This window comes from Hetaerina americana, unplaced genomic scaffold, assembly GCF_022747635.1.
Source record: "Hetaerina americana unplaced genomic scaffold, ioHetAmer1.1.p SCAF_11, whole genome shotgun sequence".
NCBI classification, from domain to species: Eukaryota; Metazoa; Arthropoda; class Insecta; order Odonata; family Calopterygidae; genus Hetaerina; species Hetaerina americana.
Genome location: NW_027286181.1, coordinates 31,409,543 through 31,470,490, shown reverse-complemented (window position 1 = coordinate 31,470,490; position 60,948 = coordinate 31,409,543). Strand labels below are relative to the sequence as shown.

General features: G+C 37.7%; 2 protein-coding genes across 2 annotated transcripts; both read left to right on the top strand.

The window, feature by feature from the left end:
* The first annotated feature begins 21,123 nt into the window (after nt 1-21,123).
* On the top strand, nt 21,124-43,214 carry LOC139701002 (uncharacterized). Its single transcript, XM_071599556.1, has 4 exons — nt 21,124-21,285; nt 40,147-40,356; nt 41,010-41,166; nt 42,216-43,214. Exons 1-4 carry the CDS (start codon nt 21,198-21,200, stop codon nt 42,247-42,249), a joined length of 489 nt encoding a protein of 162 aa, XP_071455657.1. The 5' UTR covers nt 21,124-21,197; the 3' UTR covers nt 42,250-43,214.
* A 3,445-nt stretch (nt 43,215-46,659) lies between these two features.
* eff (ubiquitin-conjugating enzyme E2 eff) lies at nt 46,660-56,896 on the top strand. Its single transcript, XM_071599555.1, has 7 exons — nt 46,660-46,772; nt 46,943-47,088; nt 48,028-48,091; nt 48,259-48,290; nt 48,370-48,447; nt 52,730-52,835; nt 52,941-56,896. Exons 2-7 carry the CDS (start codon nt 47,065-47,067, stop codon nt 53,078-53,080), a joined length of 444 nt encoding a protein of 147 aa, XP_071455656.1. The 5' UTR covers nt 46,660-46,772; nt 46,943-47,064; the 3' UTR covers nt 53,081-56,896.
* The last annotated feature ends 4,052 nt before the right edge of the window (nt 56,897-60,948 follow it).

Genomic DNA, 60,948 nt, shown 5'->3' with positions numbered 1-60,948 from the left:
AATTTCTCCCAAGAATCCCAAATACTAAATACTTTCCCTAGGTTGGAGACGCGAAGAGAACAGGCGGGACTTGGACTCATAACAAGGTTCAGAACGCAAGAGTTTACCTTATATTTTAAAAGATATAAATAAGCCACCGCTAGGTTGTGTTGCAGGGGGTGAATACGATACACACCAGAATAGGTTTACCCGAACATGACCCTACAGTGGTCGAACAATGCTATTAAGATCCCCTATCGTTCGTGGAAAAAATGACATCTTAAATCTATCTGTACTACACTTGATCTCTCTAATTTTATTGGCATAATCTCTCCTACCGTAGTACGATGGGGGTAATAATAACTATGTCACAAATGGAATGGTTATGGATTTTTATCTCATGATTGATTCATAATTTGGGAAGGTTAGACCACAAAGATAAGGTAAAGGAGATAGGCTGCAGTACAGATACATGTTATTTTGTTCCTCGGACAATCAGGAATCATAATAGTAACAACATGGAAATCAATACTGCTACAAGCGGCAACTAGATTCAACACTGCAAAGACATGCAGTGCATTCATAGGTGCATGTGTTCGTATATATTAGTTGCTATCGTATGTATTTGCATATGTGTAAGTTGAAATAAGTATTACATGAATACATACGTCTGTGTGGGTGTGAAATAGCATGTTTTTGTTAGTATTACATGCAGTTGTCATCTTTTTTACGGGAGGAGTCAGAGAACCCCCCGCCGCATACCCTTGCGGTGGATTGCGAGGTGTTGTATGGATGTAGTTATCGAAAGTGGATTCGAAATTTCTAAAATATTCTCGTAACCATTTGGTTCGTAGCGTAAGCTTGATTTTTTGGCTTTGAGTCTTTAATTTTTGTGGAATTCTCGGTAATCGGCGCCACACCCTTGGCTTCCCGGCTGCCAATTCCCACTTGTCACATATTCAAAGATTACTGATGATAAGTTCAAAATCAAAGCAAAGAGTTTTCGGTCTCATGATCGTTTACTTACTTATCTGCGGCACCCAAGGAGAGATCATCTCTGTATATAAGTCTATCTTTGACATGATGAAGCAAAAAATTTTCATTACATAAAAGCGCGAATAGGATCGCAAGATTTTCAGTGTTCCTTATAGAGTAATAAGATTTTGAGATTTTCTAATTGACGATTACTTCATCCTTTCAATCATAACAGTTCGTACTCTCAATTTGAGATTTGACACCAAAGTACACGAAGGACTGTTTTTTTCAACGTCTTTTTATTTCCTTACCAAACAAATGTACATGTTGAGTCACAGTGCTGTATAACACTTATTTTTAAAATAACCCAAGTGTTTGACGGTTTGGCCGTAGCTCAGGCGTTGCTTACTTGTCAGTAAACCCGGGACCGCAATCTCGACTAATCCTGAGATTCGGTGGCGAAATCACGAGGTTCGCTCGTGCTTGCAGATTATTTTCCTCGAAAATTTAATGAATAACGAAACATTGACGTTAGTATTTTGAAAATCAACTGCATGAAATATCTCTCGACGAAACTATTGAAGCAGAGGCTTTAGAACGCAACCCATATTTGTGGGGAAATTTCGCCTTACGCATTGCTGGCAATTTACGTGTGGTTACTTTAATTCCCCTTAACTACTATTCTATTCTCTATTTTCACCAATGAAGTTTTCGTTAAAATCCTAGTAACTACGCTGTATTAAAAGATATATATTAGAGCTTCAAATTAAAATGAATATACCTAATCCAACGTAGCTGGAGCGTTTCCATGAAATAGCGATTAAAACTGTTATTTTTTTAAAAGTTCACCTTTCAAACTGAGGCCAGCATAACTTTTCGCAGGTGTCAGCTACCGTCCGTTGGTTACTTGAGTGAGAAACGCCTCGCACATAGCAATTTTGTTCGTCATTTTTTTAAATAGCATCAGAAAGAATCTATGGAAAGTAAATGTTTTGTCCCTGGGGTAACTAACTCTTTTAAACGGTTTGTTCGCATCACAAATTCCAGGCTTGCTCCTTCGCTTACTCTTTTTGTCTCGTTGGTGTTTTTCTTCTTCGTGGTTAACATTTTGGGGTATTAGCTGTGATTAATAGATCATATTCTTTTTACAATCAAAATATACTTTCACCACTTCAGTTTAAATTTTACCGAACGAAATCTTCTATCCAGTGGCTGCCGGTAAATGTTCACAATTATTAACTGCGTACATTAGAAACGGACCTTAAAATCGATTTTTCGGGAGTCATTTCCCCCCGTGCGAAACGAGTTGCCAATCGATACTTTTGTCAAAGAGATATTTTTCCAAATTTAGCATCTTGACCCGCAACCGTCAGTGACATTGACCGTGAATTGGACTTAATTGGTTGAAACGATTCCGAGGACAAAAATTGAAAAAGTCAAGGGTAACTCAAAAGGAACCTGGAAAACTCGGTGTCTTCGAAAGTCCACCATTCCGATTCGTCAACTTGTGATAATATTTTTAATCCACTTCTACTAACATCATAACCGTAACATTTTAGCGGAAATATTCAGTGGAACTAAAATTGATCAATATGATAAAAAATTAAAAGAAAATTAATATTTCTTTACGCTTGCAAATTGTTGAAATATTTTCGCATCGAATGGAACTTCTACACCACACCACTCACGCTCAAGTTTCACCAATATTTGTCTGCGTTGTAAAAAGAACGTGCGATAAGTTACGTAATTACGGTCATAAGCACTTGGAATGTGCAAAGTTACTTCTCAACATATCCCCATACATGACCGTCTGTACAAACATATGGTTATTCATCTAGATGTTCAAGGAAGAAGACGTATTCCATGGTCTGTCGTTCCTAAGGGCAGATAAGAATTTATAATATCGAGAAATAACTAATTTTACCACCCGAGTACGTATATTTAGATCATAGTTGAGTCCCCTCATCTTCACGAAGAACGACTTGAAAGTAAAACCTATTGTACATATGCTCATAGGCAGATAATGCCTCTTAGATGACGAGTTTCTCCTCGGGGACCTTATTTGATTTCCGAGACAAAGTAACTCAGAATAAACTACTCAATATTAGACTCGTTCACTCGAAAATCAATTATAACAATGACTTACATCGGATATAAAATGTAAGGGAAAATTATACTGGGAGAAAAAATTCAGCTGGCCAAGTTGGTAAGCAAGTACTTGTTTACGCTAGCGTTTAGGCTTCACGCTGCATTGCGGGGAGTTATACGGCTTCGCATTCTTTTGTTTTTCCCTCCCTCAGGAAATCTATCCTGATAAAGACGTTGAGGAATATTGCTAACTTGAGCTGGGTTGCAGGTATTACGAAAGGTACAATTCAGAAGGTACTTTGATATTCGTAGTCAAAGGAAATCATTCGAAAAGGGTCCAAATTCCGGGTTGACCCCTAGTAAATAGAGATATCATTCCAATCACGTCTCAGGTGTCCCGGTTTTTGGCCTTGCACGGGTGCCCTGGATGTATTTCTTGGATGTGGTTGTCGTCGTAGTAGCAGTTGATATAATACGAGATGCGTGGTGGTACGCTGCAGTTGTTCCTCTTAATGCGTGATTATTTTGTGTGTCATGAGTTACCCCATTTATCTCAAGAAGAAAATCGTGAAAAAAATAATCTATAACAGTAATGATTGATATAATCCATACAGTCCATAATCATAAATATATTTTACCTAATAAATAGATAAAGAACGTACTACGGCCGAGTGCATGGAAAGAAAGTAAAACCCAAAGCCGTACACTTAAGGGCACTTATAGGTGGAATATAGAAGGGGGTGGGAAAGTTATTGTTTGGCGGGAAGCCAGAGGCCCGTGACCCGTCACTCAAACAAATGAAAATTAAAATAAATAGTTGTACCAATTACTCCCTTGATCAGGTATTTGCACACCAAATTGACCTTCACAAGTCGCAACCACACACACACGCAGGGTTTACGGGGCGGGAAGCCCGACGCCAGTGACCCGTCACTCAAACAAATGTAAAATAAAATAAATAGTTCAAACAATTACTCCCTTGATCAGGTATTTGCACAACAAATTGACCTTCACAAGTCGCAACCACACACCCACACAGGGTTTACGGGGCGGGAAGCCCGACGCCAGTGACCCGTCACTCAAACAAATGAAAAAATAAAATAAATAGTTCAAACAATTACTCCCTTGATCAGGTATTTGCACCACAATTCTTCTCTGATTCTTCTCTGAAGAGGCCTGCTTAGCAGGCGAAACACCTGGTGTCAGGTTTTTCGGCACTTTCCCCTCCAGCACTGTACTTTTGTGTCGTCCGAGTTTGAGTGACGGGTCACTGGCGCCGGGTTTCCAACCCCGTAAACCCTGTGTGTGTGTGTGTTTGTGACTTGCGAAGGTCAATTTGTTTGCAAATACCTGAGCGAGGGAGTAAGTGTTATATAATTTTTATTTTATTTTTTCATTTGTTTGAGTGACGGGTCACTGGCGTCGGGCTTCCCGCCCCGTAAACCCTGCGTGTGTGTGTGGTTGCGACTTGTGAAGGTCAATTTGTGGTGCAAATACCTGATCAAGGGAGTAATTGTTTGAACTATTTATTTTATTTTTTCATTTGTTTGAGTGACGGGTCACTGGCGTCGGGCTTCCCGCCCCGTAAACCCTGTGTGGGTGTGTGGTTGCGACTTGTGAAGGTCAATTTGTTGTGCAAATACCTGATCAAGGGAGTAATTGTTTGAACTATTTATTTTATTTTACATTTGTTTGAGTGACGGGTCACTGGCGTCGGGCTTCCCGCCCCGTAAACCCTGCGTGTGTGTGTGGTTGCGACTTGTGAAGGTCAATTTGGTGTGCAAATACCTGATCAAGGGAGTAATTGGTACAACTATTTATTTTAATTTTCATTTGTTTGAGTGACGGGTCACGGGCCTCTGGCTTCCCGCCAAACAATAACTTTCCCACCCCCTTCTATATTCCACCTATAAGTGCCCTTAAGTGTACGGCTTTGGGTTTTACTTTCTTTCCATATTTTACCTATTTGATGAGCATTTTGTATTTCAACGATTATATTTGAAGTTGCAGGAAGCAAATCGAGGAAAGCAGAGGTAATTTCAAATATGATGGAAGTCATTTATTTTTTGAGTGATTTTAATCACATTGTACAGGTTTATGTTCCATTCAGTCCTAGCCAGTGGATGGAAAATGCTGGTATTAATGCCTTTATTCCACTATACATCGCAGTGTAACGCTGTTCGTTAAATTACGCCACCAAATATTCAGTTTCAAAAGAAGAGTAGCCGTAAAAGTGAATCTAAAATAGTTTCGTCTTAGTTGTCATGCAAAAGTACCTGGTCACATCTAGTCATTCTTGGGAACCACCATTGTAAAACCGAGTTCCCACTGCGAGATATTGAACCAAAATCTGATGAGTTATGAGAAAAGACAGGTATTTCATCTGGACACGAGGTATCTTTGCAATCCGGACTAAATAGTCGCAGTTATTTTCGATTTTGGGAAACTGTGTCAAGTTTACTACGTGCTTTAAAATTATACAAGGCGCTTTTAATTTCGAGTGTCCTGCTTACCCGGATAAAAGGCAAAAGGTTAAAATAGTCAATTTTTGTACATTTTCATGACTTTTTAATTCTTTCTTTATCGTAGAAGTGAAGACCACAAAATTCGACGAATGAATTAAGTTCCAACTCTAGTTGCGAAATATTCTTGATTCCATGGCGCTATTATTTCCACGAGGAAGATTATTCATGCCTACAGTTTTGTTCGGGGTATTTCGGATCCCAGATTTCGATAAGAATTTTCAGCTGCGTCGTATACTTATTCGAAAATTTTTCTAACTTCGAGATTAGAATGAATTTAAAATTTGAAATAAGGCAGGCGAAACAACAGTAGAAATAATTATCAAACCACAATGCCCGGGAACATGGTGTCAAAGCCCGAGGATGCCGGGTCAAACTTGTTAGAGGTAGTTGGGAGTCGGCTAGTCACGCCTGAAGTGCTGCGAACTCCTATTATTCCGGAACTTATCAGATCTGTCTCACCGAGGGAAAATTCCCGTCATCCATTATCTCGGAAGAATTTCCTCGCCAAACGATAATCTCGGACTCGTTCCTCGCAATAAATCATCAGGGCAGGGAGACCTGCAAAGAAGCCTGAAGGCTGCGCCTCTTTTCAGTTCAGTGATTATCCCTTTTGCTGCAGAAAACTCCCGAAACAAATTCTTCCTGTTTGTAGTGGCTGAAGTAACTCCTACGACGGACACACACGTGCTCGTACAGCCATCAGCCAAAGCTATCCATCCTAATTCAGCAATGACAGGCGTCAACAGTAACAGTTACTTTCTCCGAGTAGGTATATTTTAATAAGTGAAAACCGGCGAAATACTATATATCATAACGAGAATGATTGGTTTCCATTGTAATGTAAAGAATGAAAACTGAAATGGCACTTAAGCCAACTTCGAAAGAAGAGTACTCACGAATTTATAATTTATGTCAAAAGCTAAATTTGAATGGATGATGCCGTCACTTATTTTAAAATTAATATTAGGAGTAAATAATTTTGTATCCATTTCCACACGTTTTTATTATTTAACGCGATAAGATTCAACGTTATTATAAGGTGTAAGCACTCATGTGGAACTGAATTGAATATTATTTATTCCTAATTGAAGTTATCAATAGATTTAGTTTTTTTCAATGGTTAAGCAGTAATTATTAGCTATTTAACCCGATGAAGTGACGATAATTTCCCCAAAAACTCAGTTTTCATGGACGGTTACTCCATAATTACCTTGAAACGCACTTAAGCATATGTTTGTAAACTCGTTTTTAAAAATGTAGCTTTAATTTTTGCGAATAGGGGTATCAGATTTGGTCCAAAATCAGGAAAAAATGCATTAAACTATATATTATTGGATTTTGGTGGCCACTATGTTCTCGGTTCAAGGATAACGGACAGGGCTTCACCATTGAGAGCGATACCTTATCACCAATAGTCTCAGCACTTTGAATTTGCTAAGGTTCTTGAAAAAAGACTTAAGGCAAAATGAGGGAAAGTAGGTGGTTAACGATTTTTCGTTTAAATTCCTTCTAATTGGCTAAAAATAAAGTGTCGACATAGTTGAATTTAAGGAGATTGGATCGTGACCGCACCATTCAATGCCAATGAGTTAGCCCTTGTATTAATGACGACTAACGAAAATTAATTTATATATATATATATATATATATATATATATATATATATATATATATATATATACACATATATATGTACACAATTTTTAATCATTGTAAGAGGTTCTCATTAATGTTTGAGTCGGACAATAAAACTTATTTTTGTCTAGTTCTGTGGCACCAATTATTGAAACATTGTGTTTTCAACTATTTTGTACCAAAACGTAACCAATGACTTTTGAACTCAGTCGTTTAGATGCTGTCAAGTCAACAACGTTACACCAATTATGTAGTAGCGCACATGGAATCAGTTTTTCCTGAGCACATGCATTTCTATACCATCAATAGGCATTACTTCTGCCAGTAGCCCCCCACTGCCATAAAAACACGTATCAAATCTTAGATTTTCTTTATCAAATTTAAACAATAAAACGTGAAGATCCTTTTTTACCATCTTCATTTGTTAGAGTTCACTTAGACTGCAAAGTCACTAACTTTTATCCCAATGACATATACTAAACCTCCTTAAATAATGTCCTGTGTAGGTGATATCAAAATTGGTATGGGAAAAATTGTTAAAAAGAAATAAATTACCTGATATGACCTAAAATTCGGCTTATTTTGTCTTTCCTAACGCTAAAGAGAATGGCATATAACGGTGTATGAGAGAATAGTATCATTAGCAATAAGGCGGGATACCAGTGAAAGCTGAGTATTTGTGAGCATAAGTAGTATAAACGTTGAACTTCTATCGGCTTGGGGTCCCGAAGGGAACTTAAAAATCCTTAAAATACTTAAATACTATGCCTTTATTTAGAGTCCGAACTTAACAAAACGGTGTTGTGAAATCTTAGGGATGCTAATGATTTGCATATAAATCGAGTACCCCACGTGTGATTTCTTTGAACGTGAAAGAATACTGCGAGGATAAACATCGCAATTATTGAATTTTCCACGAAGAAGAAATATTTATTGAAAACCCCAATAGATGGTGGTGAAAACAATCTTGTACACAGTAATAAAATACATTTATACAGTCTCAGCTCGTAATTGGAATACGGCCGTTGACTGTTGCAACGAACGCCAGCGTTTTTTTTAATACGAAGGAATTCCGGATTATTAATTATAGTATCAAAAGCATGATTGAATTGATTTAATAAAAGGAAAAACATTTTTTATTTTAACGACATCTGCTTACAGGTTTCGTATTCTGAAATACCTCATTATAGTACGAAACCATTGACACAGCCCACGTAAAAAGAATTGGACTTAATCAGAAGCCTTGCAATGGATTAACCATCCAGAGCAAAAAGGAAGTCACTGTGATGACGTGCTCTAGTCTTTCCCAAAACGAGGTTAAAGATTTTTCTCGAGCAAGTAAATAGTGCTCTTAGTAAATGTTGTCACAGCAATTATATTTGCAGTTTTAGAACAACGTGCGTCTGAATAACTTTTAAGATTAACTTCCCCATTTGAGGGAGAATATATTTACGTCTCTCAGTGGTGGGGGAATGACCTGGCGCCCACCGTCACCTAATAAACCAACCTTTTTAACGTGTAGTGGCCGAGCTCTCTTTTGACAGCGGGACAGATACAACTGCTGCTCGTTTAAATTGACACTCATATCAATCTCTTAATTTGTGCGACTCCTGTCACCAAGTTGTCGCTTCTTCGCGACTCTTCAGACATTTATCTAGCCAATGTCACGTCGTCGCGGCGTTCGCCGGAATACGGGCGGTGGTGGTCTGAGAAATATAGTATTCACCACGTGCTCGGAATCATTCGACTGTATACGTGTGGCCCGACCCGTTTACTCAAGACCCTAGCCGCGTTGCGTCTTCTTGGGATTTTGATCGATCTTATTCCTAGCCGCATCGTTTCGGAGAATGAACCCCCCCCCCCTTTTCCCTTCCCCTCCGAACCCTTTCCTATCCCCTCCCTTACCGCTACCCTCCCCATTAGAAAAAGTTAACCCCTGTTTTTTTCTTTCTCTCACCCTATCCTTCGAAAGGTTTAGGTTTTATGAATGACTTTTACCCTCTTAACCCGCGACCGGCGTCCCAGCAAAGAACTCTCGAATTCATCCAGCTCGCTCCTCTCTCTCTCTCTCTCTCTCTCTCTCTCTCTCTCTCTCTCTCTCTCTCTCTCTCTCTCTCTCTCTCTCTCTCTCTCTCTCTCTCTCTCTCTCTCTGTGGCGCGCGCGGCTGAGATTCGCCGTCCGCCGACTTTTCTCGACTGCACAAATCGACCGCGGCGGCTCTCTTCTCCGCCTCCCCCTTCTTCGCCCTCCCCCATAATTGCTTTATCGCGTCATCCACCCTTTGGGTTTCCCCGCGTCGGCGTGGCCTCGCGCTGCCCTCGTCGGTTGGGGGTTTGAAGAAGAAGAGCAGGGGGGAAGGAAGGGAAGGGGAAGGGGGGATTTGTCCTTGGCCCAAGGAAGGACGATCCCACGGCGAGGATTGCCCCTTTCGTCTCGCCTGCTCTGCCATCCTCCTCCTCCCCCACCTCTTCCCACAATCCCCCCCCCTTAATCATCCTCCTCTGCCAATCCCTCTCCCTCAAGTTTTCTGCGGAGTTTCTGCATTCTTTTTCTCTTTTCGTCCCACCTGGAACAGGAGCTGCTGGTGAGGGAGGATGGAGGAGCTTGCCTCACCTTGCGTGTCCACCGTAACAGTGTCGTAGGAAATAGGTACGGTTTTTTCATGGGATTAGTGTGTTGTTACAGCCCATTGTACTGGATTGAATAACGTGCGTTATATAAATGTTCCAACATATCAAATGTTTTCTGATTGATCAATAATGATATCACACGAAAGGAATAAGACGGTGGTATCAGGTGAATAACCTGACTACATAAAAATAAATGATACGAGAATGATATTTCATATACGCGTGCGCACGTTACCAGTTTTCTAAGACTGACTTTTGGTACACAAATTATGCAAAATTTTTCAGTTTCATAGCATATATTTTTATTTAATAATAATACCAACGATAGAGATTATATTTGGGTACGTTACAGGTATATGTGTGTGAAATTTAAGTCCGATCTGTTGAATGGATCCAAATAGGTGAACTTTGAAACTTAGGAATCAAATGCATTCGTTGAATTTTTTACCGTTAGCAACTTGAAATTTTGCTTGCAAGAGAGTTTCCTAAAATTCTTTATTATGTTTCCTAGACAGTTCGCTGCTAGCGCCATGAAATGCAGAGTGAGATAAAATGATCGGACTTTTCCACGCGAGCAATGCGGAAACAAGAGTCACTGCCTAAAAGGAGACAAAATATTTTATGAAGTGGAAGGCCTTTCTTTTGGGGTGGTAGACTGCGGTCGTGTGCGTTTAGTCATCCGAAAATACGACAACGGAAGACATTTTCCTTCGCCTCTTGAATGCGAGCGATAAACATGTCCAGTCTAAAAGTGGGGGAGAGGGATGGGTTTGTCCCTGTCTTCCCTGCATGCCTGCGTCACCGCTGTGCGCTACACCCTCTTCCTGGATCCTCCCGCATCATGATTTTGCGTTCGTGCATTAACTACACGCGCATGACCTCAAGGTGGGCCATTATAAGATTACAAAGCGGCACGCACGCACGCGATTACGAACCACGGTTTCCCCGCTGACCTAGGTGTGTTATTAACTGTTGATTGAGATCGGAATGGACCGGCAGTTGCTTCATCCCCACCCACGTTACGCCTTGCGAGCCAACATGAGGGGAGGCCTAGTGTGGCGGGTGGTGTTAAAGCACCAGTCTTAATAATGTCATTTCTGCGATGGGTTCGTATTATTGTCATTAGTTATCTGTTTTTTTTTGGACCCAGAGTTTATTCCGCCTAATACGGCAGTGAATGCACTGACACCCCTCATTACACTAATCTATTTTTCAGTCGGATATACTTCCTGGCTTCGTTCATAACTTCAGAAATACATACTCTTTTCCTCCCTCTTTCCAGATAACCCATTATTCTCCCCCTCTATCTCCCTTAAATATTCCATTGCCTATTATCAATTACAGATTCAGGAGTGATGTGGTGGAACCGTTCCATAATAACAGAGACGAAAACTCACACAATTTTCCACAATTGCAAGAGTTTTCATCTCTGTCATTCCATTACCTCTAAATATTTATTTACATCCACCTTTCCTGACTTCTCGTATTTTCTTCCACAATCCTCTCTCTTCTCCTACATGCCTATCGCTTCCTCGTTTGTTTTCACCTCCGTCCATTTTATATTCTCCATTCTTCTACAAGACCAGGTCATTAAATCCTCTACTCTACCAAAGAAACTGCGGGAGATGCCGCAACAGTAACTTTTGACAGTCATCCGCTAATGTGCATTTCAATGCAATAATTTCAGTGTGTAAAAATTTTATTCGCCTTGAACGGGATTCCGGTCAAGGTGAAGGATTTTTACCCTCTGAAATTTTTGCATTGCTCTGCTCTACCCTTATCCTCTCGCCTCAACGACCAAGTTTCCGAGCCATAAAAAACCGTGCTCCATTAAAAATGTTTCACTCATCTTTTCCTCGCGTCTTTGCTAAAGGATCCAGCCATTAGCTTCTTCTTCATTTAAAATGCTTATTTACTGAACGCATTATTCTTATCTAATGTCCTTATCGCCTTTCCCATTTTCTTCTAAAGGTCATCCTAAGTAAAGTGCTCTTCCTGCTCCAATATATACGAATGCTCTCTTTAAATTTAATATTCTACCGGTTTCCGTAATGGATTGCAAATTGTTTTGAAGGTAGATCACCATCTCTTGGCCTGACACTTCCAAGATCTTGGCTCAAGACGCTTCGTAACTTTACTAAAACAAAAACAGTATTATGTATTTATACAGTTTTCCGCTAGCCGCCAAGGGTTTCCTGTAGCGAATGGTTTTTGCGATAACAGGCCATGAACGGAGGGACACACATTTATGAAGACACGTAAGAATTGGATAATTTGAACCATCTTCTTCCACAAGAAGTTTAATTGGGCCATTAATTTTCTTGATATTTGATAACGATTTGAACCGCGAAGTGAAAAGTCAGATCAGGATGTTCGCGGATGGCACGGATGGTGATTTATCGAGAGATATCTGGCGATGAGGATGGTTTAATTCTAGTACAGGATCTAGTTTGTATTACTGAATGGTATTCAAAATGGGGATTGTCATTGTATGGGGATATGTCCTTAATAAATGTTCGGTGGTAAATTTATTCAAAAGATCAACGGGCTTTGTTTACAAATTAGTCGGAGTTGACCTAGAAGTAGTTGATACGATAAAATACCTAGGTGTTACAATCACTAAAGGCAACCTGGGGGACCTACATACGTCAAGTCTTCAGGCAAGCAAATAAAAAAAATGGGATTTATCAGACGCACTGTTGGCAGAATTGACTCCAAAGTCAATGAATGTTCTTACCACGCTCTTGTAAAGCATCATTTAGAATATGCATGTAGTGTATGGGATCCGAGTGAAAAAGACTTCATTCGGGACATTGAGAAGGTTCAACGCCGGGCAGCCCGTTTCATTAAAAACTTACGATAAAACGCAAAGCGTCACTGCGATGCTTATGGAGTTGGGGTGGGAATCATTAGAAGAAAGACGATTCAATGCTAGGCTGAACTTACTAAATAAATTCAGATCCGCATGTTTCAACGCCGAGATCTAGCAAATCATTCGCACTCCAACATACATTGATCGCTTGGATCATGTATTTTAAATTCGGGAAACTAGCAGACTCAAGGACTCCTTCCCACGGACAGTACGGGATAGCAAAATATTACACTTTCAGCGTCTACGGAGTAATTAGTTCTACTGAATTGCATGTGCTTTCACTAAGCACTCGTGTGTTTTGTTGTCAAATCTCTTCCCGCATGACCGCAAGGGACTGCCATTTAAGTGTACAGTGCTCCTTACAGTATTGATTACCCTGCTTTGTTTGTTTTTAAGTTTCCCCTTCCATCCCTTGCCTCTCTTTGTTGGGGGGGAGCCTCCCGCTACCTACAGCGTTGGGTCACATTCCCTACCTGTGTCCTTGGGGCCGGAGGACCCACCTACCACATGGACATATGTTATATGTCCATGTGGTAGTGTAATTTCGCCTTCTTACTTTTCAAATTCTAGGGTGCACGTTATTGGATAATTTTTTACTGCATCCTAAGGGGGAAATTGTTTGTTAGTTAATAGTATGTATGTATATATATATATATATATATATATATATACATACATACTATTAATAATATATATATATATATATATATATATATATATATATATATATATATATATATATATATATATATATATTGCATGCGTGTAAGTTGAAAGAATTTCTGCATGAATGTACATATACGCCACAGTGGGTATAGGTTTGCATGGATGTTTCTGTGGTGATTTCTATGAACGAATACCATCTGCCGAAGAGGATTCGTGTATGTGGTCACTCAGATTTCAAACATTTGAATGTTCGTTGCTCTTTGTTTCTTGTGAGTTTTCCATCGCGTTGAGATTTAATGCCCTGACAATAGCGTAACTTCTCCTGCTCAATCGAGTTAACCGTTTCATCCCAACTTACTGGGATGGTGGTATATCGGAATACTTTCGTCGTTGGATAAATCGAATGTGATCGATAACAAACTTCGAATCGTCACATAATTTCGGTATAGTTCTCTCGGAGCAAATTAAAAGTTTTTTTTTTAGAGTTTCGTGAATTTTCGAAATGTGCTGTTAATGATCTCTGCTCACAAACCTTTCACACATGGCATTTAAATTCTGTAGCATTAGATCAATGATTGTGGGCTATGGGAGTACGCATAAGATTAAATGTAACCTGGCGCTTCATATAATAATTTTATGTTTTTACTAAAATATTTTATTTACCAAAGGAAGATGCTTATTAAGAATAAACGTATATCCCATGTTTAACATCATCAGAAAGGTGTTCTATGATAATGCAAGGTTTCGAAGACCGTCGTTTTCCCCATCCGCTCCTATCTCAACCTCTGTTCCATGGGTCTCATACGTACAATCCTCCTTCACGTCGTCCATAATTTCCAGCCTCTTACTCTTATATTTACCTTAACTGTACCTGTGGGTACATATTTTTAACAACATCAGACAACATGGCCACTCCTGCTTTCTTTATTCAAAAAGCAAAATTTATAATTAAACACTTAAGATTCAATTCCAAATTCAAACTTTTCATCGCCGCAAGATGCAGTTAGACATGCATGCGTTTAAGTATGCGTTCATGTACATACGTAAATAAATATTTATACACAAAATACTAGTGTTCTGACACGCCCTTTCCGAGACTTGAGAGATGTTTTGTAGATTTAGATGACGATTCCTTTCCCTGTTAACAAATTTATTTTTCTTTTCCTTACTGGACAGTGTTCGGTAGTGTTTTTTCCTTCCCGACTCCGTTCAGGACTTCCTCGTTTCTCACACTGACCACTAGTTTTGCTCTCACTAACTTCCTCCTAAATCACATTTCAAATTCCGCAACTTTATTCTTCTCTCTTTTCCCCAAGGTCCACGTTTCAAAACCATGCACCAGAAAGCTCCGAGCAAAGCGTTTGACCAGTCATTTACTCAGCTCTAGTTTAGCGCTGCTGTAAAATGAGCCATTCTTCTTATTGGAGGCTGACAATTAATGGATTTTATTATATTAACTTTGAATTTAAACATTTTCAATAATCTTCATTGTATTATTGAAAGGTTAAACAGGAAAAAATGAGTTCAGCTGTATTATAAAATGGGAAAAGTACTCCTTGATTTCATTTTTCCTCGGCGATCCACTTCCCATAACTAATGGCCTCCATTATAGATTAATGTAGGGTTTAAACCATACCATAAATAATTGATATCATCCCTTGAAATTGGCATGAAACATAATCTCGATTTACTGGTATTTTTTTGAGATGTTGAAGTCTTTCATTCAGACTTCCCATATCGAGTTGTATCTCATACCGGTTATTAAGTAATATCTGATTTTACTGAATAAATGGAGAGAAAATTGATTGCGACGCCGAGCTATTGCGAATCTGCGATACAAGCAGAAGACAAAAATCACGTTGAAATTTATGTATTAGTGTAGTTAATTAACCTACACCAATATATATATATATATATATATATATATATATATATATATATATATATATATATATATACGGGCATTTTGTCTTATTCTTATTGTAAATACATATACGTACATACGCCTACGTCGTCGTCTTAGATATTTTTGTTCGCTTTGTTGCTATTGTTACTCATAACTATAGTGATTAAACTTTGTGGCGTTTTTCGCGGTTATTGGTCTTGCAACAAAAGCGCCAAGCTCAATTAAGTCGGGACTAATAGGTGAGCTACTCGAGGATACTTTTTGTAAACAAGAGTATTCGGTCATTAACAAAAACCTGTATAGATCATTAATTTTGACCGCAATATCTACTTTTTGATTCTGTCACTTATGTGTAATGCTTACGAAATTTTAAGATCTTGAAAAAAATATTTTCTAAACGTTGATAGCCGGTTAGCTCCACATAATTAGAAAAAAATGTCAGATTGAAAAACCTCAACTATTACGCAAAAGTGTGAGAATTAAAATTTATATTTTTTCTAAGGACTTAATTTAGCCATTGCTTAAACATTAGCCCTCAAGATGCCCAAATAGCAGGTATTCAAATGACCGGTATTGAAATACTAAGGTTAGCTAAGACTTTCATTATTGAAGCGGTCGACATTCCTTTGTTGTGATATCTTTTTGTTTTTTCATTGCTATTTTAGTGAAGTATATACTAGTTTAGGTCATGACTGGTTTTCTATAGTCAGCTTATTCACCTGGTTCGAATCTCAAACTTCAAAATCAAAAGGGATCCGACCCTGCTAGGAGAAAAGTATTTTGAGTCAAAAGTATTATGGGGTATAATCACCCCCTGCCACACACCGTAGCGGTAGCCTTCAGGGTAATATGATTATGTAATAATGCAATAATAATAATAATATAAGGGAAAGATTAGAAGGTACCGTATGATATTCACCCATCTGAAGCTTAAATACCAACATCTGAATCAGAATAAATGTATTCTACTCGAAAGGTTTCAATCAGAATCTTTAATAATTCTTCTCCCCATGAAGTATTTCAATTTTTCCTTTGAACCATCTCATGTGTCCGATAATGAATGAGAAAAAGACCTTTTCAGAGCGTTGAATGTGTATGAAAATTCCATTAACGAGATCTACTCTTGTAGAAAATGTATTATTTCGTTATTGATAAATTTATTTATGACATCCACTGCCGTTATAAATTCTAAATATAATACCGGTATTGGACGTATAATTCCGTCATAAACAGTAATACGAGCTCGTACCAATATACCTGTAATATCTTTGCTTCAAAACAGTTTCGGTATTAGGTCTCTACCAGATACGGACGTACTTTCGTGGTAGTTCCAGGAATTATTCTGTTCGTTTTCGCAACCAAAATTTTAAGAATATACTGAGTGATAGGATATTCATTATTCACTTCGACAATAATGGTAACGTACGCCAAATGTGAATCATGGCGCCCGCGGCGTTAGTAGCATTAGCACGTGCGGCGGAGGGTGAAGTCACGAACCGTGTTAATGGCGTCTTCTTGGACAATGTCCCTGATCCCATTCTCCTGCACCAATGACACCACTCCGTCTCAGTTTCCATTCTCTTTTCATTCATAACGTAAGCTCTGCCCGTTGAGAAAATCGGAAGGATTATCCACGTGCCCCATACTTATAATCGTAATTTGTTAGAATATCAAGTGTCTTATTAGCAGTCCCAAGGCCATTTTTACTGTCGGCACTCTTATGGTAAAAACCATTCCGTCGCAGCAGGCCATTTTGTGCTCGAATAAAATTTCTAAGAGCATTTTGAGACGTGACTTGAACCCGTGACCTTCGCACGGCGGCATTGTCCGCCTGTCGAACGGACGGTGTTTATTTTCGCTTAGAGGGCATCCTATTTTTACCTATCCAGGGGATCCATGCTCTGAGATTTTGCTTATGATAACTATTATATTCCCTAATTCCTATTCGAATAGTCTTCGAATAATTTTTCCTTTCTGGTATATCTCAGATAGGGCGTCAAGAAGTACACCTCGTGGCGATATTGAAAGTAGTTCCACGCCTAATTTTACTTATCCAATCTGATTCCTTCATTCATTATATAAGCCTCCCTCCATGGATAATTTGCGTAATTCAGTAGTTAAATGAAAATTAACCTTAATGCCCTAAATGACCTTGAGCGCTCCTTTATTTTGTGCAAGGTTTTTTCCCTTATCTCTTCACATTTTTTCCGTCTCTTTACGCGGGTCATTGAACTCGGTATGCTCTTGGTACGTCGAATGCATCCTGTAGGATTCCCCCTCAGATTAAGGTTTAATTAAAAAAACTGGACCTTTGCGATTTATTAAGCATTAATTACACCAAACGAGCATAGCAAATTAAGCTGCACTGCCCATTAATACCGTTTTCTCCGGTGTCACTTTTATGGCGTCCTGGAGTGATTACTCATTTTGAGGGTGGACCCAAATAGATTTGCTAGGACGCTCCTGGTAGATGTTGCTGATTATTCGGAAGCCTTGTCCTTTTGAAGATATATAAATATTTTATTTTTTCTCCAAATTTCTCCATACCGTCGAGCAGTACAGATAATTTAAAATTCTAAATATCCCCCTTTCGGTTGTAGTTTAGTAAACTGCTAGGAATTTTTTGACGCTATGGTTGCTCTCCAAGGAGAGAATGACAGTCCAAGAGCAACTCTTTGATCCCGAAGAATACCTTTGTCCTCTTCTCTTAAGATTACTAACGTAAAGAGTTAGTGTGTGTGAGAAGGAGAAAAAGGCCCGAGAAGGATGAAGAGATCTCGGGTATACCACCGAGTATCAGCGTTGATCAGCGCCGACGTTTCCGCGGCTAAGTATTTTATAATCTTAACGGTGAATTATGGATTCGATAGCAAACCTAGCTGTCGAAACGTCGTTGCTGACCAACGCTACTGACCCTAGAGCTCTAAAAGCGAGTGAAATCTTAGGGAAAGCCTTAGATCCTTCGAGATCAGGCGAATTCGGCAACACTGGACAAAAATCTCGATAGCTCGAGGTGTTTGACCTCTATCCTCACCTAATAAAAAAAGTCTTCGAGCTGATTTCTGTGGCTTGGTGTTATGTGAAGTCGCCTATTTATCGTATCTTTAAAATGCAGAGCACCGGCTGTTGGAATAGAGTTTTGTAGCAAATGTTGAGGTTTCGGCATGTAAAATCTTAAATTATTTCTTTGTCATGCTCATATTTTATTCCATTTGTCATGTCATTTCATTAAGTCACAATTAACCAACCTTTTTCGAGCTTATAGCCCGTGAATTTTTATATAATGCGTTCACGAAGATATTTAAGTACTAATGTGATGAACCGCTTCGGTGATTGCTTCAAATGTGAAAGAAACGTGTTTAGCTTCCGGCCACTTTTCAGCGATGAAGGCGATGGCAATCGCGACGCTCTAATGAGAGCGATATTAGATCTTGTCTGTTTTTTTGCGCTCTTCTCTTGAACATGACTCCTAATCTGTGGAAACAGAAAGGTCATATCATTTAGCCCCCATCCCGATGCAGTGTTGAGTAAAACGGGATTATATTTATTCGTATGCTATTGGACACTTGATTATTCCTTGTAGGTTCTACCAAGATTTTAATCATATAAGCGAAGCGCTTTTCTATTTTGCAAAGGTTGAAAATTTCTTTAGAAAGCCAGAATTCACAGATATGACTGTGGTATCTCATGTAAGTATGAATGTAATTAATGATTAATATACCAAACCGAAAGCTATTACGCCATTTCTCTGCTCCCGCCCAACCAATCCGAAGAAGAGCAAAATATTTTGGTGTATTTTTACCCGGGCATTAAAATACCGTGGACGACGAAATATTATGCGTAGATATATGATCGCATACTATGAGCAAACACATTTGCTCGATTTTTGTTGAAAAAGTCCAGGATTTAGTTTTATAAATGCGTCAGTGGAATAGGCACGGGGTGAAAATTAATCAAAGGAAAATGAAGAAAATGATATTTCCAAGAAATAGAAAGATTAAGAAAAAATTTGACTTTGAGCACGCAACCTATAAAAGGTAGAGCAGTTCAATTATTTTGCAAGTTTTTTTGCGGTGGGTGGACACAGTGGTGGGATATTAAAAGAAGTATTGCATTAGGCAAGGATGCGTTTAAGAAGATACGTTGATGACGGGCACCTTAAATAAAGACGTAGAGAAAATAATGTTTAGGCCTTTAATATGGAGCGTAGTTTTGGAAACTAGGGTCGTTGAGGCAAGTGAATAGGTGTAAACTGGAGGACTTTGGGATTGGAGGATAACGGAGAAAATAAAATGGACGGAAAGGAAAACAAACGATGAAGTTCTAGGCACGGTAGGAGAAGAGAGAAGGTTGCTGAAAAAAGAAATACCAAGGCAGGACAAGTGGATAAAGGATTTACTGAGAAGCAATAGGATGCTGATGGCGGTTATAGAGTAGAGAATGCTTGCAAATCGAGGAAAATGGAGAAAAATAATGTTAGATTCAGAAATTGTTGATGAAATTAAGAGAGGTAGAAAGTATGAAGAGCTAAATAATGAGTTATTGTAATGTGTAGGATGGGGTTTACGGGTATTTTGTGCGATATTACTTAGGTTTTGGAGTACAGTAATGTGTAGTGCCAGGGACCATCCAAAATCTACCCAAAGCCAGAACATTACCATCAAAAAATATATGATTATTAAACCCAATACAATTCCAAATTTAATTTTATTTAGCATAGCTTATGACGAAAGCAAAAAGCTAGTATGCCTAGATCCAATTCATCTTAACATTATAATTGCATGAAGTAGAACCTTGTAGTGAAACCTATTGAAACGTTATTTCATATAAACATTTGCTGGTTTATAAAGGAAAATATAATCCAAATGTTTCTCGCTGTAAAAACACTTTTTGTATGTATTTTAGTAATTTATGTGTGTGAGTGCAAATCTTTATTTGCCCACAGTTCACACAAAGTTGCCTTCAACAAATAATCGCCGACTTTACCGCGAAGAATTGTTTTTTTCTTTACTTTAAATATAATATTTGTTTACTTTTAATTAACAACCGAAAATATTTGGTTTGCTATTTAACTTGGGCATCACTCCATTGTATCTCTACACCACACGAGCTCATGTAGCACCACCAAATTCTATCATATTAGTAAACACAGATGAATCCTTCCTCGAATAAGCCATCCCACGATTGGAACACACGAGTGTTGTAGCGGACGTTAAGATCTCATGAAACACTCCGGTATCGACAGCCGCAGACTTAGGAATGAAAGTGCGTGCTCACCGCCCCCCTTCAGTTTTCTCGCGTAATTTTCGCCAGTTTTATCCAGAAAGCTATGCGAACTATTGTCACTCTCAGGGGCACCAAATGACGTCCCTCGTCTCGTCGCTATAACCTGCCAGAAAACTAAAATCAAACAGTAGCAGGGATTTTCTTTTCCTTGAACTCGGATAAAAAGTCAATGTTTCCGAGTATCGCCGAGGAAAATTGTTTAACCCCGTCTCTGACGGGGCCAAGTACGACTGCGTTACCAGGAAACATTTATTTTCCTTGCGAGTCCAGCGGCTCCCGCTTACTTTTGGTCGAGAGGTTGGTGGGATAATCCCCCCCTTGAAGTTGGCATCACCTCTCCTCCTTCTCTTCCTTCTCCCTCCACTCCCCCGCCAGCAAAAGAAAGAAGAGCTGAAGGCGGCAAGAGGCTTGACGTAAGGAGGGTCTCCCTTTTAACGGAGGGGAGGGCACATGGTGGGTTGGGGGAGAGGAGAAGAGAGGGAGCGAAGGAGGGGGATCGCGGGAGGAGGAGTTGTGGGGCAGGAGGGTGAGCTTTAGTGTTTGGACCTCAAGATATACCCGCGGAGACTTCAACGGGTTTGCAGTCAGTTCAGGTGAGCGCGCGAAGAGGACAATCAAGACCGACGACGTCAGAATGGCCGCCATGAGAGCCTGCATCCTAATCTTCTCCCTCTGCGTCGCGGTGACTCTGGCCCTGCCGAAGCCGCAGGATAAGAAGCCGAGTGAGTATCCAATTGTTCGTTTGCGTGCGTGAGCTCCCCATCAACCAACGTCGGTCTTCCCTCCGCTGAGTTCATCGCCGTATTCGACGTGTGCTTTCGAGTTCATTATGTCACCTCTACGGGCAATGAATATCTCTTTGGATAAATACTTTTATCCCACCTCGCATTGAACTCTTTACGCTTCTATCTTAGAAAAAGTAAAATAAAATCATGATTTAAGCTTTAAGCCTAGGAAATTACTCCCTTCTTTCACAATCCTCATATTCTAAGCTCACTTCTGTCACATACGTGAATTGCTTTATAAATGCTCTTCAGTTCCTGTTATTCCTCCTGTATATCCTTCAATTCCTAATATTCTTCGCCTTTACCCATTCACCCATGACTCTCTGGGTCTTCCTCTTCCTAGCAGGCCATTTAGCTACTCCTCTCTCATTCATTTTATTTCTTTGGCAAACCCTTACTTTAGAGCTTCTTCCACCGTTTTCACCGCTGACCTTACCTGTCCATCCATTTTTCGCAAATCATCGACTCTTCTCTCGTATATTTACGTGGTGATTCGACGGTCAACACGACCATACAAGCGTAGTCAAAATCTTTCATGAATTTCTATTGCCGGTGAGTCAATTTCATATTCTTTAATTCCCCACTCATTCCTCACCATATCTCTCCTGATTTACAGCAAACACACCTCAGCACAAACGCCCCATATCAACCGCATTTAATCGAAATTAATGTGCATCCTAGCATACCCGATTTTCTCTTCCATGCGGTAATGTAGGACACTGTAACACGTAGGTGTAGGTTAGTTAGCTCCACTTACTGAGCAAAGGGTAAAAATAGTTTCTGCGTGCTATGGGTTCACCAGTTGTGTGTTAGTGTCTCTGCCTGTCAATAAAAAGATTCGGATGTTCTCCATGGTAGTTGGCGTAATATAGTCGGAGTTAGAGTAAATAAATGCGTGCTTTTTTAACGAAACAATGAAGCGTTTCGGCTTCTTTCATCAGTTCGACCATGGCCGCTCGTTGATGATGGGCTCAGGAAGGCTGAAACACACCGATGAGTAACATTCATTTTTTAAAGTGTAAACTCCCCAAGATAATTACCCTCAAATTAGCCGAGTTCGAGTCGGGGTTCGAGTTGATGTTTCCCCAATGCTTAAGACGAGCACTTGTATATTTCGGCACTTTTATTAACGGTCTTGTCTCACATGTTTTGCCAGTAATAATGATATCAGTGTAATCATCGGCATAATTATTCTGTCATGAACTATCGCTGTCAGTGAAAGCACATCAAGAGCGCCCACGTATAATAGGGAACGAAACGGGAACAGCGTCGACCTCGTCTAGGACGACAAAATATAGGTTATGCATCACAGTTGCCAGTTTGCGGGCGGAGGACTATTTCCACCATCTCTGCCCAAACCCACCCCTATTCCGCCCCCCTGAGAGGAGTCAAGGCTGTCGGCTTGCCTATGGCGCCATCAACCCTTGCACCGGTTGGTGAGAAAAATTCAAGCGATCGAGAAAAATCACTTTCAAATGTAATGCTAACATAGCACAAGAAGCTTGGACATTTATCTGTTTCGCGGTGTGATTTTCGATTCGTATTCGTTCAATAAAAGTGCACTTCGCTAGCATACCTTGATAGTCGTCACTATAAGAGCTCATTTTTTCGAAGGCGGTAGCAAAGTCTATGTATTACAAAAGTTAGAAACGAAGACCTCATTAGCTCGGTACACTTGTTTTTGATTGCGAATTGTGCGCTTGAAAAATTAGCATTTAAATTTATCAGTTGGACATTCAGGATCTTTTTCCAGGGTTGTCTCTCTGGATGGACACAACTACCGTTTTGGTAGGTTCACCCAGTACTAAGCCCGACGGCACGGCGTATGAAATTCACACATCAGGGTAGGGGGCCAGTAAACATCCTTTCCCTGTGCCGGCTATGGTTTCCCGGGAAAACCTGGTACCCGAAAAATCACAAAGCTTGAGTGGAGCTGAGGGTTGCCCAGAGAGGCTTGACTGGGAATCAAACCCGGGCCCTCCGGTCAATAGTTTAACGCTCTACCCCTGGACTACCGCGACCCGCAAGCATATATATATATATATATATGTATATATATATGTATATGTATATATATATATGTATATATGTATGTATATATCTATATATATATATGTATATATATGTGTATATATATATATGTATATGTATATATATATATGTATGTATATATGTATATGTATATATATATGTATATGTATATATATATATATATATATATATATATATATATATATATATATATATATATATATATACACACACACGCATACAAACACACGAGGTTTATACAACACATTTCATCATTTTCAAACAACTCCTCCGTTTCACGGTGACATTTGTATGCATGCATTCCTGTAATGGGGGTGGGTGAGGGGAATGAACTAGTCCAACATTTTTGGGGGTAGGTCAGGAGGGGGTGGAGGTAATGTGGGAAGGAAGCATGCTTGTGTGTGCGTATTGGAGTTGAAGCCAGTTTCCAATCCCTCCAGTCACGCCACCATGCAGCCAGCATGGCCTTTACTCATTCCTTCCATCCCAAACCTCCCAATCACACATATGGCACTGTCTTCGACTCCGCCTCCACCTAGCGACCCTTTTCCTGCCACTCTTCTCTCTTCCCTTTTCCGCCCCTTTCCATTTTCTCGCCGAGGCAGAATCTAATGAGTCTGAAACAAAACAGTGGGGTTGATCTGAGCCCAAGGGTCGATCATTGTACTCTGAACACTGAGGTGAACTTCTGTGATAGCAGAGAGCAGAGAAATTGCGGTCCCACCATCCAATCAATCTTGGAACATCATTTAATGCTATGCTGTTCATTCGCACTGACGACCATTCCCATTCCACTATTCAAGTAGATTACGCCGTCGGTCGAATGAAACCCTAAACTGTGGACCTCTCTGCACCTATTAGTAAGAATGGAGACTAATGCCGATGTCAGATTCCTCTCCAATCTTAGTCTATTACTTGAAAATCCTAACTATACCGAGGTACTCACCTACCCCTGAAATTGGATTGATTTCCGAATTTGATTGCGTGTGGCGTAGAGGAGTTAGATTTGAAAAGCGTTGTCATGATGAACTGAGTAGCGCATCAAAAGTATTTTAAGAACTAGGTTGGAAATCACTCATGACGGAAAGGTTTATTAAATATTAAATCTGTTACATAAATTGTAAGAAAACCTCTTAAGCGATTGTGTTGAAAATGTATTATTATCCTCATCGTGCAACGGTAGGGGAGATCATGTCAATAAAATGAATGAATTTAAGTGCAGAGCCGAGAGATTTAAGATATCATTTTTCCCACGAACGATAAGGGATCAGAATAACGTTTTCCAACCTCGCTAGGGGGGATTTTTGCGTCACAAATAGCAATGTGTATAATCATTCCCTGCCACACGCTTTTAGCGGTCGCTTGCATGGTAGGGTAAAATATCTCTAATGGCGCTAATGGCCTCAGCTGTTGGTCGTCTCCCATAATAAGTACTGATATTCCTCCACTGGTTTATTTCAAATTTAACGCTTGAATTTCCTGGAAACTGAGCTGTCATGTGAAAAATATGTAATGCATAGACACTATTCGTTAATAAATATATATGTTTATGTGTCACCGGAAAATTGTAAATGGCGTTTTTTTTTAGGGGCGACCTTGACATTTTCGACTAGTTGAGACATCCCGCCTTTCAAACTTGCCTCCATTTTTGGCATGGTCATGTTTGCTGAGTATAGGAAAAATCAAATTTCATCCCTTTCGAGTATAGTAGGCCCAAGAAACGTGCCCAGTGTAGTAAAGAGATGACGGAAATACCACAGCACAGCTCTTTTAATCTACCTGCGTCTAGCGACGATGGAGTGTCACGGGAAAAAAGACGTAGTTGAGGGTGTCCTTGATTATTAACGCACGTGGATCTTTCAAAACGAACACAAAAACATTACTTTTCTTTTAACATCCCATCTCTCCACCCTAAGCATTGATTCACCTGTAATGACTGCAGTTACACAAACCCAACCTGCACTAAACCTTTATTGATTCCCGGTAAACATAATTAATTTGTAAGATTTAAATTCGTCTATTGAAAAATAAAAGATACATTTTTCCTTTTTTTAAATTTATCTCTTTGGATTCATTAGGCTGTGCGGTTGCTTAGTGAGTTAAATGCACTGCTACTGTCCAATGTACTCAGCTTTTAATCCAGGCAATGCTTCTGGACGCCTACGAATATACTCGAGCTGTCTGATTTTTTGGTGATTTAAATTTCTGAGAAACCGGAATATGGGAAGGAACTGGGCACCCAAATCCTATATATCTGTCAACTTTACTCAATAGGTCATAGCCCGGAGGGTAGGGAGTGAAATCTACTCTTTTCGCGGTTAATTATTTTGTTATAGTTCATTAAAGTTATTTTTAAATTACCTTAATGTAATAGATAGTAGAAATGCATATTGAATGGTAATTATTAATACCTGACCAAGAATAATTTTCAAAGGAGATAGATTGTATTAGGGAAGGTAAGAGGAGAATGCGATCGAAGGGACCATTTTGACAATGACTTAGAAGTGTTAGAATCCGAAGATCATGTATTTAACAATTCATAAATGGGAACAAACTATTCAAGAATAGGGTGGTAATAATTAAGTGGTACTAAAGTGAATTCTTTCTGTCATAATCTAAAAGATGTCCTTGTTTGGCTTGCCCCAAAAGGAACGCGTGAAGGGTCTTGTCACTATATATATATTTTCCAGATGAACATTTGAAAAACTGGCGATAAAATAATGAATGAATCATCATTCAGTATATTTTCATAGAAGAATAGATCGGAGACCAAATGGTAGGGTTCGAGTCGGTGCGGTCTTGTGTACTGTCTCCCTACCCTGAATGCCCGGGTCAAAATCTCTGTAGTGGCAGAATTTTTCGATGGTATACTGATCCCTACGAGCGTAGTGTGGAGAGCACTTAGATTTAAGTACGCCGTCTGTCGGATGGGACGTTAAATTGTACTTGACATCATGGCGCCTTATGTTTTGGGTGGGCTAGTCCCACTGATGGATTCTTCTCCACTCATTCTTCTCCCATTCCATGAGCATCCTGCCTCTTAAAAAATTACTCACCTATCCTTACTGTCGCAGATGACCTTAGCTCTCGGTCGTCTACCATAATAACTACTACTAGATCTAATGATATTTTAATTTGGCGAGATGTCCGCGGGAAAGAGCCCAAAAACTCGGAGCCAAAGTACGCACCGGTATCCGATTAGGAGCACGTGTTCCAAACAAGACGCGTCTTGGAATCGAGCCTCTGGTTTCCCTCTTGTTCGTCGAGGTAGGTTTCTATTTCCCCTCGTGTCAAAGTTGGGAGAGATATTTCGGATGGCGCCCGAAAGTCACTTGCGCCATTGGGGAAAGCTCGTAAGGGCGAGCGAAAGCCGACTCCAAATTTAGCGCCCCATGAGGAGGCCGGCAAGGGGTATCTTGATTTTGTGTCCCATCCGACGGACGGTGCGTATCGCGCGGGAAATATTTCACTCGGATCGAACTGGAGTCAAAACACGCAGAGGAATATGTTCCTTTTCGAGAATCGAACCTAGTAGTCTTGGATGACCGTTGTCACCAGCCGCCGTATTAATCAGTGTCCTGACACGTGATGCGTGAAACAGGAAATCTTTTGAGATTACAAGCTTTCGTCTTATCGGCAAAAATGCTAAGTTTATAGGCTTTGATTTCTAAGATACTTTGTGGCGAGAATTCGAGATTGTAGGAAAACATTAGATCGTTATCACTCTCCATGGTACCGAAATCGAATATTATTGGACTACCGAGAATATCAATGGTTTCAGCAGTCCACACAACCTAAACCATCAACTGACAAACTATTCGATTCATTGTGAACATTTGATTAGTGCCTGTCATTTTATATTTTTTCCAAAATAGAAGCAGGCCCTTTTGAACAGAAGAGTTAAGTAGACCATCATATCCTGCGATACCGGAAATTAAACTCTATTCTTTGACCCAGAATCCCAAAATTTTATTAATTAATTTATATTATTATTGAAAATGTATTTTCCATGGTCCTTACCAGAAAGATAGAGTTATTATAAAGTGGAATATTGCATGTGAAACTGTTTGATTCGTTACTTGGTGGATTTTGTCCACTGTAAAGACAAATGAGCATGCTGCAATTCCATAAATTATTAATTTTGTTTAAGGCCATAGTTTCGTCGCTTTTTGCCACTCCATGATGCCACGTAGTAGCGAAACTATGGTCGTGTAAGTGGAATATAAAAATGAATTAGTGGATTTGCAGTGTTTTATTTGGATTATTACACTTGTTCCCGACAGCATCTGCATGTAATTGGGCACATTCCGTGTTACAAAACAGGCCAAGACTGTGCGGGGCCAGAATCTATGAAAAACCTTTTTTTAGCCTTGTTGGAACCACGGATTAATTATCCTCTGAAATAAAAATAAAATGACCAAATTCCAAGAAACTGCGGAAGATGCCGTGACAGTAACTTTTAACGGAGTCATCCGACAATATGAGCATTACAATGCTACAATTTCAGAGTTTAAAATTTATTCGCCTTTACCGAGATTCGAGCCCGGATCCCTCTCTGTCCGGCCGAGTGCTTTAGCCAATTAAGCTACCGTGGCGTCCGCTTTTACACTGAATTTTTTTAATGTTTCGTACATCGAGGGATCTGGGTCAAGGGGAAGGATTTTTACACTCCGAAATTGTGGAATTTTTAGGACCTAGTTCCTTTTGAAGAATGGCGAGTAAATTGCACCTTATTCTGACTATAATAAAAGTCAACGTAAATCGCATATACCTATTACACTGCACATTTATAATCTTTTTATCGCAAAGTTGTGCCCCTAGGAATCCGTGTTTTTATAACAGGCATTTTGTTTCCAAGTTCCATTAAATTCTGAACCACCATACTGTTCAGTTTCATAGCAAATTATAACGTAGCGCTTTCCATTTCGAGAAAATTGTGTTTAGGTAAACGTAGTAATGCCACGAAAAGCTTCAACGTAGCGATTTGTAATGGCAGGGAAACCCAATGCTTGTCTCAGAGGAAAGCTATTTTGAAATACCTCTGTTGCCCCACCCCGCGTCGTCCCTTGAATACATTCTCAAGTCATTCATGGTGTGTACAGAAGTCATCAGGAAGCATCGGCCGTAAGTAAACATCACCTAGTAGTCGTTTCAAATCACATATTCTTTTGGCATTCTTTTAGCTGATTATGCACCAACAATTCTTTGAAGTAATTTAAATATAGGGGAAAAAACTCCACCCAGCTCATACAGTTTCGAATTGTAATAAATTTCCACCGAGAAAGCAATAATACGAATGGCAATTATCTATTCGGTTTATTATTTCAATAAGGCGTCATTGTATTTCCTTCGGCCAGAATAACCAAGCGTAATTTACCGACTATAAACGAACATGCGATTCCCCCTGTCGGGGAAACTCCTACAGCAACACTCTGATACCCTGGTGTAGTCTGTATTTCGGGAATTTATAGAAATGTCTCCGAGGTTTTCCTTGTTCTTTTACGCGTCTTTACTTTTCCTAAAGTTCAAAGAGGGTGAGAGCATCGAGAATACGGATAATTAGGCATGTAGACTGATGGAAGAGAAAAATATGAGGGAAAACCCTATACCGAGACTGTCCCCACGGCAGTCGGTTGATCGCAGGCTGCCCACGACGCATTTTCAACAAATGAGCGAATCGCTACCTAAACAGAAGCATAATAAATGTCTCTTTAAAATGACAGGTCTAAGCGTGAGGGATATCTTAAGACTTCCTCATTTCAAATAAATTATCAAATATAGTGCTAGCATGCCGTTTAGTGCCGTCATCGAGCCGCTGTCTAGAATTTTTGAACTAATGGACTTCCAGGTGAGCTATACTGGAAGAAAACTATATGAAATCTCATTGCTATAATCTGTGAACAAATTTACTTATGTCATACTTTTAAAAAAATTGTTTTAATGAGTATGGCGGTAAATATGTAGGTAATAGTTGTTCGCTCAGCTATTTGACAGGTATTATTATTAATGGTAGTCTTCCGTTTAAGCTAGCTTTTGGATGGACCCACATACTAACCACCGCAACATTTCGAAGCCTCACCTAACACAACAGAGCGTGTTTCCCTATACCCTGCAATAAAACCTTCTTCAATCCCGCATACTTTCTGCCTCCCTTCATCCTGTCCAACATGACTTTTCTTTCCCTCCCCCTACCTTAGTTGCCTAGCATTCTCTCCTCTATCACGGTCTTCAACATTCCATCGCCGATTGAAATGCGTCGCCGCTTTTCCTCTTTTCTTAACCCCTTCGGATTTCTCTCAACATTCGTCTCTTCTCCACCAATCACGCTCAGAATTTTTTCGTTTGTTTTCCTTTCCGTCCATTTTATCTTTTTAATCCTACTCCACATACATTTCAAACGCCTCCAAATGCAGACCTATTATCTTACTTCAATGACCATATACTTCTGCGCAACACAAAACTGTGGTACTAGTTTTCGCTTGTATTTTCTTTACATCCCTCCCAGTTGAATCGTTTGTTCCCAGCGCTACTATTCCTCTGATTCCCCTACAACTTTGACTGTCTTGACCGAAAACATTTTCATGATGGGTAAACTGTTCTACTTGATCTAGTTTTTGTCCTCTTAATTTTATGTTTAACTTTGCCTTCCTATTTTTCGAGAACTTCATAACCTTTGTCATGTTAACACTGACTCTCACCCCGTACCATACCACCTCCCTTAAATTCCGTACTTAAAGTACGTTAAAGTACTCTTAATCTGTTCAATAACGGCCCATTCTTGTGTGTTATTGTACTTAATAAGTGCAGTACTGCCCAGCCCACAAGACGCACCGTGATTTTTCAGGTTAGAATTTGCGAAAAATTATTGAATTATACAGAAAAGATCTTAATTATTTTTATGTTAACCCATAATGCGAAGAAAATTTAATTGTAGCATTAAAAAATGAGCAGCTACTTGTATATTAACGTTTCTTCTGTGTAGAATCCCAGAAATTCGTCATCACTGGATCAAAACGTCCTGCAGCTGCTTTTTTTCGTGTTGTAATGGTCTGAAGCTCAATCGAGAAGAAGTTTAAATATGACCGTTTCAATCAGTTGCCGTCACTGTTTAGAAAGCCTGGTACGAACATGCTTGGGACGTTGTCACCAGACGCTTTTTGTGAACAATTCTCTTGATATATTTCTCAAATTTCATTTTACGTCAAGTTAACCATGAACTTCTCCAAGTAGGGCTTTGCATTGTCGGTGTGAATGCTGTGAGTGTAGACGAGGAAGGTAGGAGATTGAAAAAGTTCAGTATTATGATTCCCTCTCCACTTCGGTACATTTCTGCCTGAATTATAAGCATGATTTTTAAAAAGTTATCAAGCGACTATTCCTATTAGAGAATGCGTGCAATGCCCTGGTTTTAAATTTCTCTTTGTAATAATGTTTAATAAACCGAGGCGTCACTTTGAAAGCGGCAAAGTGAGTAAGGTTTTATCTCTCCAGTGGCTGTGGCTTATCAGATTCGTTTTGCTTGCTTGAGCTAGATAGGCTGAGAGCGAGGACGCTTAGTCCGCATAAACCTCCCGTTGACAATTCCCCATTGCATGCATGGAGATACAACATAGCATGAAACATTAGGTATTTTATTTCAACTACATAATACTCACGGAAAATCACGACATTATTTCGGCTAAGAACTTGCACGCTTCATATCCGATATCATCGACCTTGTCCGATATGGGTGTGCGGTCACGCTACCTTATGGAAGTCATAGCAACCGAGTAACGGAAGCAGTTTCACTCTTCTCTTAATACATACTCAAAAGAAAGGAATAAAATCAATGGCGTTAAATAAACCACACATTCCCGGAAAAATTTTCCAAGATTAATTTATTAAGCTCACCTGTTACTCATCGTATTTTTTATCTCAAGTATTATCAGATACGTCATTCTTAACGATTAAACTGAAATATATACGTGAGGACTGCCAGCAGCGTGCTTATACCCATTAAAGGAAAATCTTCTTTTCCTATTTTTAACGGATATGAAGCATGACTGTGACAAAACGAAAATTTCTTCGATTTAAATTTTGCAAGATATCACGGCGTGCTCCTCGGCCACACAAGCGAATGATGACTAGGCAGGGAGATTGCGCTTGGCGTCACGGTTATCAAACGCAAAATTGAACCTCCGCGGTTGACTGATTATAGACTTGGCGAGATCCTAGGGGAAGTGGTGGCCAGATCAATCCCCCCCTCGGGAGAAACAAGTGGCCGTGGGGTACGATAGCTTTCCCAAGAGGAAGGACTGACCATACCCTGCCTTTCTTTCCTCCGCTGGTTTTAAGCTCTCTTCAGTCGCGAGAGCAGCCCGACGGGACCATTATGAGGCCTCTAGACCCGGAAAGCGCCGCTCCCCGGTGTCCCCCACTGTTGTGTGGACTTCGGTGTGCCCACCTCGCAGTTTCGTTTCTTTCTAGATAAGGAGCTCAACGAAACTTGTCCAAGGTGGAATCTGCATAAGGCTACTGAGGGCGCAAATTACGGAATTTAAATTAATAATTGTTGCCCTTTTCTACAGTCAGCCAGTGGACAACATGAGGAGATTTTGCATCATGCCGGTGGAAGCGTGAGAAATTTTAAGAGAATGCTGAAAAGTGTAATATTATATAGATTCCAATTAGCGATGTTCTTACAACAGTCGAACCTATCAAAGGCGCAATCTGAACGAAGCGGAAACCTGTCGAAGGTGGAAAAATTGGAATCTCAATTTACGTTCTCGTACATAACGGTCGCCTTAACGTACAGTGGGACCGTCTGTTAACCGGAACCAGAAGACGCCGACGGAAAGTATTCCACTAATAATTTCTTGCGTGAATTTAAGTTACGTTTTGGCGATTGAATGACGGAAAGAAAATTTCAAACTAAAAACCTTTAAGTCAATCTAGTTCGGGATTTATATTTGAAAGCGTTTACAACAGGGCCTGCTTTTAAACGTATCCTCCTTGAAACAACCTTCTCTTTTTTTGTGGACCGCGAGATATTTCAATCAAAATAATTTGAATTCAACGAATTTATCTCCATTTTTTACGATTCCGTTTTCCAGGAAAATGTCCACGTCCGCCCATTGTTTTGGATTTTCTCAGACGAATAAACTCTTTATCCCAGTCACCCTAGGCAGTCCCCTGCGATTTTTGCTTCTTGGTAGGTTTCACTGTGTAAAGGTATAAAAGTATGACGGGCATAAGCGAATACAGAACAAAAACTTTAAACGAAATTTAGCGCATAGTGCCACACCGTAAGGTGCAATGTTTGCAGGGTTCTAGGATAAAAGAAAACGTGATGAGGTTCAGGCCCCGTATGAGTTTAGGAATTTTTAAATCCAATGCTGACCAATTGATGAAGGTAGAAAACTAATGCCTAGACAGTACGGTGGTTGATTAGAATATTTTAAATATTTTCGAGCTCGGAATTAGCTTCATTGATAAGAAAGATTACACAAGTATAATGACATACCGATTAGCGTTACAAAACTGTAACTACCGTATTTCCCAACCCATAAGAAGCACTTTGTTTTACAAAAATGAGATCCGAAATCCCGGTCATCTTATGGACCTGCGTCTCGTGGGCCGGGGGGTGGGGGGTTACACGATTATAACTTCGATCTATAAGCGCAAGCCGATTCGCTGGAGAAATTATTACTATTCCATGTATTTATTTTTTCGCACCAGGCATAGAAAATGGTTTCCTTGATTACAAATTTCGATAATATCACTGTTTTGAGACAGTGATAAGCGACATAGTTTTAATATTTCGTTGAAAGTATTTCCTAAACAGATTCCCAAATAAATCATAAGTTAATACAATTGGCGCGTTTAGTTTCATTCAGCATGTGATGCTGCTGCGAAACTTAATATGCGTTGGGCTAACGGGGATGTCACCATTCAGTTAATAGATATACGCAACGTATCTCTACCGATAAATCGGAGCCTACAGGCATTCAACCTTGAGTACTATGGGAATGTCGGAAAGGCATACAAAATGATTGCTCTTAATATAATTTCAATAATACACAGGAACTAAGTGTCGCATCAAAAGTTAAAATGATAATAACCTCATGCGATCCTAAGAGAAAATATTATTCAGTATTGCATTTATTTTTAAATTTGTGAATTTCCATTCGGAACTTCAGTCAGTTGGGCTTTCTGACGCGGCGAGAGAAAGGTACGACGCCGGTATTAAAAAGCTGGTTACAAGCATGCAAAAAGTGATTGATCGTCAAGGTGACTATGTAGAAAAATAGCTAAACGCTCAGCCTTTCATACGATGTACACAAAGTTGAGAATAAATTTGATTTTTCATGAAAAAAATAGGAGACCTTACTTTTCTAATCGCCCTCGTAGTTACATCTCATTGAAGTCAATAGACGAATTGAACTATGTGCCTCGCGCGAATGATTTCCCTGCCTGTATAATTTTTATTTCGGTATTTTAAAAATTTCTCCAAGATTTTGGATGTTTCAAAATCAAATCTGCTCTAAATCGGAAATTTAAAATAGAATTTTTTCTGACATTCTTTCTCTGAAGTTCACGAAAATTTGAGGTTTACATTTCGTTTTGTACTCATGAATTTATTTCTGTAATGTGTTGTCATATTTTGAGGTTTGCCAGGTAAAACTACAGGGTAAAAAGCAGTAAAACTACGGTATTTACTCCCTTTGCCTCTGAAACTGCGTTTGAATTTTAAAATTTAAATATATTTTGACACACTTAAGACACACTTGTACTTTACTGTAGTTATTTGGTCGGTCGCCTGTACTAGCAACCACAATCTCTATGAATCTCTGACTGCCACACTATTTTTTCGGCAGCTCATTACTTGCAAATTTTTTCCGTGGCTGTTTACTTTACATGCCCTCTTGTCGAAGGGAGAAGTGGACGAGGTTAGAAGTTAGTGGATGGAAGACATTAAGCATCCAATTAGCATTCGTGGGACTTAATAAGAGTTGGAAGTGAAGGCATTCAATTCCCTCTGGATAACTTTCGTGAAGGGAAACTGTAATCGTTCCAAACGTTGCATTTTAATGCGCATTCTTATTCACGCGTACAATATCGCCCGTGGATTCATCGAAGAAAAATTCGCAGAGCAATGGAAGTCACTCTAAAATTGATGCACACTCGCTCGCAATGTCTGTGGCAGATTTTTGTGTTCTCTCTATGCACGAAGACATTTTCAACGGACCAGGTCATGGTTGGATTGTATTGCACGTGAAAATGCTTATGTATGGAACGGTCTCTACCACGAGAGCCATCGCAATTTCTTTGAAACACGAGCTAGCGAAATCGAGAGTAGCACGAAATTCAGTAGTTTTGGGAAAATATTTTTTTTAACTTTCCAAGCTGCCGACAGTTTGCTCAATCCATCTTCTTGGACGAATTTCCGGTCCATTTCAGATGCAGTCTGCATAAGAAAGAAACCTCGACATTTGATGCATGCAAGCTATTGATGCCGCAAATGACGTGCGATGAAAAATTCCTTCCCCAGCGTCGCTCTCTTCGAGCGTGAACATCAGACGTTATCATTTCATTTTTTTTGTTTCCCTTGTCTTTATTATTCAGAAATCTCACTCTTCGTCCATCCCGATCATCGATTGCGTAATCCATTTCCCGATAGGAGGTTCATTAATTTCTTTGACTTACTCCCTTCTGAAATATAAAATAAGTTATTGCGCATGCCATTAGGATGCCTCGTTTTAGGATGGCAGACAAAAAAAAGCTGGGAGAGAAAAAGAAAAGCGGAAATTTTCCAAATATAATCACCAGGGAGTGCGAAGAACCTCAAATAGGTCGTGCGTGCTCCCGGCCTTATTAGCAATTATAATGAAAACAGTAATTTTAAAATTCATCGACATTTGTCAGTAATAGTCAATTTTATCAATTAAGGCTTGGTTGTTAAAGTTGAGTCAATTGTCATATTGTTTGAGGTGAGGCAATTATGTGCATGTTTAGCATTTAATAGCACTAGAAGATTCTTCATATTGTCTCGCGGGGCACAGAGATCAGGTTCTTGACCAAATTCTTTAGAGTTGCCATGATTTGGAAGCCGAAAAGTAGGACGAAAATGGACATACCAGGATGAGTAAGGGTTTTTGTCTTAGAAGAGAGTTCTAAACAAAGAATTTGGAAATTTTCGTGGGAAATGAAAGCGTAAAAAATATAGAGCTTCACTGAAATAGAATATTTTTTCCTTAAAAATCTTACGGTCCTTAAATAGGAGGAAGTAATTTCAACGGGATGGGGTTTTTGCGACTTCAGAGCGGTAAAATAAAGGTAAAAATGCCCAGTTCCAAACCTGAAAAAAAACTTTTTATTCAGAAAATATCTTTCTTTCTTTCGCACGCTCAAATGCAACTTAAAGTCACGCAATAAATTTCCCGGAGAATGCTTTCCGTCCACCTCCCCCTGGTTCCGTCTAACAGAGGAAATTACTGAAGAAAAGGGCGACCGTTATACGTAAATAAAAATAAGATTCCGATACTTCCATTTCCTACAGGTTTCCTCCTGATGCATATTCCGCATTTGACCGGTTTTGCTATCGTAAGAACACCGCCGATTGTATCTTCGCCGAAAAATATCTTCGAAATAGAACGCTCTTCGGTGACGCACAAATGTATAAAAAACAGACGCAGATGTTGAAACCTTAGAAACACAAAGAAAGGACACTCACACTCATAGTTTTGACGTTTCGACGGCACGGCCGTCGTCTTCAGAATCAAGGTTCTGTTGACGACGGCCGTGCCGTCGAAACGTCAAAACTACATATGTGAGTGTCCTTTCTTTGTGTTTCTATGGTTTAAAAATCTACATCTGTGTGTTTGTGAGTATATATATATATATGTATATATATATATATATATATATATATATATATATATACATGTGAGTATATATATATATGTATATATATATATATATATATATATATATATATATATATATATATATATATACTCATATATACAGAAACATATATAAGGAATTGGGATAGGAACACGTATAAAGGACGAACACAATAGAGGTGGGGAAGGCGGAATCGAACGGATCACAAGAGTAAAAATATTTCCTCAACCGGGACTCGAACACCGGATCTTGCCACTTGCCGGGCGGATGCTCTTAACCACTTGAGCTATCGAGGATATGTAGTTTACCCTGAGATCCGTGGGTCTTATATGTCGCCAAGCGCCCCGATTCTTTAGCCAAGAGATGGCGTCAGGGGGCTGTTTCACCCACCAAAGGAGAAATAGACAATACACAAGAGGAAAGGACAGTGGTTAGAATTCATACAACATCCCGCCAAACGGCGAATAAATACTCATATATACAGAAACAGATATAAGGAAATGGGATAGGAACACACATAAAGGACGAACACAATAGAGGTGGGGAAGGCGGAATCGAACGGATCACAAGAGTAAAAATATTTCCTTGACCGGGACTCGAACCTCGGATCTTTCCATTTGCCGGGCGAATGCTCTTAACCACGATTCTTTAGCCAAGAGATGGCGTCAGGGGGCTGTTTCACCCACCAAAGGAGAAATAGACAATACACAAGAGGAGAGGCCAGTGGGTTAGAATTCATACAACATCATACAGGAAAGGAACAGTGCGTTTCGTGGCACGCATAGCCAGAAGAAAGAGATGAGACACATTGGCCAAATACATTGGTGTTCGTCCTTTATGTGTGTTCCTATCCCATTTCCTTATATCTGTTTCTGTATATATGAGTATATATATATATATATATGATTTATCGGAATTATTTTAAGATTTCTAGCATCTCCGCTCTTAAGTCATTCCGCGCCTAACTATGTTGTCGCACTAATGGCTTATGTGTATTTCCCGCTGCAGCATTAACGCAGTAGGACGAAAAATAAAGTTTTACTTTGAAAAGTACAATAATTGAACATCCCCTAAAAAAAGAAACATCCACTTGAAGATATACCTGAAACATTCCCGTTCAAAAAAAGCAATAGGTGTGCTAACTTGTGCATCTAAATATAACGGACTAATTTTATATTTATAAATATCTTGTTTTCTTAACTCAATTTGCAATGCATGCATGCACATTACGGACGTTTAGAATCACATTTGATTATTTTGGCAACAATTAAACGCTTTTTCAAGAGTCAAATGACTTATTTTATGACTCAGTCAGAATCTTTCAAGCAAGCCTTGGAATTCCTTACAATATTCTTGCTAATGATTTCCGAGTTCCACGAAAGACTACGCGTCAGTGGACTGACGCATCAGACGTAAACACGCCATTTGCCGCTAAGTGATTCAATCTCTTCGATTCGGACGACTCTTATGCCTTACTTAAGAAGCACAATAATTACATCCGAATATCATTACTCGGCTTTTTAAGTGACTTTCTAGCAGCCCTCTCTGTTCTCATAAATCTTTATTGTTCAATGACCTTGTTTTGCATAATTTCCAAACCTCTGGCTTTTAATTTACAAGGAAGTATTGCGCGCGGAACGCTAACACAATTTTAAATCCCCAACAACCGCTTGAGGTTCGCTGACTCACTCCATATCTAAGAAGGAAATTGAGATTATAATAAATTGACTTTTGTTCGATCACCAGGAAGGAGTGGAGCCTCTTTTACTCTTTATCGATTCGCGTTTTCCGGAGACGCCGCATTTTCTTTAATAAACATAGTTATATGAGAGTCCCCAGTTTGTAATGATTGACTTTTTTTTAAGTTGATGCTTAGTAATATTTATGCAGCGGTATTTTGCAGACTATAGTTGCACTCTTAACTTTTTCGGGACTTTTTAAATATGACGTCATATGATTTAGGTATTACCTTGGGATTTTCTTTGCTGACGTGGAAGAATTGTGTTGGCTCGTAGATAGCTTCATAAACAGTCATGGAGGAAGTATGAAGAGCCCTCTTCAAACCCTCGTGCCCAAACACGATTTATGGGTGCAGCCGTCCATTCGAAAATGTTTCAAATCCAGATTTCCCGAATCTGCCAGTTAACCTGCGACAAATGAAAGAGGTTCGAGGCAAGAGTACGTAAAATACCCTCCGTACGGCAAGAATTTCAGACGATATGCATTGGCGCTGTAATAATCTCTCTACAGTATTTTATCCAGAACCAAATGAATTCGTTAGCTCAAGCTAGAATTGCACGGGGTGATGCTGAAGCCAGGATGGCTTCGGGTTGCTTCGTCGTCGGTGAGGTTACGACTTCCTCATAACGGAGAAGATCTTCGGAGCAAACGTAATGAACATCCGGTACGTTCAAGGAAGTGGTCTAGCTCGGAAGCAGCTGCAAAATCACGCGGAGTTCACTGCATCCGATTATTCATCACATGCCATGACGGAAGCTCCAGGAGCATCGTTCGGAGGATCTGCTCAAATTTTCCACGACGATATTAAGTAACTGGAAGCCCTCGCTTTACAATGACGTTCATAACTTTAAGATTAGATGAATTAGACCACTCTTATTGATTCAGGAGTGTTCTGGTATCCCCAACCTTCTGGAGCCATTACCGAAATCCAAGTAAAAATTGCATGTCCATCCTCTGATGAGGACTCAGAAAAATAAACACGTTGGAAGTGAGTCCCCACGACCTTATTCCAAAGAGCTTTAAAGAAAAGTCCTTTGGCCATAATATGAAGTTGTCGCCAGATTTGATAAGAAATTTTCTCAGATAAGGAATGCATTAATGAACATGAACACACCATTCTCGATGTGAGAATAAAGGATGAGAAAATACTCTAAGAAATATCCTACGTCCTGTAAGTTCTGTCTGATCTCCTGCGCACTTTGTTTCTTACAGGAAAGACCACATAGTCACTGGCCTATTTGATATTTAGCATCCATCATGGACACAAAATTCGACTTCCATTCTTTGAGCTACTATTCCCCATCTTATATCCTTATTGCACCGCACTTCATGTGAGCTGCCTCCATGCTGTTAACCAAATCTTTTTTGAGTTTCATATTTTCATCTTCAAGGTGAATAAATCCTTAGGTATAAACTTGATATCTATTGAACTCCTTCCACCTCATGCCATGCTATTTCTGAAGTTTGTACATATCCACTTGTGCATGTTTCTTTCCCAAAGTGAAATAACCCCTTCCATATGTTTCATCACCATATGAATGCTTCAGTTTTTCTTTAAAATGAATAAAAAGTTTTGCCCTCAAAGTAGGCACGTAATTTTTGTGGTCATGGATACAGTTGAAAAATACTGTTTTTATTTGATTGACCAAAGGAAAAGAATTTGGTCACCATTTTTACAACTCCCTCTTCCACTTACTGCATTTAGGGTGCTAAGTACTTAATTGATTGCTAAAAGGTATTAATTCAGTTCTAAGGAGTGGCTCAAGAATGAAACTAGTAAAAAGAGTAATATATCCAGAAATATATTGTTTCTCCACTCTTTGAATGGAAATGATCTTGGGGTGAAAACATTATTGCAAAACAATGCCGCACATAATCAAATCATAATATTTTAGTCAAATTTTCTTGGAATTCCTCCCTTATCCCATTTTAAATCATATTCAATCTAGAGATCAAATTTATGAAAAAGGAATATTTGATTAGACTTCAATTTTTTATTCACTTCTTTCTTGTAACACATCCATTTGTACTTTCTGTTAAGCTATGTTGACTATAGTATTTCAAACTTAAACAAATCAGAATATATAATTAATAATGAAATAATTATTTTTTTACTGCCAGATGGTGTGCCTGCAGTCCAGCCACAATTCACATTTGACATTCTCCCTGATGCGGGTGATTTGGTGACACGCCTTGGCTCGGAATGTGATACTCAAGTAGGTGCTCAGGCTCAGAGCAGCTCCTCAAGTTTCAGCATGGTACTTCCGGGTGGCATTGCAGTTTCTGCAGCATTTAGTGAAGCTAGAGCCGCTGCAGGTGCAGCTGTATTGGGTCAGTACCTTCACTGTCAATCATTTTCTATCCTTGACAGCTTTCATTTATTACAGCAATAATTAATTTCTAATGTGATTATTATACATTTAGGATGTTTATCACTGACAGTAATCAATAACTGACTGCTTAAAACTTCACTTAATGCTTCTCTATGAGGACCTTACTAATGACTATAGATTAAATTATGCTTAGATAATTAGGATTATAATTATACACTAGATGACAGTAATGATTAAAAGCAATTCGAACAAAAATATTGAAATATTTATTATTAGGGACCTAAAATATTTCACCGTAGTCAGCTAAATGCCAGGAGAAAGTAATGAAATGAATTATAATTGGAAAAAAAAATAATTTTTTATCCCTGCAGAGAAGGAGAATCATTTCATTTTTAAATGGAGCACAAATTGTTAATATTTTATGCATTATTTATGCTGCCTACATCTATCTTTTAATGACTAAAGAAATAATGTATTACCTCAGAGACTTATCTTGCAGAGATTTTTTATAAGTGTGAAAATGGTGTAAAGGACTGTTGAACCAATTTACGGCTAAATAAACAAATGTAAACCTAGCAGAGTGCCACTACAATTTTTAATGCATTTTCAGTTGTTCAAGAGCTATGCAAATTATCATTCTTTTAATTGTAGGAACTCCCAGTCCTTTCCGCGGCCGTGGCGTTACAGTTACTGGACCGAATGGTGTGATGTACAACATCCGAGCTCCAATTGAAGCAGACTTCAAAGTTGAAGGCCCTGAAGGTACAAAATGGGCAGTGCAGAGGCAAAACCCACCAGCTCCATCAGGGTAAGATGAAATTTTCTCCCATCTATCATAGAATGTTGGCTAAGTAGAAGAAGTCTGTCGACTTCATGAGAATATTAATTTTTAAGTTCAGTGAAATTATAATTCATTGTTTGTAGATGACAGAACTTACAATGAGCATGGAAGTTGCAAATTGCTCTTCGAAAATTTTCTGAGAATGCAGATGTTGATAATCAAGATCAGAAGAGGAGAGAGTATGCAAGTAAAATATAGAATGTGGAAAAAAGGATATAAACATTATTTGCAGTACCCCTATTCATGGAATGTCATTGAGTATACAATTTACATTCTCCTAATCATGAGGAAACTGAATAAATTATTATATAGTTACTGCTTCATGATTTTTTTCATCAAATACCTCTGAAAAATTTAATTCATGGCATATAACTCTTTTCCACTTGGAAGTCTTGTTAATCACTTAATTGGACCAAAAATAGCATATTTTTATGGTAAAAGTTTCCTTAAAATGATGAGTTACTATTAAATTAGCTGTATGATCATTTGAAGTTGCTAAAGAAGGAGAAGGGTTGATTTTTATAATTTATGATGTCTTTACCATTTAAATAATGGTTTTCTTATTCTAGCATAAAAATAAAGTTGCTAGCATAATTAGCAATGGTGGATTTTCACTGCACAATAGATATTGTTGGAAAACTGTTTTAAAATGTACTTATGAAGGAACCTAGGCAATTTGTTTGATTCTCATCTACATGACTTAATTATAATTGCATATGCAGTTGGTCGTTGATTATGCCACTCTATTAAAAATATCCATTGGATGCCATCATTTTGGGAAGATTATGGAGAATATAATTTTCTCCTCTCACTTGTTATAATATTTCGAGCTTGCATATTGGCTATTTTTTAAGAGAACAAAATGTATTAATCCATAACATAGATTCATGTACCCTCTGAAAAGAGCCACAAAGTTAATATTGAAAAATGCTTTGTTTTACAAAGATTGCAAGTATATATTTTTTACTCCATGCCATTTTTACTCAGATGACATGTGATTTACTTTATCATTGCAGAGGAGGAGCAGCTATCACATTCCCAAAACAGTAAATAAAACTGACATCATGGACTTAAGTGTCATAACTTAAAAGAGGCAGTGCATATAAGAGCACTCAGAATGGAAGGAAACCACCACTTCAGAATTTTTTCAAGAGGAGTCCAATGAATGAAGATGACATCATTATCTTTATGAAGATATAAGATAATCTCTCTACTTAGCCAACAATTATTCTTTTTATTTGAGGGTAAAGGCCTCAGAAGTGTTTCTTCATGACCATATAATTCTGCAACATATGAAGTAATGGATACAAAAGAAAATACTTGGTTATGGCACACAATATAAATTAATTTGCCACTGCTTTCGATACAGAGTTTCATCATCTGGCAGTCTGACGCACTGTATTGTTATGGGATGTCAACAAATTAATTTTGAGTGGAATAGCGAAGTATTTTCTTCCTCACTTATCAAGGAGTTCCACAAAGTAAAGTCACCGGCCTTTTCACCCGAAGTGCTTCTTAATGAAAATAAGATGGTTATGAATCAACTGCAACAAGTTTTGCCGTTTAAACATGCTGAATCTCTTTCAAATGATTGCTTATGGGATGATGGATAAATTTATATGCAAATATGTGACCATTTTCATATACTTCAAAGCTTTGTGTCCATATTTTGTGCTATATTCAGTGATGCAGATAGGAAAAATTCTGTAGGTGGTAAAGAAATATTGAAGTATAGCTATGCACAAAACTAAGCCTGACTTATTTTTTAGTGAGGTGACAATACCATAAAGTATTATGATTTTTAACCTACGCCTTGACTTTATAGTTTCCATTTGATTGGAAATGCCAGCAGTTCCTTTAGGGGAGCATCATTTTGTAATCTTTTGCCAATATCATGATCAGACATATAATTTGCTATATGAAAGACATAACATTTTATCATTAATGCCTTTTATGAATACAGATGTATATTTATAAATGTATTTACATTATGAAATAAAATTGCTTTTCCAAGATTACTTTTACATCATTGAAGTTTGAGAGAAATAATTCATATGAATCAGTTGCATCCATCCTATCAAGTAAAACTGTTTATCCAATAGATTTCAATGTAGTCCCAGAATATACGTATCTCATTAAAGTGCTTTAGGAGATTCATCATTTCATTGAAACTGGCAATTTTACCAGTTCAATTACAAAATAAATGCAATGTTTTGGAGCACACATTTACAGTGGTGTAAACAAATATTTAAAAAAAGTTGTTGGGCCAAAAAGATTTGTTAATGCTTGAAACATTAAACTCTATTGCTTTGTACATGCAATGAGTGTTTAGTTTGTCTCTTAAATTACTCCTATTCCAAACTTGCAAATTAAATCATAACAATCATGATTAAAAGTGCAATGTGACATTCAATCATTTAAGTCAGCTGAAACTACTTTTAATTATTATACATACAAATAACATTTTTCTATTTAATGGGACATATCCATTTATGACCCTTTTCCTTGAAAAATGATTTAAAATATGTTAGAACAATGATTAATGTCATTCGGCTTCTGTAAATGTACGGCATAGAATGGAATAGGTTGACTAACAGCTATTAAAAACTGTGAATGCCGGCCATTCCTTTACAATTTAAGCCCCTGCCTCCTTTGGACCAATAATGGATTGCAATTTTGGTCTCAAACCCTTCAAAAGACTGGCCATTTATGATTTGCCTGACCTTAAAAAAAAATAAAGTCATATTCTCCCCAATTTTCATTATTTCTAGGACATAACAATGAGAGCATAGGAAATGCTGTTTCACAAAAAAAATATTAATTTTTGAGTGAGCAACCTTTCGAACTTAAAAAAATTACCTCACCTTGTTCATCCCTAAGTTGATACGTCGCGTTTTTGTAGTTCGATAACCCCCTAGTATGGTATCACAGACCAACGGGTACTTTTATCTCTGAATAAATCTAGAGATCCCATACAGATACATAATTTCGGCACTATATGGCACCACATATGCTACAGTATTCCTAAGAATTATATTCTCATAACCTTTCCTGTCGAAGTAGCAGGGTGAAATGTTAACTTCTCAATGAAACTCTCAACAAAGTAAAACCTATCACAATAATGACACCAACTGTTACATATTCCCACTTGCATCTTTAGTACATAGAAAATTTGTTTTATGCTATGATGACGGAGAAGAAAAGGGTACGATTCCTTTTTGCAATCCTTAAGGTAAGGTGCTTGCTGTTACTAGCTTGAATGCGATGAATTTCAACGACCATAGCAACTATAAAGCTTGCTTGGTAGCAAAGCATGAGAGTAATATGTGTAAGGATGGAAATAAAGCTGTCAATGACTATTGCTTAACAGGATGATATAAAGAAAGTCCATGAGGCTATGCTAGGAATTCATAGAAATGAAAGATTATTTCCTTTCCAATTTGAAAAGGTTTAATTTTGAAAATATAGACAAAAATCATTAAAACTTTTTAGTAATGACTAATGATACTATCAATTACTATGCATGCCAGTGATGAGTGGATTATTACCAGTTGTTAAGTAGCATATAAAACTGAAAAAAATGTTTTATTCACATTATATGACTAAAATACATAAATAATGTTATTAATACTCCGATTATATGAATCAATTCCAGAAAAAATGGCATTTTAGAGAAAGGATACGGCTGTCCCTTTTCTGACTGACCAGAGGAGTTTCACATGGCATGTCAAGTCATCTTAGAAATGCATAGGTTAACAAAAAAATTAATTCCCAAGGTGAAAATAGGGCATTTGGTATAGTCTTTTGTTAAATTAACCAGCTTGCATAAAAACACCCATATCCTTAATGGGTGACGTGGCCCATGCATTTTCCACATTTTTATCACACTCAGCAACATTGTTTGGGCTTCAGCTTCCAAAACGACTTTTGGTTAGTTAAATGAGCATGTTGTCCATCAGAGTAACCTAGTTGGCAATGGGAGTGGGTTGTAGAATTCAATTACACTTTGTCCTTTGTCAAACCCTAAGAATTAGTAATCGTTAAAAATGCAATTTTCCAAAAGATAAAAAAACATTTACTTATATCCAAGTCTTCTTACCGCCGACTACCTAAGCCGAGATTTAAAATATAACAAATCGGAAGATATCATGATAGAATTGCTATACTATATACCTTAATAATGTACATATCCTTTCAAATGAGGCTTTCATACTTTCTACGTTCTGAAGTGGAAGAAAATCACTTCAAATATGCAAAAAACTAAGCTTAGTTGGTTACAGATATGAATAGACAGATCTCCATTTTTCAGCTAGCTGCAACTTAATATCAGAAATTGTACTTTTACCAAAAACATACTTCCTCAACTGCATTAATGCTAGAGATATCATTACTGGTAAACCTAAAATATACGTAAAGCAAACAGGAAGACAGCTGATGCCATGATCATTGAATAAGGGCAACAGATTAAATATTAACAGATTCATCACTTAATTTATCTTCATTTGTAATGTAGCTACACAATTAAGGCAAACTACATCATTACACGGATATTTTCCAGCAAAGCGTAAATCATAAGTATTTGTAAAACCAATTCAATGAGCAACTACCCGTAACCATCTATCATGTTGTCACAATACAAATGGTGAAATCGAATTCCCACACTCTAAGTAGTATGTATAGCATCCCCTCACTTCTTACCTCAACCTGTAACACGCAAGTTCGCGGCAAAACTTCATTTAATTTAATTATATATGAGTATATACACAGGGAAAGGAACTGCCCCCCCCTACCCTGATGTGTGAATTTCACACGCCGTACAGGGCTTAGTACTGGGTGATCTCTACTATCACCAACCAAACCGACCTTCGGGTTGATTACTGTTTATGGTTTTTTTATGAGTATATATTCACAGATTAGGTGGGGGGAGAATTGCACTTAGGACGAAACTAAGGGAGATATAATATATGCGACGACATCAATGCATTTATAGTGGTGTGGGGTGTCAATTTATGCCTCCTTCGGTAAGAATAACAAATATAGTGTGTTAAGTATGTGTCCATCCAAAATCTTCCTTAAACGGTACACTACCATATAAAATAATGTAGTCCTTACTTTAGAGAGTATTCGGTTACGAGAATCTAAAATTACCGCCTTTCACGACTTCAATAACAAATGAGTATTGATACGCAATACAAATTTTCCATTGATTGGTGACGCTCATGTCGAATTGAATTTAACTTTTATGACAGATCTGGCGTGCCATTTATGACAATTTCGGTCAATCCTCAGCATAACTGAGACACATACCAATTAAGCGGTAACCCTAATTTGTCAGTCATGGGTTCACCAACCTTAATTTGCTGAACAAGTGCGTTGGTGTGCATTCTTATTTCAGTCTCTGTTTAGAATTTCACTATTGCTGTTTTTATTCTTACATTTAACAATTAGCAGAATACAAAAGTTTATGAATGACACCTAGAGTCACGCACCGTATGACGATACGACCAAATGTATCATATACCATCTTGTGGCAGAAATCTTAACTAATCGGTACACGAGGAAGAAGGGAAATTGTAAGTTGTAGAGGATTCTTCGTGAAATAGTTCTGGGGTGCATTATTAATCTGACTTCTAATTAACTGCTTAAATAGTCCAATATTATGATAATTAATTGAGAAACAAGTAGAATAGCTTATTCGATGAACAGTTATTTTAATAATTTCTCATGCCCTCCTGTAAATTAGCACAATATCACTGCGCCTTGTGACTGGAGATTCGGCCATCTTACATTACCTAATCAGTAGACTTTTGGAAGCAGTTTCGTTGTCTGTGGCAGACCTGCAAATTCAATTACACAGCTGTTGAGATGGCGTTAAAGAGAATAAATAAGGTATGTATTAGTTCTTTGTTTGCGGTGGAGATTTTGGCACAATTGCCGAAATATCCCCTTTGGAGTACTTGTTTCAACGCCCTTAACGATTTTACATTTGCTCTTATGTCTGCAATGCTTATTACCTACGTCAGTGTAACGGTTCAAGTACGGATCGTTTTGGTGCATTGTAAGTCGTGAAGATTTACGAGCTACTGCTACGGTTTACTGTGGGTGAAGATATCGTGAATAATTGTGCCTAAAGAAAGCAAGTTGTGTTGTATGCCGGAAGTGTGTTAAACCATGAACAATTGATTGTATTAATTAGTGATTCGTATGTTCATGGTGTATGAGTATTCAGTACAGTCCATCTAATTAGTGAGTAGCACCATCATCTTACAAGTATTTCGTTGTTGTTGCTTGGTATGTTGAATCATAACGCGGATGCGTGGTTTTTATCAATACTACATTGTGCCATTAGTAATCACCTGACTGAGTGACGGTGATTTTGAAGTTCATCCCATACCGTGGTTCGATCTTTCTCGGTTATGTTTGTTCATTTTACCATAAATTGCCGACTTGGATTAAATGGATCGCATTCCAATGTGCTATCTGGGCATTATTATATTTATTAGGTATTTGCAGAATCCGTTATTTATTTGAGTATTGGGATGACTCATTCCCTTTTAATATTTTATTTATTATGGGTATGTTAAATCATCATGCTCCATTATCCAAATATTGACTGGTTTAGGTTTAGGGACGTTGGCTGACGTACAGCATTTCCATGAAGGTGTAAGTTATAAGTTTTAAATGTGACTGATAATCACCGTTGCTATTCAGGTTGATGATTCAGATTTTTTAAGGAGTCTGCCGAAACAATAATATAACGTGAAGTCATTTGATGTTGTAATATGTGAACTCTGGGTTTGCTCTTGATTTTGCCATACAATTTTACAGGAACTCCAGGACCTGGGCAGGGATCCTCCTGCTCAATGTTCCGCAGGTCCAGTCGGCGATGATCGTAAGTATAAAGAAAACTTTTCTTATATACTTTTCATAAGTATAAAGAAAGCATTTTTTTCTCGGTAAACCTCTTCGTTCGCACGTTATGAGTCAGCATTCATATTTCACTTTAATCGATGTTCATATGTAATTGTTCCACGAGTACAACTTTTCCTTCTGTTTTAGTGTTTCACTGGCAGGCCACAATCATGGGACCTGTAAGTATAATACTCTCTGCCCTCGTATTCCATTGAGGCATGATTACCAAAGGTTAAATGTATTTTCTTTAATTCACAGCCAGACAGTCCATACCAGGGAGGTGTTTTTTTCTTAACCATTCACTTTCCAACGGATTATCCATTTAAACCACCAAAGGTAAGTGATTATCTTCAGTTAGTTTAGTTTTGGGTGATCCGTCCCAATTAAGGGGAAATAAATATAACATCCTCAGCCTTATAAAAATATTAAGTTATGTTTTAAAAGAAGGTTGGGAAACATTTGTAGGATGGTCATTTAAAATAAGGAAATTACATGACATGTATGCTTATTTTGCTGAATGTCTCGTAAGGAATTCCGATTTTCGTCAACGACCGTAGAAGATGTGTCAGAAATTGGGTTAACTCCCCAACTTCTGAAGAAAGATTAATAATTGCATTTTTTGGTCTTTTAAATATGTATTTTATAGCGTAAGTATGAAGTGTATTCATAATCAGTTCAGCAGTTTATGCTATATCATTTTATATTTTGTGCTAGTTTTCAGAAATGTTACTCACAGAAAAGATTCTTGAAAGTATGTAGATGCTGTTAGTAGGAGTAACTTTGCTCTTGTGATAAAGTTTGAACCGTCAGTAAAGTCAACAACCATTACAGATGAAGATTGGGCATTGACTTGACTGATAATAAAGCGCAAAAGAGAATTGTCAAGCGATTGGATTCCATGTGGTGCATATAATTCAGAAAATTAATATACAATATGAAGTAATGTGACAAATTGAAATTTGTAATCATTCTTGTATGATTATGCAGTAAGGTAGAACAAAAATATCATGTGGTATTAGGCCGTGAAGCTATTACATGTTTGAAATATGCCCCAACTTATGGTAAATTTCATTGGAGGTGTATGGTACATGCTTGACTTGTAGCTATGACCATGCAAAACAGGAATCATAGGACCGTATTTTAGGAATGATAGGAGTAATGAATTGGACAGATGCAATATAAGGGAAAGTAGTGATATTCAGTCACCTTTCCAAAAATTAGTGTAAAATTGAGCTGACTTCTAAGTTACTCACAAGGGGAGGTGTAGTGAATAACAATAAATGTTTAATGATTAATGTAGTTGTGCTGAAAGGAATTTGGGATCAGGTTGTTTGTTTAGGACTGGAGTCGTCGGATGCTTAACGTGTTTGGCCTCTCATTTAGTATGGGTGATGTGTAAACTGGTGTTTCGGTGCAATTCACTAAAGAAGCCTTGAATTGGTGAAATTCCTTTTTAGGTGTGGTTAGATAATAAACCAAGTAAACTTTCATGGTTTTAATTACTTTGATTTTGTTCCAACTGTTAATATCATCAGGTGTTATAGTTTTTCAATTTTTTCTGAAGGCTCAGTGCTCCGATGCAAGTAAGTTTAGGTTTTTAGGGCTCTAACGCATACATTGGTTCTGTGCAGTGTACCAATGTGGAAGTACCCAAAAAAGCAATAACTTTCCTGGCATTTGAATTCCTGGGATATTTGATACAAGCCATATGCAGGTGCTGGACAACCCATTGCGCACACAAGTTACCCAGTATGTCTGGGAGAAAACATGCCAATAAATTTAGGGCTTTGTTCTTTAAAAAAAATAGGACATCAGCTACTCTACCCAAAGCTGTATTAAAGCCCATCTTGTGGCTATAAATTGTGGGCCATGGCCACTGAGGTGCATGGAGCAAGGGCACAACAGGATTTTGGCATATTCCCCAAAAAATATTTGAAGTAGAGGAAATTTTCCAATTCTTAATGTGCTTCTGTTCATCTACTGGAGGACTAATTGTCTACACTGAGATTCTGCCTATCAGTGTGGGTTGGGTATGGATACTGAAACAATAGTGAGTGGTAGAAACTTTCTGTTGGGTAGGAAATAATAGGATTGTACTATTAGTCTGCTGTTAATTTAATTCTGATACAACATTGTTATACTGTCATCCAATTACATTTTTGTTTTTCCCCTTAGGCTATTTTATTTGATTTGACGTACTTGATTATGTGAGCCAAATTTTATGAATGTAGAAGTGTTTGATAAGTGTCTTCATTTGCATGTCCCTGTTGTTGGGTATAGTGAGGAACTTAATTCCATCCCATTAAAACATATTTTTTCCAAATTTACTGGCACTAGTGTAGTAATTTTTAAAGGTATATTGCCCTATATGAGTATGCAGCTTATTTAACTACGTTGTTTGAGATCCTTTGTTTGATTGAAGGCTTAAAAAGAAAGTATGCTTTCGCAATGACTTAAATCTAACATCTTCATTTCACTAAGAGTTGTAGTTTAGTGTAAACTGCACAGGGACAGGCAGAGTTGTAGTATGAATATTGCTTTAATGGAAAGGGAATTATTCATTAATTTTTAGGATGTTTATAATTATGTGGAAATTAATAATCAATATCATTATGTCTTTGTTTAGTATACAGAGCCCAGGATTGTTTTTTAAGTTCTCTCATGCTTTGATGAATGTGATTTACTTACCATTGCCTTATTTATCAGATTTGAGAGGTGACAGTGGTGAATGTTTGGTTGACAGATATTATAGCTTAGGTAATTGTGTGCTAGCATTAGTTCTGAAGCTGCTAGCACATTAAATACATGATCATTATCAAGTGAAGTTTATCAAACTTACAGTCAAATTCATTCACAATACTTACAACAAGATATTCTGTCCCCCTGGAGGTAAAAGTTTTTATTGCCATTGCAGTTCATTAAGGCGAGGAATTTGTGGAACTAGATACCAACTGTTCGACATGTGTTAAACCTTTAAGGCTACATACATTGATCGAATTCGGCAAGCAATCATACCCTTATAATGTGTTCAGTGCCATTTCTTAAGAAGTTGTCTGAGCTGTGTCTGCTCTTGTTTTTGCAACTTTAAAATGAAGACTATTTGCATGGTGAACCGAAAATCTTGTATTTATTACGTTTTTGTAAGCATTAATGTCCCACTTACATAATTATTTAAATGCTCGGTCTTAGGTGTTTGGTTTTTTATTGGTGCTCTAAAGGAAACCTTGTGCTTGTTGGTCAGATATCTTAATTATTATAAAAATGGGCTCTTTGAACTCTATATCTATTTCATTTATTCAGGGTCATGTGTGAAAGACATAACTAATTGGTTATCCTATTTACACGTATGAAAGGTTCAATAGGTCTAAGATTGATCTGAAAATGTTTCTAGGGTTTATATTTGATGACTTTTGTATCTTTTTTCTTTGAATTTTGTTAACAATATTTCCTAGAATTGAGACAAAATGTAAAAAATAAAAAGGGATTTAGTTAAGAGAAAATTTTTAGTGCAAGATCCAAAAGCTGTAATTGTTAAACTAGTTAAGAGAAAATATCTTAGTTTTAAGATTTGACAGGTTAGCTATCAATTCTTGAGAGCCATGAAGTAATCAAGATCAGGGTTCACCTTGAAAAAATTGGGAAACCTTGAAATGGCTAGAGGAGCGTGGAATTATCAAAGGTATATTTTTGCCGCCAAAATAATGGGTTGTAGAAGGAATGATGTTCACCACTTTTTCCCCCTATGAAGAGCCTCGATATTTTTGCGCTCTATCCCATTTGTCTAAATGAGTCTCTGATTTTGAAGGATAAATTAGAAAGCTTTTTGGCTACTTTTGCACCCAACAAATAGTGCAATATGTTTGCTTCCAGAACATAATTGTAGAGTACCTCTAGAGTAACTGCACTTAAGTGCTAATCATAGTGCGAATTGGGATTAATTTTCATGACTCACATTTTAAACTAGCATTTTACTGAAGTAATAATTAGTTAATACCAGGTGTTTGTATTTAGAACCAGAAAACAAGGTACTAGTTTCGGACCAAGGATATTCAGTACTGGTATGGTTAAACAATCTGTAATGTTTTAAATGTTTAAAGAATTTACTATGTACTAGAGAATTTTAGGAAATTCTTGGTATCATATGGAAGTCCTGATGCCAACCCCAAATCACAACAAACTCATAGAAACAAATTTTTTATCTTGGATAATTTAAAAGCAATGAATCATTGTCAAACTGTGGCCACTGTATGCAGTCGTATTTGTTCCTGGTGGTCAGGTGAATCCAGATAAACAATAGATTATGCATAAAATGCTATGTTTATTAGCATTTGTGGCAGCAAGCAAGATATCAGTGTAACCTTCCCGAAGTTTACGCTGATATCTTGCCATAAGTACTGCTGATTTTTTTGAGAATGTGTAACCTCCATACCTATTCTTTCAGTATTTGCCCTGTCACCACATAGAAATAATTCATTTTTATATTTTAAGAATATTTCTACTCTTAGTCAGCTTGAGAGCTTTACTTTTTTTTGTTAGGAGTAATGCTATGTTAACATACTATCATTTTGAGCTCTTAAGTCAGGTCTGTGCTCATTTCACTCTTGTCATTTGTTTTCAGGTTGCATTCACAACAAGAATTTATCATCCTAACATAAATAGTAATGGCAGCATTTGTTTGGATATTTTGAGATCACAGTGGTCACCTGCTCTTACAATATCAAAAGGTAATTTGATAGAAAAGCAAAAATGATTGGTTGATTTGGAAAAACTCCACAAGTGTTTATCACTGATATCCTGATTTTTATTATTGAATTTTTTATTCATTTCAGTATTGCTGTCTATATGTTCACTACTTTGTGATCCAAATCCTGATGATCCCTTAGTGCCAGAAATAGCGAGGATATATAAGACTGATAGAGAAAAATATAATGAATTGGCAAGAGAATGGACGCGCAAGTATGCCATGTGATGGCAATAATGTGATGCTGAATCTGCTGTCTGTAACATTTTCTAAAGGAACAACCTGACACTGGTGTTCTCTTTATCTGGCAATGCCATTATTTGTTTCTTCCCCTGGTTCCCATTTTGTTTTTTTATTAAAAAGCATATCTTGTTCCAAAAAATATAATCCCAACCCTTATCCAATCATTATCTCCATTTCATCCTTCCCACTACTCGCACATACAATTGGGTGGTTTAGGGAATTAATGGATTGCGATACTTTGGAGTAAAATTTTAACAGCGTAAAGAGCTCTCCAGTGATGACCACGAGCAATGAGGACTCCTGATATGCCAGATTTGTGCAAAGATTTCCATAACAGAATTACCTAGTGATTTTGGCATGATTGCGATTTTAACATTGAATTTGAGTTTTGTAAAGTATTCCCAGTTTCCTCCTATTCTTTCGAGCGAAAGGACCCACCTTCAAATTGTAAATTTAATTTTTTGGATTGATCAAGTGTAAAAAGTGTGAAACTTGAATTTGTTTTTTTTTCTTATTTTTGTTGTCTTTCATTTAAATGAAACTCATGTATTCGTACCTTATGTTATACTGGTGAATAAAAAGTGAATAATTGACGGTGAGTTATTTCGTGGAGGGAATAAAGGGAGGAAATATTAGAGTAATTTTTAATAAATTGATGTCCGTCAGGGAGAATTTGGAGGAGTTTGGTAAATGGTTTATCAAAGACTAATTGCTTACAATAGTGAAATTGGTTATTCCCAACTTAGTACTGTGTGCTTACCTCTGCACCTGTAAGGTGGTTTTGAGTTGTGGGTTTGGGGTGTGAGGCAAGACTGCATATAATTCCTTCTTAAAAATTAAAGGACTTGTGGATGTGTGAAAACTGTGGCAGTGGAGTCATGTTTATGATGGGACAGTTACAAGAGTTATTTGCATCAGTTGGAGATGTCAGCAGAGCATTTGTGGTTTGGTGGTGATAATAATTAAAGCTTACTGGGCTGTATTAATAACAATTTTCCAACATTTTCACTGTGGCCATTGGAGTACTCCCAAGAAATTTACCATGTCTCTCATGTAATCCAGTTGAAAACCTTGTAAGAGTGCTTGACAGCCCGCCCAGCCTACCTTGATTATAGGGAAGGGATGGCAGTGAAAAAACAAGCTAGTGGTTTTGGGAGTCGTGTTTAAGCAGTTTAACTGCTAGGGAAAAATGCCTTCCCCATTTACTTTATGCCCTTAGTCTAATATCTGCAAAAAGCATTTCACTTATGTAAAAATTTCCGGGTTTTTTATCAAATGCAACGTTGTTAGAGCATTAGAAGATTGTTTGGCACATGGAATTATCCATAGTTAAGGAACAAAGAGTGCAGCGCTTGGTGGCATTGTTTCATAATTATTATTATTTAAATGTTATGCAGATGTAAATTAAGGGATTTGTGTATGTATGTTAATATAAGAGTCATGATCACATGGCAAAGGTCAATTTTCATTTGACCTTGATAGGTATTGTAAAGTTGAAAGTATAGGCTCAAGCAGATAGTAATTTCTGCATATCATTTTGGAAAGTGTCTCTCATGTCATTTCCCCATTTACTTAGTGCTAATTTGTATGTAATTATTTTGAATTTGACCTCTTTAAATATTCAGATGGCAATCATTGGAGAACCTTTGTCAGGACTCCTTTACATCTTCACTTCAGGAAATTCATGAAGGGGTTTTAAATTGAGCAGTATCAAGGGGATTGGATTGTATCCTAACCGAAATGTGAAAACGAAAACCAAACTTAAGAAATAAAAGAAAAGATTTAATGTGAGAGATTTATTACTCCTGCACGTATCCTATTATGAAGTATAACTTTATTGACTGGCGGTGAGCACCGGTTTACGACTAAGTATGGTTGGCGGAGTGAAGAAGCATAAACTATTTTGGTCACGACTGCCGGTTCGGGATAACCGGCGGGACTAGTTAGGACAATATCATGCTGAATGCGAGCCGATGATGCATCAAAGAGAGAACCTGATCCTATTACTCAGTTCAGTTTTGCAAATTTCAAAATCCCTCGTGATAATTAACGAACTTGAAAGCGTGTAGGAGGCTTTGTGAGGGAGGGACGAAGTTTGAGCGTTGCGTGACCTCATCTAATATAAGAGGCGACGAGCCTACCCAGGATTCCCCACTTTGTTCCTGCCGAATTTGGCTCAGGTTGCTTCGCCTGCTAAATCGTCATAGGCTGCAGGAATTTTGGGAAGTTTCTTTTTTTGTAGAAAAAATAAATTTTGCTGTGTGATGATGCCGCTATTTTGCACGTCATTTGTTTTTGTAAATTCTTTGGGTTGATATCTATCGCCTGTTATCTCGACGTTTCCTGCCTGGATATGAGCTGGGAATTGCTTTAATTCCTAACCGTGACATCTTGGTCCGATTATCTTGTATTTATTCTAGCATTGTATCGCCAACTCCGGGATGTGACTTTTTACCGTTACTTTTTCACCTGCGGAGTTTGACTTCATTAAGGTATCATTCATAAAGTCAACATCACCAATGGGTGCTAAATGTAACGGTTGAAAATTATATAGTTACTGCAATGGTCCATTTCCACTACGTTCTAGATGATACTTGCATATCGTTGGCAATTTTTGATTTCGGATATGCTGCGGCGAGGGTTAGGGTTGCTTCTCTCCTCATTTCTTATTCAGCAATGACTGGCTTGGATGCCTTGACCTAATTTTGGAAAGGCCAGACTAGGGAACTGAAATAGTTCTCCGGTTCTAACAGCCATTTTTACGGTGGACGTCTGTTTCTTTAAGTTGTTACGTAGACAGCGCGATATCTTGAGGGTTTGCCCATAACTTGAGGCCGTTACATGTGTAATATCCTTGGAGCTCCAAGGTATTGCCTATAAGTATTCTGATTGTTTCGTTTACGCGACGTATTCTTGAGTTTTGAAGATAGGTTTTGTTTTAAAAGCTCCCACGCTTTGAGAAAATATAGACCTCTTTAACTGGTACCCAGTTATTTTTGTATACTAGGTTCATTATTCTTTAATAATGTATTCCCTCCACGGCTGTACGATTCTGAACGAGAGTGAATTCGAATGGCAGAGAATCTGTGTGACTTATTTTTTTAAATTTTTTGTTTAATGTAGGGCATCTTACAATTTACAATTGAATTTCGTAAACTTTAAAAGGTAATTTAGTATAAACTGCCTATGGGTTCGTGAAATTTTTTTATGGTCAGGGGTGCTAGTATTCTTTAATATATTTATTATTAAGTATTATTTAATATTCTTGAGTATATTTTAATGAATTTTTCTACCGTTGTTCAAACATTGACAACGATTAGTAATTATTTACTCTGCAACATCAGATTTAATCGCTTACATGTAGGGTACTTGATAAGTCATTTTCAGCGTGGAAATAGATTTTTCCCAATTGCTGAGCCATATTTTAGTTGCCTTTTTGTAGTTATCTGTATAACTGTTAGCTTGTAAATCATACTCTTCGATCTTTTTATTGTAATCCTGAAAGAAATGTTGGATTACATACTGAATTAATGTCTTCTGTACTAGAATTCCACAAGAGCTATTTACTAACCTTAAAATGGGTTATCTTTAATTCTTCTATATTTATATTTGCAACATCAGAGGTTACTTTTCTGTTTGGGTATTCATCAGATGTGTCATGTCCTAATTTGATTCCATCCACAATTTCTGGTGCATTGGAGTAAATTTCTGTTGATTCTGTTCGCATTGAAAATGACTTTTTATAATTTTCACGTACCTTTGACCATACATGAAAATAAAGCAAATTATTTTTTCTCTTAAGTCATTTCATGGCCAAATTTATTTGCATTACTAGAGGTAAATTTAACTGGCAATGTACAAAATGAACTCTGAGCAATCACTGGTATTGAAAATCTATAAAAGAAAAACGTTAACTCGGGAAACTGGCGGTAGTTTCTTTTTTGTTAAATTACATTTGGACTTGTCAAGTGTTGCCTCCCATTCCTTTTACATTCTTCTGCAAGATAATGCCAACATATTGAGTCACAGAGTTGATCATTGCTGACCACCTAGGCTTAATAATGTTATCTGTGATTTAATTTATTAGTACTATAGTATTTACCTGTAAGGAACTTAGTAAAATGGAATTTAACTTGTTGATGAAGTTGTAATATTAGCTGTTAAAAATTAATCATTTTTAATCACATGGTGGTGACACTTATGATACTAGGTGTCTTTCACGTGAAATAATGTCTATGAGAATGTTGCATGTACTAGTAAATGTGCATACCAGTATTTGTCTGATTTGTATGAATTTAGAAATTTTTTGTTGCAAAAATTGTGATACATGCATAATGTGCATGGCTGTTACTGCAACAATATTTCTGTTGAAGATCAGTTGTAACATTTGACTTCATGTTGTGTTGCTTGAGTTTACAAAACTTAAGACATATATATTCCTATCTTTCAGAATGACTTTGCCTCCATGCTTAGTTTGAAGTGAAAAAATTTTCTATGAATTGCAAGTTATTGTAATGACATTAATAGTTAAATGTATACGTATGGAATTCAATTGGTCGTGGTTTATGCTAGGGTTGTGGAGTAGGCAGTTTTATTTCTTGGGTTGAAGTTGAAATCCTCTGACTCAAAATATTTTTTGTTACTAAAATTTTTATTTGCTCAATGGTTGCCAGAATACACAATAGAAAATAGTAGCAATATCACTCATTTCTATCCACAATTGATGAAATTTTCGGATGAAATATTTGTGTAATACTTAAAAATGAGGTATTAAATACTGGAGCTGAAATTTAAAAAATATTTTTGTCTCCACAATTCTGGTGGCCAAGAGTTTCTGCTGATCCAGAGAGTCTGCTCAGGATCATAAAATAAAGATCAGCTACCATTTAAAGTTGAGGTAATTCGTTTTTATCATGCTACCAACTATTGAAGTTTTGTAAAATATAGCACATACACTATTGTTACTGTTTAAATATCGTGCATTTTTGTGTACATCTTGATTGGGTCTAGTGAGGTTAGGGTCAGACGTATGAATTTGCAGCTATATCAAAACAACACCCATGTAGTACTTTGCGAGTAGTATCTACTGTATTGGTTGATTTTTTGATGAATTTCTGAGATGTGTTATATTACTTAATGAATTTTATAAGAATCCATGATGCCCTTGTCTGACCCTCCTTACTTGAGGGGTGTTCCAATGGTGCCAATTCCTGTGGTGCTGAGAGGTGTGGTGTCCCATTCTGCATACTTATTTTAACTCTGGATTGCCATTTGAGGAATATAGGTACATACGTGTGTGATGGTGTTGTTTATTTAGGACATTATGGCTCTAATGTGAATTTAATTATTAAAATAATAATTATTAAATATAATAATTACATACATTAAAAACTTGCTCACTTCCCTGAGGTAATTTCTGAGTTCAGATGCATATATTTATGCATGCATGCATTTTAATACCCCTCACTTTAAAAATTTTTATCAAATGAAGATGAGCATATTTTTAGATGATGACTTTAGTTTCCACATTTTTCCTCATTCAAACGAATAGTTTTCCAGAGTTTGACACTCTGCAGCTGACCCTTAAAGCCAGGTTTGATGATCTCCGTGGGGAAGACTTCTTCAGTTTTCAGTAATTACACTGAGTTGTGCGTACATGATATTATATGATAATAACCCTACCATAGACAAATATTATGTGATCAGCAATATCCTGCATGCATTTCAGGATTAGGTGGGTAACCTTATTTTCTTGACGGGGTGGCAAGCCATCCATGAAACCTGAGAAAAAAACTGGCAGTGGGGAAAACTTTGACAAAACCCTCGAATTGAGCATTAAAACTTGGATTTTTGGAGATTTAATGTAATTAATCTGGGAAAAGATGGGTAGTGGATAGTTGAAGTAAAAATGACTTTCATTTGGCATGAAATTTGAATTTCATGTAAATGATAAGTGGAAATTGTTTTAACTGATTGCTTTCAGTGTGTTGTTTCCTGCAGGGGGCTAAATAAAATTATACCTAATCTGTATGAGTATGCATATAAGATGCATTTTTTTGTTAATTAGACTGGACAAGTGTCACTACAAAACAACTGTCAACCTACTCCTGCCCTGCCAATGAGTAGTAATCATTTGGTTCTTACTTCTTGGAGTGAAAATATCATGCTGGATAAATACTTGGCGATAGTAATGATTTGAGAGGTCTATGCTGCAGAGGAAAATTATGTAATATTTGTGCATGTACTTTGATGACATTGGAGAAACAAGGATGAATATGCATATAAGATGCATTTTTGTTGTTAATTAATTGTAAGCACAAAATCATGAAAAACTAATTTTTATTGTTAATTTAAAAAAAAACTTAAAATTGAAAACCATTTAATTGCTGACTCATGCATAATTATCAGTCACCAGGCAAGTACTGTAAGAAAGCAAACAATCCAGCCTGTACTCTAAGAAAGCCATTTGATTTAAATTATAGGTAGATTGCAGAAGATCAGTTATATGGTGATATTTCAATTGCTATTCATGTTGCATTGATATTATTGTTATTCTACAGGTTAAGGTTGGTGTTGGATGGCCATAGACTTAACATTGGTACCTCAGTAATTTCCTTGCATCTTCAAACAAAATACAACCTGACTCGACAATGAGCCCCTCTTCATTACTGCATACTTCCTCCCTTCATGCCATCCATCTTTAGGCATATCCTATTCCTTTGCCATCCTTGTTTGCCTAACATACTCACCTCTATATCAGTTGTCAATGCCCCGTCGTCAATCAAAATTATCTGCATTAATCTTTCCTGGCTTATTTAGATTAGTCACAACAGCCCTCTCTCCTGTTTGATCATACATAATACTTCCTCGTTTGTTGTCCTTTCTGTCCCTGTCACCTTTTCCATCCTCCACACTTGTTTCCGTGCAATACACCACCATGCTTGATATCAAAGTTTTAAAGAGCTTTTCTTGAAATTCTTACTCAACATGCCTGTCATCAAATACACTTTGTGGAAGCTTCTTTGCCTAATGCAATGCTTCGTCTTATTTCCCTATTACTTTCACCATTGTGGTTCAGAACACTTCAGCATTCGGTCTACTGTTCTACTGCTCCAGTGTATGAACTCCTCTTTTCATATTTAAGTTACCTTTTCTCCTCCTCAAAAATTGCAGAACATCTCCTCTGGTTCAATTAATAATTTTTCTGACTTCTTTTATTGAGTGCATAGATTTTAACTTTTTATTTCCTTTTCAGTGCACCAATTACACCCTTCCCTTGTAAACTTTCCATATGCTTTTACCAAATCTTCAACCACTTTTTTTTGCTTTGTTTTACCTCAGTGTATTATTTAACTTTTTATACTTCCTCCTAAGTAACCTAACTCTGTGCTGATATTCCTCCATTTTTTTCTCTCGTCTATCTTTCTAATCTAATCTGTAATAGATTGTTTCCTACTCCTTATTTATAGTAAATAAGTTTTGTTTGCAGCTTCCGATATACTTTTTTTTATATGCTCCAATTTTTCTTCTATTGTATCCATATCTCTTTTCCTCAGTTATAATTTTTTCTGCAGCTTGCTGATACTCCTTTCTCATCCTCCCAGTCAATGTTTTTAAATCCATTTCTTCCACTGTCTTCCCTAATTTATCATCTTGAAACCTGTGTTGGACTTCATCGGCATTCATTCTTGTGTTACATTATGATCTGCATCTGCTCCCAAGAAACTGTGGGAACTAATCATGCTCCTTCTTAATCTGTGCTTAAACATGATATTATCTAACTGATATTTTTCTGAATCCCCAAGTATTTTTCATGTATACCTTCATCTATTGTGATGTTTAAACCAAGTGTA

Coding starts and splice junctions, on each gene's coding strand:
- LOC139701002 (XM_071599556.1), top strand. CDS start 21,198: ATGGCCGCCATGAGAGCCTGCATCCTAATCTTCTCCCTCTGCGTCGCG. Junction 21,286..40,146: donor GCCGCAGGATAAGAAGCCGA/GTGAGTATCCAA, acceptor TTTTACTGCCAG/ATGGTGTGCCTGCAGTCCAG. Junction 41,167..42,215: donor AACCCACCAGCTCCATCAGG/GTAAGATGAAAT, acceptor TTATCATTGCAG/AGGAGGAGCAGCTATCACAT.
- eff (XM_071599555.1), top strand. CDS start 47,065: ATGGCGTTAAAGAGAATAAATAAG. Junction 47,089..48,027: donor CGTTAAAGAGAATAAATAAG/GTATGTATTAGT, acceptor ACAATTTTACAG/GAACTCCAGGACCTGGGCAG. Junction 52,836..52,940: donor TGCTCTTACAATATCAAAAG/GTAATTTGATAG, acceptor TATTCATTTCAG/TATTGCTGTCTATATGTTCA.